This window comes from Triticum urartu, chromosome 5A, assembly GCF_056163025.1.
Source record: "Triticum urartu cultivar PI428250 chromosome 5A, HENAU_Tu73, whole genome shotgun sequence".
NCBI lineage: Eukaryota > Viridiplantae > Streptophyta > Magnoliopsida > Poales > Poaceae > Triticum > Triticum urartu.
Genome location: NC_141877.1, coordinates 297,654,775 through 297,726,863, shown reverse-complemented (window position 1 = coordinate 297,726,863; position 72,089 = coordinate 297,654,775). Strand labels below are relative to the sequence as shown.

The 72,089-nt window shown below is 47.5% G+C and overlaps 1 long non-coding RNA gene and 1 pseudogene across 2 annotated transcripts; both read left to right on the top strand.

The window, feature by feature from the left end:
- Nucleotides 1-24,549: 24,549 nt before the first annotated feature.
- LOC125555940 (uncharacterized) lies at nucleotides 24,550-36,829 on the top strand (annotated as a pseudogene). Its single transcript, XR_015604547.1, has 7 exons — nucleotides 24,550-26,605; nucleotides 26,708-26,815; nucleotides 26,916-27,006; nucleotides 27,451-27,569; nucleotides 28,665-28,711; nucleotides 34,691-34,931; nucleotides 35,440-36,829. The product of XR_015604547.1 is annotated as an uncharacterized LOC125555940 (transcript).
- Nucleotides 36,830-36,835: 6 nt separating this feature from the next.
- Nucleotides 36,836-38,327, top strand: LOC147971118 (uncharacterized). The gene is made up of 2 exons (XR_015604548.1): nucleotides 36,836-36,947; nucleotides 38,047-38,327. It is a non-coding gene; the product is annotated as an uncharacterized LOC147971118 (long non-coding RNA).
- The last annotated feature ends 33,762 nt before the right edge of the window (nucleotides 38,328-72,089 follow it).

Here is a 72,089-nt window from a genome sequence, read left to right as displayed (position 1 = left end):
ACTATGTGTCTTTCCCAGATGATCAGTAGTGGTGCCCAGTTGGGGCGATCGGGGACTTTGTCGCATTTGGGGGTTGATCTATATTTTGGTTCCGTAGTCGGACCCTGAGTGTATTGGATGATTGTAATGACTTATTTATGTATTTGTGTGACGTGGCGAGTGTAAGCCAACTATGTACATTTCCCCTTTATTTATTTACATGGGTTGTTGTGAAGATTACCTCACTTGCGACATTGCTTTCAATGCGGTTATGCCTCTAAGTCATGCTTCGACACGTAGGAGATATAGCCACATCGAGGGCGTTACAAGTTGGTAATCAGAGCCTTCCCTGACCTTAGGAGCCCCCTGCTTGATCGAATCGTTGGCGTTGTTGAGTCTAGAAAAATGTTTTGAGTCATTTAGGATTATATATATCAGAGAGTAGGAATTCTTTTTACTCCTCAGTCCCTTCATCGCTCTGGTGAGGCATCCTGACGTAGAGTTTTGACTCTTCTCTTCTCAAATTTCACTAAAAAAAATTAGGATCACGCGGGTATCTTCGAATCCTTCTGATGGTTTTGTGACGAGAACATTGTTCTTGGTGCCTCCTGACATTTAGGGGTTGTGGCAGTGTCCCGGGGAGTTGAGCTCCGAGGTGTTGTCGTCACAATTTTATCGTTGAGATTCTGGAATACCTGAGTTTCACCGACATCGAAAATCTTTTTTATGCAGTTGTTGGTGAGATAACCTCGACGCCACCCAGTATTGGGGTGGGAGTTCAGGAGTATTGCCATAACTCGTATAACGGATGCTTTTCGAAGGTTGAGGTAAATGATTTCCGAAGGTTTCTTGGTTATGTGTTGAAGGATGGATACAGCTGGATGTAGGATTTGCTAGCTTTGGGTGAGATATTATGCTTCCCCTGTATCCCCAACACCTGATTACATAACCGGAAAGGTTCGGGAGTTTCATAGGTGGGAATTCTTGTAGCTCTAGCTTTTCTTCCTCAGATATTTGGTTTGTGATTGGGTAATCCTTACAAAGTATTTGCTCTCGTCCATACCTTGTTCTTTTATTCTTCTTCCTATATCTAAGTGGCATCTCAATTTATGGAATGTGACCATTTCAATTGGAATGCATTCGTTCATTTTGTTCGGATGTGAAGACTTTATGTTGCAAATTTCAATCCGTTTGATTCAGCTTCAATATTTGTCTGTCAAGATGCTAACGGATGTCACCCTCTTCAGGATGGCTCCTGCTAAGGGTCAGAATCAGGATCCGCCACCACCACCTCCACCTCCGGAGGCATGGCAAGCTATGATGGCCTCTACCAATGCAAACACGCAGCTGATCATGCAAATTCTGCAAGAACGCAACCAAGGCCATGGCAACAATCAGAATCAGTTTGCTACACTCAACCAGTTCCTTGCTAACCAGCCAAAGACCTTCAGCAACTGTGTTGAGGCAACAGACGCTGATGATTGGCTCGTGGATATCTGCAAGCATTTCGAGTGCAGCAACGTCAGGCCTGAGGACTTTGTCAAGTTTGCCTCCTTCCAACTCAAAGACCAAGCTGTAGAATGGTTTCAGCAATACAAAGATTCCAGAGGAGGCTGTGTGATTACCTGGGATGAATTCCGTCAAGACTTCAAAGCTCACCACATTCCTCAGAGTGTTGTTAAGAGCAAGCGTGAGGAATTCCGCAACTTGAAGCAAGGCAGCCTGTCTATTTACCAGTACAACATCATGTTTCAGAAGCTCGCCTGTTTCGCTAAGCAAGACGTCCCTAATGAGAAGAGCATGATATACCAGTTCAGAGGTGGTCTCAGAGAAGATCTTCAACTAGCTCTCGTCCTCTTTGAGCCCAAGAAGTACGATGAGTTTTACAACATGGCACTGAAACAAGAGGCTGCTCAACTGAAGTGTGATGCTTCCAACAAGCAAGTCAGAGATGTGACTTCTTATTCCTCAACTCAAGTGGCTTCTAAACAACAAAAGTATTGGCTTCCTCCTCCTCCGTTTCGTCAGCCTTATCAGCAGAAGAGCAAGAGTGGTAGTGGATCTTCCCACCCACCCAACCCAGGCTTTCAGAACAAGACTTCGTCTCAACCTCCAAGATCAAGTGCTCCGTATCACCGTCCGCTTTCACAGGTCACGTGCAACAAGTGCCAACAGAAGGGTCACTGTCGGTGTCAAAACCGACGAATCTCGGGTAGGGGGTCCCGAACTGTGCGTCAAGGCCGGATGGTAACAGGAGACAAGGGACACGATGTTTTTACCCAGGTCCGGGCCCTCTCGATGGAGGTAATACCCTACTCCTGCTTGATTAATATTGATGATATGGGTAGTACAAGAGTAGATCTACCATGAGATCAAGGAGGCTAAACCCTAGAAGCTAGCCTACGGTATGATTGTTGTATATGGAGTTGATGTCCTACGGACTACAACCCTCCGGTTTATATAGACACCGGATAGGGTTAGGGTTACACAGAGTCAGTTACAATGGTAGGAGATCTTGAATATCCGCATCGCCAAGCTTGCCTTCCACGCCAAGGAAAGTCCCATCCGGACACGGGACGAAGTCTTCAATCTTGTATCTTCATAGTCCTGGAGTCCAGCTGAAGGTATAGTCCGGCTACCCGAACACCCCCTAATACAGGACTCCCTCAGTAGCCCCTGAACCAGGCTTCAATGACGACGAGTCCGGCGCGCAAATTGTCTTCGGCATTGCAAGGCGGGTTCCTCCTCCAAGTCCTTCATAGAAGATTGTAAACACCAAGAGTAGTGTCCGGCTCTGCAAAATAAGTTTCCACATATTGCCATAGAGAGAATAATATTAACACAAATCAAATCTGCCGACGTATTCTGCAGTGCGTGATCACACTATGGCCAAGTCGTTTACTCGAATCATTTTCACTTTTCCACCTCAGCACGTTTGCGAGGCGGTTTCCTTGGCACGTCTTGTCAAAGCAGAGATCGTGTACCCCTTTTACGGGATTCTCATCAATACGGGCATGGGTAACCCAACCGCGCCATTTATCATGGCGCTTGGGAGGCAAGCGAGTTTTACTAGGCTGGTGGGGACGCACAACCGCATCCGCCCATATAAGGGGATAAGGATCCACCTTTTTACCTACGCCTTCTTCCTCCTTTGCCTATCCATCTCCTGCGCACTCGAGCTCCAGCGCCCAAGCCCACACTTCCCACCTCAACCTTCTCCAGCAATGTCCGGAGCGGGAGGCAAGTGGATGGTCTCCTCCACCACGGAGGGCCAAGTCAAGAAGCTAAGGAAGGCCGGATACCTGTCTAAGGACATCGCGCACAGGCTTCCCGAAAAGGGGCAGCTTCTCCCCACCCCAAGGCCCCATGAGAGGGTAGTATTTCTTCCCCACTTCCTCCGCGGACTAGGTTTTCCACTCCACCCATTTGTCCGGGGGCTCATGTTCTACTACGGCCTAGATTTCCACGATCTGGCCCCGAACTTCATCCTCAACATCTCGGCGTTTATCGTCGTGTGCGAGGCTTTCCTCCGCGGCCGCCCTCATTTCAGCCTCTGGCTCAATACCTTCAACGTCAAGCCCAAGGTGGTGCACGGCAGCCAGGCGGAGTGCGGAGGCGCCATGGCGGGCAAGATGGCCAACATCCTATGGTTCGAGGGCTCTTTTGTGGAGACCCTAAAGGGGTGGCAATCCAGGTGGTTTTACATCACCGAGCCACGCGATCCGAAATGGATCGCAGCCCCCGAGTTCCGATCCGGACCCCCCACGCGGCTTATGTCCTGGAAAGAGACGGGCCTGTCGTGGGGTGACGAAAAAGAGGTGACCGGATTGCAAACATGCATCCAGTCCCTGGTGAACAAGCCAATCCGGCTTGTTAATGTAATCCAGGTTATGCTCGTCTGCCGGATCCTCCCGTGTCAACAACGGGATTTTAATCTGTGGGAGCTCGACCCGGCGCAGCACCAAACCCTTAGCAGGCTCTTCGACACGACATACGAAGATGCCTGGAAGGTGCTATTCAAGGGCGCCGAGGCTCCTGCATCCGCTTCCGAGGACCGCGGATACAGCTCGCAGCGTTACGCTAGCGAGGTAAGCTATCTTCACCTTTTACAGGATGTTAAGCTTTTTTTATAGTTTGACTCTATGCGGGATCTAAACTCCCTTACCTTTGACAGGCTTGGCGGGCGATATCTGGACCGATTAACTGTCCGACTCCGCTGCCCGAAGACCCAGCCCCAGCTCTACTAGTGAAGCTGCTGGCTCCGGCGCCTTATGTGGTGCCGGAGAAGAAGGCCAAGAAGAAGAAGACCACGGGGACTCGAAAGAGTGCCCGTAACGTGGTGGTGTCGGACTCGTCATCCGACGAGTCCGAGACACCCTCTTCCCGTGAAAATGAGGAGGAGGAAGAAGAAAACTCTCCTCCCCCCCCCCAACGGAGGGAGGAGAGAAGAGGAAGGCCGCCCCAACGGGGGAGGCCGAGGGGTCTAGGAAAAGGAAGACCCCTCCGCCGGACTACTCCCCCGACGCCGAAGAGGGCGAAGAGGAGTGGCCAAATAGGGCCAAGCGTCCGGCGAAATCGTAAGTTCGGATATCAGAGTAACTCATGATGTTCCTTTGTTGCACAGCTTTCCCTAATGTCGAACGTAATTATGCAGCCCGCCCCGGGCCGAATTCAACGAATCGTCGGGCGGCTCCCTGGACTCATCGGACGTGAACTCAGTTCCGCCCGCAGTCTCCCCCCGCACTGCAGACGACGCCGAAGTGGCGTCGCGACAAGCTCCGGGGCAGGAGGAGGTGGTCCCGGAGGAGCCGCAAGGCAACCTCCCGGACTCCAGGAGTGAAGGGGATAAGGCCCCCCAGGGCTCCAAGTCCGGCTTTGTGCCGGACACCGCGCCGGAAATCTTCCACAGTTCCGGACCACGGTAGGCGAACTCCTTCCAAGAGGAGCAAGCCTTCTGAGCCGGTGGCCTCCGTCCAACCGGAGGTGCCGGACAATCTGCTGGAGGTGCTTGACGGCGCCTCCATCAACGAGGGGCACCGTACTATTATGAGTACGGTGATCCAGAAGGTTCGGTCCGCCAAGAGAAGACTGACTGAAGCTTGCGCTAGCCTTCTAACAGGCTTCGAGGTAAGTAAAAATATGTAAAAATATTACCGCATAGACAGTAGCCCCTAATGCTCTGTTTGGCGTTCGGAAAGAAAAGCCGAATAGAGGATCTATTAAATATCGCAGGAGTCTAACAAAAAAGAGTCAATATGCGTATGCAGGCTTCGCTGCTATCCACCGCCGCACTGACTGCGGAGGTGGGTGTCCTGAAGCAGGACCTCGAGCGGACCGAGCAAGAGCTCGGCCTTGCCAAGCGGCGGCTCGAGGAGAAAGACGGTAAGAAATACCTTACAGAAAAAGTGCCTATAAAAAGGCGTGATTGCAAAAAAATAACAGGATTGTACTGCTTATTGTAGGGGCCACGACTGAGGTGGCGACCCTTAAGTAGGCGCTGTCTGAGGCCGAAAAGAAAACGGCCGCGGAGCGCACCGAGCGAGACAGACTTGGGGCTCAGGTCGGCGAGGTGCAGCAAGAGCTTCAGGCTCTCATGAAAAAGCATGAGAGTTTGGAGCTTGAGTCAAAGGCGCAAGCATCCGAGCTCGCGACGGCCCTTGAGACTGCCAAGTCTACCAAGGCCGAAGCCCAAAAGGCCCTCCAAGAGTTGGAGGAGATGAGGAAGATAGCAGCGGGTAAGGCATTCTTTATGCAAAGCAGAAATATAAAAGTAAACTACTTGTTACTTACCCGAATCCGGAGTTCTCCAGGGGCATTCGCAGATCTTCCCCGCAGCGTATCTGACGCCGCCGCATTCTACCGAGCTGAAGAGGGCAGCTCGACGGAGAAGGTGTTCTGGTCTCAGTATTCTGAGGCCGGACACCCTGTGCCCTTGAGCGACCAGCTAAAACAGCTGGTCGAGCTCCACAAGGCGGCCGAACAGGCCATGAAGGGCTTCATAGTTCGGCTGTGGCCCGGAGAGGTCCTGCCTGGGAGCTATTTCGGGCTAGTGCGGCGGCTGGTGGAGGCCTGTCCGAGGCTCGAGGTCATCAAGCGCTCCGTCTGCATCGAAGGTGCCCGTCGGGCCCTTGCCCGTGCAAAGGTGCACTAGGGTAAGCTGGACGGTGAGAAGCTTGTGAAAGACGGGCCGCCGCCGGGGAAGGAGCATCGCAAGCCCGAGAACTACTACAAGGATGTTCTTGCAGGTGCCCGCCTTGTGGCGGATGAATGTACCAAGGATGTGATTTTTGAATGATCTCGCTCGTGTTTATCCTGTGCGCTGAAAACTTGTTCATATGCGCTAAGCAATGCTTATTGAATTTAAAATATTACTTTCTGTGCGGCCGTTTATCAAAAAATTGAGAGATGGCCAGTCGTCGGCTTCTGCCCCCATGCCACTAGTGCTGGGGTGTTTGGGATAAACCTGAGCGCTCTTTTTCCCATAGTTGGGTCCTTCGAGGGAGGCGCTCAGCACAACGGACCAGGCAATCGGACTATAATGCTTGAACACTCTCACTTAGCCATAGAACTCTATAATTTTAAATTTCGGCGAAGCCCCTAGTTCGGAAGACCGAGTTCGGGGCGCTATCCACGCCTTGGCCGGACAAAGCCAGCTCCTCGCTCGAAGTGGCATAAGTCTTTAGGGACTCGAAAAACCTCTCGAATAGCGACCGGTCTCTCGCCTCATCATGACAGTCAGTTTTAGCTTTCTCCACTGAGGTGCTTAACCCAGCTCAACCGGGGCACAATCGCAGTGGTTCTCCTAGTGCTACCTTACCCGATATAGCGGAACGTAAGGCACCAAAACATAGGAGCCGGGCAAACCCAACTATTGACCCAAATCATGATTCGGAGCCGATGCATATAGTGCTATAAGTTCGGGGTGCCACACTTGTGAAAGTGTACGGACTTCTCACACCATAATGAGGGGTACCGAAACCCCTGGCGTGTTTGCCGTACCATGGTGTACGGGTGTCATAATGTCATTTAATAAACATATATGTGAAAAGAGGATAATGCAAAAAATAGACGAAAAGCTATGCATTGTTTATAGAGAGGCTATTTATCAAAGCCGAACAATATAAATAGTGCGATAAGCAAAAAGATATTGGACTATTAACATGTCCTGACCGGGGGCAGGCCGCGGAATTGTATTCAAAACAGGTATACTGCTCGTAACAGAGACCACCTGGGAGTTCCATAATGCGGCATGGCTTGTCTGCCTCCCTAGATCTTGCATCGTTTGTGCGGCAGTCGAATTGCCGAACAGGTCGTCCGAAGTATGGAGTCCTGAAAGTAAGAAAAAATTAAAAAAAGAATTCGGCAGCCCCTAGTACGTTTTAAGCCGTATTTTGGGCGTGCCGTTATTGTGCCCCTTCCCATGTGCCCATGGTATTTAGGGCGTAGTTATGTACGCGAGGCACTGGTCTCGCTATGTCGCGAGAGCTGGGGTTGGGGCCGCATTGCTACGCTTGCTCAGAGCGTGCCAGGAGGTCCTGCTGTGGGTTACTCCGGGCGCGCTTGGCAGTGTCTGGCTTTTTAACGGTCGGACTGGAGAATTGCCTGAGAAGGCTACTTTGTACTTCCGCTGCGAGAGCCGCCGTGTGCTCCTCCGTACGGAGGGAGCGTTCGGTGTTTCCGTTGACTGTGATTACTCCTCGAGGGCCTGGCATCTTGAGCTTGAGATATGCGTAGTGCGGCACCGCATTGAACTTTGCGAATGCGGTTCGTCCGAGCAGGGCGTGATAGCCACTGCGAAACGGGACTATATCGAAGGTTAACTCTTCGCTTCGGAAATTGTCCGGGGATCCGAAGACCACGTCAAGTGTTACTGAGCCTGTACAGTTGGCTTCTACACCTGGTATAACGCCTTTAAAGGTCGTTTTGTGGGCTTAATCCTTGAGGGATCTATGCCCATTTTCCGCACTGTATCCTGGTAAAGCAGGTTCAGGCTACTGCCGCCGTCCATGAGGACTCTTGTGAGATGAAATCTGTCGATAATTGGGTCGAGAACCAATGCGGCGAAGCCGCCGTGACGGATGCTAGTGGGATGGTCCCTTCGATCGAAAGTGATCGGGCAAGAGGACCATGGGTTGAACTTTGGGGCGACTGGCTCCATCGCGTATACGTCCCGTAGCACACGCTTCCGCTCCCTCTTGGGAATGTGGGTTGCGTATATCATGTTCACCGTCCGCACTTGTGGGGCAAAGCCCTTCTGTCCATTGTTGTTCGGCGGCCTGGGCTCCTCCTCGTCGTCGCTGTGCAGCCCCTTGTCTTTGTTTTCGGCTCTTAACTTGCTTGCCTGCTTGAACACCCAACAATCCCTGTTAGTGTGATTGGCTGGCCTTTCGGGGGTGCCATGTATCTGGCACAAGCGGTCGAGTATTCGGTCCAAACTGGACGGGCCCTGAGTATTCTTTTTGAATGGCTTTTTCCGCTGACCGGATTTATAGCCTTTGAATCCGGCATTGACTGCCGTGTCTTCATTGTTGTCGCTGGTAACGCGGCGTTTTTGCTTATTCCGACGTGTCATGCCACTTTTGTCCTTGGTATCCGAATTACCAGGGTTCTTTGATAAGTTGTTACTGCGAGCTAGCCAGCTGTCTTCTCCCACGCAAAAGCGGGTCATGAGTGTCGTGAGGGCTGCCATAGATTTCGGATTTTCCTGTCCAGGTGCCAGGCAAGCCACTCGTCGCGGATGTTATGCTTGAAGGCTGCTAGGGCCTCTGCGTCCGGACAGTCGACTATCTGGTTTTTCTTTGTTAGGAACCATGTCCAGAATTGCCTGGCCGATTCCTCTGGCTGCTGAATTATGTGGCTTAAGTCGTCGGCATCCGGTGGTCGCACGTAAGTGCCCTGGAAGTTGTCGAGGAATGCGGCTTCCAAGTCCTCCCAAGAACCGATTGAGTCTGCTGGCAAGCTGTTAAGCCAATGCCGGGCCGGTCCTTTAAGTTTGAGCGGGAGGTATTTGATGGCGTGTAGATCATCGCCGCGTGCCATGTGGATGTGAAGGAGATAATCCTCAATCCATACCGCCGGATCTGTTGTGCCATCGTATGATTCGATGTTTACGGGTTTGAAACCCTCTGGGATTTTATGATCCATTACTTCATCCATGAAGCATAGCGGGTGTGCGGCGCCTCTGTACTGGGCTATATCACGACGCAGCTCGGAAGAGCTATGTCTGTTGTGTTTGGCCCGGCCGGATTTGTTGTATCCGGAGTGAAGATCATCGTCACGTGCCGTAGGGCGCCTGCACGATCTGTAGATCGATCTTGTTTGTCTTGCCTTATCCTCCAGTACGTCTCGCAGGTCTGGCGCATTTTCCCGTGCCTTAGAGCGGCGTCGGGGCATGGCTTGGGTGGAGGGCCGAGAGGCCTCTCTGTCGCGGCCGCGAGGTGGCCGGTCTACCATGTCGTGCGCTAGTGATGTAGGTGCTTCTCATCCTCGCTGACCGTAATCCGGCCAGGGCTCTCCTGATAAAGAGAGAGACTTGAGAGAATTCAGGATGTCGCTAAAAGGCGAGTGCTGAAAGATGTCCGCGGCGGTGAACTCCATTATCGGCGCCCAATCGGATTCGATTGGCAGGGGAGCGGGGGGTTCGGAGTCCGGGGAGGAGTCCGGATCCTTGGAGTCACGGGTCATGCAGAGTGCGGGGCTGGCGTTCGGCTCGATCGCCTTTGAGATCGCAGCCCCCGAGGTGACGTCCAACCGCTCATCCTCGATTGGCGCAATAGGCACCGAGTTAGGGGTCGGAACCGGTGTGTGTGCGGCCTCCAGGACACTGTCCGGAGGCAGAGCTAGATCATGCCCCTCGAGATAGTGCGGCGCGCTTGGCCGTGGCTCGAACCCGTCGAAGATCAAGTCTCCGCGGATGTCAGCCGTGTAGTTTAAGCTTCCAAACCTGACTTGATGGCCAGGGGCGTAGCTTTCGATCTGCTCTAGGTGGCCAAGCAAATTGGCCCGCAGTGCGAAGCCGCCGAAGACGAAGATCTGTCCGGGAAGAAAAGTCTCACCCTGGACCTCATCGTTGTTGATGATCAAGGGAGCCATCGGGCCTAAAGGCGACGACACAGAGGAACTCTCAATGAAAGCACCAATGTCGGTGTCAAAACCGGCGGATCTCGGGTAGGGGGTCCCGAACTGTGCGTCAAGGCCGGATGGTAACAGGAGACAAGGGACACGATGTTTTTACCCAGGTTCGGGCTCTCTCGATGGAGGTAATACCCTACTCCTGCTTGATTAATATTGATGATATGGGTAGTACAAGAGTAGATCTACCATGAGATCAAGGAGGCTAAACCCTAGAAGCTAGCCTATGGTATGATTGTTGTATATGGAGTTGATGTCCTACGGACTACAACCCTCCGGTTTATATAGACACCGGATAGGGTTAGGGTTACACAGAGTCGGTTACAATGGTAGGAGATCTTGAATATCCGCATCGCCAAGCTTGCCTTCCACGCCAAGGAAAGTCCCATCCGGACACGGGACGAAGTCTTCAATCTTGTATCTTCATAGTCCTGGAGTCCGGCTGAAGGTATAGTCCGGCTACCCGAACACCCCCTAATCTAGGACTCCCTCAGTCACTATGCCAACAAATGCTTCAACCAGAGGCATCTTCCTCCTCCTCCTGTGAGATCTGCCAGTACCGCAGTGGTTAAGCATAACCCCAATCACGCCAAGGTCAACTTGCTGAATGCAGCTCAGGCAGAGGACTCATCAGATGTCATCATGGGTAACTTTCCTGTTAATGATGTTCCTGCAAAAGTCCTTTTTGATACTGGTGCATCACATTGTTTCATGTCAAGATCATTTGTTTCCAAGCATGACTTCGTTTCACAAATGTTGGGTAAACCTATGGGAGTGGTTTCTCCGGCTAAGTCTATGAGGGCTACCTCGATGGTCCCGGATGTTTCTATCATGATGGGTGACTTCAAGTTTCTGGCTTCCCCAATGGTCCTTGGTAACTCAGATATTGATCTTATTCTCGGAATGGACTGGCTTTCTAAGCACAAGGCTCAGCTTGATTGTGCTGCCAGGCAGATTCAATTGACTCATTTGTCTGAGGATGTAATTGTCTTTGCCGCTAATGACGATACCATTCGGCTATTTTCTCTCAATGAGAAGGGTGAATTGTATGCCATCTCTCAGATTCCAGTCATTTGCGAATATCAAGACGTCTTTCCAGAAGAGCTTCCAGGAATGCCTCCGCACCGGCAAGTTGAATTTGTCATCGAACTTGAGCCTGGCACGGAACCTGTTTGCAAACATCCTTACAAGCTTGGACCTGAAGAGTTGAAAGAGCTGAAGAAGCAACTCGATAAACAAGAGCGTTTGGGTCTCATCCGACCTAGTTCTTCTCCGTGGGGTTGTGGAGTTCTTTTTGTGAAGAAGAAGGATGGAACGGACCATCTTTGTGTCGACTACCGTCCATTGAACCAGAAGACCATAAAGAACAAGTACCCACTTCCCAACATCAATGAGCTTTTCGAACAACTCAAAGGTGCTAAAGTTTTCTCCAAGCTTGATCTCCGTATGGGCTATCATCAGATTCGCATTCGGGAAGAAGATATCCCCAAGACAGCATTCAGAACAAGCTATGGTTCATATGAATACACTGTCATGTCTTTCGGCCTCGTCAATGCTCCTCCAACATTCTCTCGCATGATGAACTTCATCTTCAACCCCTACACAAATGAGTTCGTCTTGGTCTACCTCGATCACATTTTGGTCTTTTCTAAGAACAAGGAAGATCATGACAAGCACTTGCGTTTGGTGCTGGATAAGCTCAGAGAACATCAGTTCTATGCCAAGTTTTCGAAGTGCGAGTTTTGGCTCGATGAGGTTCTCTATCTTGGGCATATCATTTCTGCCAAGGGCATAGCAGTGAATCCTGAGAAGGTGTCTGCAATTGTGAATTGGGAATCACCTCAGAATGTGAAGCAACTCCGCAGCTTCCTTGGGCTTGCAAGCTATTGCAGAACGTTCGTTGAGAACTTTTCACAGATCGCGAAGCCTCTTTCCAACCTCTTGCAGAAGCATGTGAAGTACGTCTGGTCTCCTGATTGTGACATCGCTTTCAACACCCTGAAAGAGAAGTTAGTCACTGCTCCAGTTCTGACTCCTCCTGATGAATCCAAACCATTCGAGGTCTTCTGTGATGCTTCCCTTCAAGGTCTTGGCGCAGTGTTGATGCAAGAGAAGAAAGTTGTGGCTTATACCTCTCGCCAGTTGAAGCCCAACGAAAAGAACTACCCCACTCATGACCTCGAGTTGGCGGCAGTTGTGCATGCTCTTTTAACTTGGAGACATCTCTTATTGGGAAGAAAAGTGGACATCTTCACTGACCACAAGAGTCTCAAGTACATCTTCACTCATCCTAATCTCAACCTCAGGCAGACTCGTTGGGTCAAAATGATTCCAGAGTATAATCCGAGTATCGAATATACTCCAGGCAAGGCCAATGTAATTGCTGACGCATTGAGCAGGAAGGCTTACTGCAACAGTCTGATTCTCAAGCCTTACCAACCCGAGCTTTGTGCACCTTTCCGCAAACTTAATCTGCAAGTTGTTCCTCAAGGTTTCCTCGCCAACCTCCAAGTCTCTCCTACTTTGGAAGATCAGATTCGCGAGACTCAACTTCTTGATGCTATGGTGAAGAAGGTGAAGATTGGGATTGCCAAGAGTCAACCCAAGTACAAGTGCTATCGTCTTGATGACAAGGATACTCTATTCTTCGAGGATCGCATTGTTGTGCCTAAAGGTGACCTTCGCAAAGTCATTATGAACGAGGCTCACAATTCACTCCTCTCTATCCACCCTGGAAGTACAAAGATGTACCATGACCTCAAGCAGTCGTATTGGTGGACTCAAATGAAGCATGAGATTGCTCAGTTCATGAACGAATGTGATTTCTGCAAAAGAGTGAAAGCAGAACACCAACGACCAGCTGGTCTCCTCCAACCTCTTGTCATTCCAGAATGGAAGTTTGACCATATTGAGATGGACTTCATGACTGGGTTTCCAAAGTCCAAGCGTGGCAATGATGCTATCTTTGTTGTCATCGACAAACTCACTAAAGTGGCTCATTTCCTTCCTATCAAAGAATCCATCACAGCAGCTCAATTGGCAGAGCTATATACCTCTTGGATTGTCTCTCTGCACGGCATTATGTAGTTGATATCGTCAGATCATGGCAGCATCTTCACCTCCAAGTTTTGGGATTCTTTTCAGAAGGCCATGGGCACCAACATTCACTTCAACACAGCTTTTCATCCTCAAACTAGTGGCCAAGTCGAGCGAGTAAATCAAATTCTTGAAGATATGCTCAAGGCTTGCATCATCTCTTTCGGTATGAAGTGGGAAGATTGTCTTCCATATGCCGAGTTCTCCTACAACAACAGCTTTCAAGTGAGTTCGGGCAAGGCCCCATTCGAAATTCTCTATGGTAGGAAGTGTCGTACCCCTCTTAACTGGTCAGAGACTGGTGAACGTCAACTTCTTGGTAATGACTTGATCACAGAGGCAGAAGATATGTGCAAAGTCATTCACGAGAATCTCAAAGCCGCGCAATCACGCCAGAAGAGTTACTATGATAGTAAGCATCGTGACTTGGCTTTCGAGATCGGAGACCATGTCTACCTCCGTGTCTCTCCAATGAAAGGTACTCATCACTTCGGTATCAAAGGGAAGCTTGCCCCTAGATACGTGGGTCCTTTCAAGATCGTCAGCAAGAGAGGCGATCTCGCCTATCAACTTGAGCTTCCATCCAACTTTGCAAACGTGCACGACGTGTTTCACGTGTCTCAACTCCGCAAGTGCTTCAAGACTCCTGACCGCACCGTCAACTTCGAAGACATTGATCTCCAAGAAGACTTGTCTTATCATGAGCACCCCGTTGCTATCCTTGAAGAAACTGAGCGCAAGACTCGCAATAAGTCTATCAAATTCCTCAAAGTCAAGTGGTCACATCATTCCGACCGTGAAGCCACCTGGGAATGCGAGGATCACCTTCGTTCTGAGTACCCGGAGTTTTTCCAGTCCTAGATCTCGGGATGAGATCCTTTCGTAGTGGTGGAGTGTTGTAACACCCCGGATGTAATTTACCTTATTTGTACTCCAACTCTTGCCATTTCCGGCACTAAGTTATTTTATTTCATCGTTGTCGGGTTTTTGCCTTCGTGTGTTTTTTCTTTGTCTTGCATCTCATATCATGTCATCATGTGCATTGCATTTGCATACGTGTTCGTCTCATGCATCCGAGCATTTTCCCTGTTGTCCGTTTTGCATTCCGGCGCTCCTATCTCCTCCGATGGTCCTTTCTACCTCTTTTCATGTGTGGGTGTTAAACGTTTTCGTATTGGACCGAGACTTGTCATGCGGCCTTGGTTTACTACCGGTAGACCGCCTGTCAAGTTTCGTGTCATTTGGACTTCGTTTGATACTCCAACGGTTAACCGAGGGACCGAAAAGGCATCGCGTGTGTTGCAGTCCAACACCCTTCCAAATTGGCCCAAAACCCACCTAAACCTCTTCTATCATCTAGAGCGTTCAATCACGATCCCGTGGCCGCAAACCGCAGCTCATTTGGAGCTCCCTAGCTCCCTCTATCTCTATAAATAGGCCCCTCGTTTTCCTTTTCGGGTCTTTTTCCCCGAAACCCTAGTCTCCTTCCTCTCCAGCCGCCAGACATGTCCGAAGTCTAGCCGGACGCGTCCGTGCACCGCCCCGGACCAATCAGGCGCTGACACGTCAGCCGCCCGGCGCCCCACATCGCCGCAATCCACGCCGGCCCTTGAGGCCCGCCGTGGGCCCTCCTCGGCCCATCCGTCGCGCCGCCCCTTCTCCTCCCCGAGCCCGCGAGCCACCAGCCACCTCGACGCCGGCGCCCGCCGCTCCGCCACCGCCTCGACCCGGTCCGGCCGCCCTGCGCCGCATTGACCTCGCCGTCGTCCTCCTCCGCAGGCGCCGCGCCGCCCGGCCCCCGCAGCGCCAGATCCGGCCCCCTCTCCTTCCTCCTCCTCAGAACGACAAGTCCGGCGACTCTCCGGCGAACTTCAAACTCCGTGCCTGCTACAGTGCTCGAGATCCAGATCCAGATCCATTTTTCCTCGGTTGACTTTTTCCTCCCATAACCCTAGATTTTTTGCAATCTTTGACATGTCATAACTCTACATTCGTAGCTACGATTCGTGCGTGTAGCATATCAAAATGTTCGTCTCGACGAGTACATCATTTCATCTCATTGCATCATTTTCATTTGAGCTCATCTTGATGCCCGAAATGCTATTGGAAGAGGACTATGTGATGAATATGTCAGATCTGTTTCAGCAAATGGCCTTTTGTCATTTTTGCCATGATTATTGTGTGCATGCTATGATCCTGAGCTCTACATGTGTTTTGTTAAATGACATGCCATATTTACAGGGGTGTATGCCATGTATTTTTTGTGATATTTTTGGTGACTAGCACAAGCATGCAAAGTAGCTTACTCAATGATGCTGATTTCAGAGACTTAGAATTTCACTAAGTCCTTGTCCTGTTTTTGTTTTTATGCCATATGTTCATGTTGTTTCCTAGTGATCCGTGCCTCTTTTGAGGATGATAAGTAAGGATGTTTTGTTAATATTGTGGTGCTCTATCCATCCATGTCTTTGTTCGCATTTATGGAGCACCCTAGCTGGAGTCAATCGAGATCTACTTTTGCTATAAAATGTTCCTGGCAGATTGTTAACATGTTTAGCGATTTTGCCGAGGTTGTTGCTATTGATCCGTGCATGCTATGTTATTGTTCTTGCCATGTCTAGCTCCTATGCCATGTCTTCTTGATGTATGTATTCTTAGTTTGTCATGCAATGCCTCTTAGTGAGTGCATCGAGCTCGTAAACATGCCTACTTGTTAATCTGTTTTGCATGCTCCAGTTTTTCACTAAGTCTGAATCTGTTTATGTTTTTGCTATGTTCACATGCTTGCAATTGTATCCTCTGATCCCTTTTGGCTCATGGTCACTAAGGGACTTTTGTTATATGCTTTGAGTAGCTTCATGACATGCCTTGATTTGCCATGATATGTTCCTGTAGCATGTAGTTATCATGCTCTAAAGTTGGCTTCCTGATGATAAATTCCTGATATGTTGTTACTTTCACTAAGTCTGAAACCAGTAATCTTTTGCTCTTTTTCCATGCTTGTTTGAACCTGTTAATGAGTGAATTAGCCGTAGCTCAGCGTTCATCTTTTGTCAAGCATCATGAGTGGATCCCCGCCATGTATTGTGTTGCTATGTTTGAGTGCTGCAGCATATTTAACATGATGCATTTAGTTGGTCACTTGCTGATTATCGCAGACCGGTGCCATATTTGTTTTGCTTGCCATTTCCAAACCATGCATCCAATTTTGGTGATCTTTATATCGATTTCAACCGAAATCAACTCACCTTTCCAATGGCACTCTTGGATTTCCAAGTTGAGGCCAGGTTCATCCATTCCTTTCCAAATCATGCATATGCATTACATACCACATCCGGCATATCATACCATATTCGCATCATGTTGCTTGAGCATTGCACGTGGTTGATTGTGTTCCTTTTGCTTGTTGTTTTTGTTTGGGTAGAGCTGGGAGACGAGTACGTGAACGAGGAGCCCGTTGAGTACGCTTTCGAGGATCAAGGCAACTCTGAGAACTTTGCAAGCAAGATGACCATACCCTCAAAATCACTTCTATCTTTGCTTGCTAGATGCTCGCTCTTTTGCTATCTCTATGCTATGATACCTACCACTTACTTATGATGCCTCCCATATTGTCATGTCAAACCTCTAACCCACCATGTCCTAGCAAACCGTTGTTTGGCTATGTTACCACTTTGCTCAGCCCCTCTTATAGCGTTGCTAGTTGCAGGTGAAGATTGGAGATCGTTCCTTGTTAGAACTTGTTTATTGTTGGGATATCACAATATTATCTTGTTTATCTTAATGCACCTATATACTTGGTAAAGGGTGGAAGGCTCGGCCTTATGCCTAGTGTTTTGTTCCACTCTTGCCGCCCTAGTTTTCGTCATATCGGTGTTATGTTCCCGGATTTTGTGTTCCTTACGCGGTTGGGTTATAATGGGAACCCCTTGACAGTTCACCTTGAATAAAACTCCTCCAACATGGCCCAACATTGGTTTTAACATTCGCCACCTAGCCTTTTCTTTTCCCTTGGGTTTCCGGAGCCCAAGGGTCATCTTTATTAAACCCCCGGGCCAGTGCTCCTCTGAGTGTTGGTCCAACCCAGAGCACCGTGCAGGGCCGTCCCTTGGCAACTTGGGTTACGTTGGCTTCCGTACGCTTAGCTTATCCGGTGTGCCCTGAGAACGAGATATGTGCAGCTCCTATTGGGATTTGTCGGCACAGGGGTGGTCTTGCTGGACTTGTTTTACCATTGTCGAGGATGTCTTGTAACCTGGATGCCGAGTCTGATCGGATTGTCTTGGGAGAAGGAATATCCTTCGTTGACCGTGAGAGCTTGTGATGGGCTAAGTTGGGACTCCCCTGCAGGAATTTGAACTTTCGAAAGCCGTGCCCACGGTTATGGGCAGATGGGAATTTGTTAATGTCCGGTTGTAGATAACCTGAAACTTAACTTAATTAAAATGCATCAACCGCGTGTGTAACCGTGATGGTCTCTTCTCGGCGGAGTCTGGGAAGTGAACACGGTGTTGGAGTAATGCTTGACGTAGGTTGTTCTAGGATCATTTCTTGATCATAGTTGTTCGACTGTGCTTTTGCCTTCTCTTCTCGCTCTCTTTTGCATATGTTAGCCACCATATATGCTAGTCGCTTGCTGCAGCTCCACATCATACCTTTGCCTTACCCATAAGCTTAAATAGTCTTGATCGCGAGGGTGTGAGATTGCTGAGTCCCCGTGACTCACAGATTTCCTTCCAAACCAGATGCAGGGACCGATGATACCGCTCCAGGTGATGCGATTGAGCTCAAGTGGGAGTTCGATGCAGACTATCGTCGTTACTATGTGTCTTTCCCAGATGATCAGTAGTGGTGCCCAGTTGGGGCGATCGGGGACTTTGTCGCATTTGGGGGTTGATCTTTATTTTGGTTCCTAGTCGGACCCTAAGTGTATTGGATGATTGTAATGACTTATTTATGTATTTATGTGACATGGCGAGTGTAAGCCAACTATGTACATTTTCCCTTTATTTATTTACATGGGTTGTTGTGAAGATTACCTCACTTGTGACATTGCTTTCAATGCGGTTATGCCTCTAAGTCGTGCTTCGACACGTAGCAGATATAGCCGCATCGAGGGCGTTACATGATGGTGGGAGCGGAACGTCGGCAGGGCTTCGCCAAGCACTACGCGGAACGTGGAGGACGAGTAACGGGAGGGAGACGGGGAATGTGTGGAAGGGTGTGGCTGCCCTCCTGTGCCTCCACCTTATATAGGGTGAGGGGGAGGGGGCGGCGACCCTAGCCCGTCCGCCAAGGGAGGGGGTGGCTTGCCCACCAAGTCAGGTGGGGCACCTCCCACCCCTAGGGCTTGCCCCCCTTGGCGCATGGGCCTGGTGGGGGCTAGTGTGCCTGGCCCATACGGGCCAAGGCACCCCCTATAGCCTATGTGCCCCTCGGGGCAGGTGGACCCCCAAAACCCTTCAGTGCCTAAGGTACACTATCGGCATGCCCCCAAACTATTCCGATGCTCAAAATATAACTCCACATATATGGATCTTTACCTCTGGACCATTGACGATCTCCTCATGATGTCCCAGATCCCATCTGGGACTCCAAACAACCTTCGGACTTCACCATACTAATATCGCAATACTACCCTAGCGCTACCGAACGTTAAGTGTGTGACCCTACGGGTCCGGGAACATGAAGACATGATCAAGACTCCTCTTTGATCAATAATCAATAGCTGGACCTGAATGCACATATTGATTCTCACATATTCGATGAAGATCTTTATCGATTGAACCACGATGTCGAGGATTCAGTTAATCCCATATATAATTCCCTTTGTCCGGCGATATGTTGCTTGCCCGAGATTCGATCGGCGGTACCTCCATACCTAGTTTAGTATAGTTACCGTCAAGTCTCTTTACTCGTTCCATAATACAAGATCCCCGTGACTAAACTTATTAGTGACATGAAGCTTCTTGTGATGTTGTATTACCATGAGGGCCCAAAGATATCTCTTTGTCACACGGAGCGACAAATCTCAGTCTTGATCTATGCAACCCAACAAACACTTTCCCAAATACCTGTAGAGCACCTTTATGATCACTCAGTTACGAAGTGACGTTTGATAACCCTCAAAGCATTCTCGGCATTCTGGAGTAGTATGATCTTGTGGTCTAAGGAACAGACACTCAACATGATGAAAGTTGTAGCAAATAAGCTAAGTGATACGGTCAGATGCTAAGCTTACAGTTGGGTCTGTCCATCATATAATTCTCCTAATGATGTGATCCCGTTAGCAAATGACAACTCATGTCTATGGTTAGCAAATTTTAAACATATTTGATCAACGAACTAGTTTAGTAGAGGCCCACTAGGGACGCGGTGTTGTCTATGCATCCACACATGTATTTAGATTTTTGGTCAGTACAATTCTAGCATGGATAATAAACATTTAGCATGAACGGGAAATATGATGATAACATATTTATTATTGCCTCCAAGGCAGTCTCTCACTTGCAATAGAGTCAATAATCTAGTTTACATAGTTAGGAATCTAACACCCACGGAGTTCTGGTGTTGATCATGTTTTGCCCGTGGAAGAGGTTTAGTCAACGAGTCTGCCACATTAAGATTGGTATGTACTTTGCAAAGTTCTATGTCTCCATCCTTAATGTAATTATGAATGGAGTTGAAGTGACGTTTGATGTGCTTTGTCTTCTTGTGAAACCTTGGCTTCTTGGCAATGGCAATGGTGCCAATGTTGTCACAATAGAGAGTCATATGATCCGATGCACTAGGTACCACTCCTAGATTGGACATGAACTCCTTCATCTAAATTCCTTCATCTAGACTCCTTCCTCCGTTGCTTTTGAAGCAACTATATATTCCTCTTCACATGTTGATCCCGTTACGACGCTCTATTTGGACATCTCCAAATGACTGCTCCAACATTCAGAATAAATACGTGACAGGTTTGAGACTTTGAGTCATTCGAATCGGTGTCGGAGCTTGCATCGTTGTAACCCTTTACTGCGAGCTCTTCGTCACCTCCATAAACAAGAAACATTTCCTTAGTCCTCTTTATGTACTTAAGAATATTTTTGACTGATGTTCGGTGATCTACTCCAGGATCACTCTGGTACCTACGTGCAGACTTACGGTAAGGCACACATCAGGTCTGGTAACAGCATGTCATACATTATAAAGCCTAAGGCTGAGGCATAGGGAACGCCATCAACCTGAACGTGTGCGGAATGCGGAGGTGCTGTACATTCGATGCTTGATCGGAATGCTTCCGCTTAGTGATCTATAAGGGTATGTAGATGTTCTCCCCCTCTCGTAGCTATGCATCTCAATGGATAGTGCGTAGAAAGTTTTTGTTTTCCATGCAATGTTTTCCATCAATAACAACAATTAAAACATATTCCTAGGCATGCTATAGACATGGGGAAACTAAAATTTATGCCACTTTGCATGATTTACACTACAACGGACATTCACATATGCACTTGTTCCGAATAAACTTATCACAAATCAAATCCTACTTGATGGAAAGTAATAATCTTCAACCCCTACACACGATAATACTTCACAATAACTAGTATAGACGTGTATCATACTTCTATGAAATGCACGAAATTATCAACAAGATATCATAGAAACATATATATTAATATCTATTGTTTTAATTAACAAGAATGACTAAGAAGATCTATACGAAAAATCGATTGGCCGAACAAGTAATTTAACCCCACGACGGAGTTTCTACAGCCATAAAGAACATTTCATATGTTGAAAGCAACATCTTAATGGACAGAAAATAGAGAGGCAAATCGATGCCATCGGACGGCCGCTGATTTTGGATGCACATAAACAACTAGAGAAATAGGCCGAACTATGATGTCGGTTGAACACGGTTGTGTGCATGCGCTAAAGGATCCGAGGGCGCGGAATTGATGCGATAAACTTGACGAACAGTGTGGACGAACATGTAAAATTGTTCGCGTGTGGTTGACGGAACAATTTACTGCTTCTCTGAATGGATTCACGGCATGGAAGAGAACCTTTGGGTTCCAATGGAGATGGCCTGCTTCATCGGAATCGGGCAAGGGCATGAAGCAGCAACACTTTGGAGAGAGTTCATTGGAAAACAAGGAAGGAAGAAGGCATGAGGAATGACATAGGAGATCGAGAGGAACCTCTATGTACTCACGGATTTGGAAAAGGTGGAGAGTTAAGAGAATTAGAGGAGGGGCTGTTTCTCTCATGTAGGTCTTTTTGTTTATGTTTGTGAGAACGCGCTCGCTCCTTGATACTAGGCCAAGTCTACTTATCTTCTGATTTGGAAACAGTCCAGAATTATGGGAATTAAGGAGGGGCAAATTCATGCATGTAAGTAGTGTTTCATTCATGTCATGTACATGTGCCTGTAGGTTTTCTTTTGTGGAAACATACAGACGAAGGAGAATCAGAAGAAGCGCTCATTTGCTTGAGAGAGATGGCCAGTTCGGTCAAGCCCAAATGGGAAGAGAGAAAAAAAGATGGGCTTGGCCCACTCGGACGGAGAAAAAGAGAAAGATAGACGTTGGGCCAATGGAGTTTGACCCTGAGATTGAGAGGAAGACAAAAAAAATGATTTTCTTTTGAGGAACATCTAGAGAAGAAAAATAAGCTTGAACAATCAAACGAATTTCAGAAACCCAAAAAAAATTTAAGATGCATATTATAATATGCTGAAGATGAAAAAATAAAGCTCGACTAAAAGAAAAGAAGTAAACTCAAAAATTTAGGTTCGCATTAGTTCAAATCAAGTCCTCAAATTATAAAAGTCCAATTTAAACTTTGTTAACAAATAAAACAAACGAAATTTTCTCGCCCTGATTTTGAGAAACTTTTTCTTAAACATTCCAAGAACCGGATCTTACAATGGCAGCTACGTCTCTGGATGCGGCATCGTGTTGAATGACAAACTGCGTCTGGACAGCTAGATCCAGAGGGTAATTTGTGTGTCAGCTTTGGAGATGCCCTAAGCCTCTCTCCTTGCTCTCTCCTTCCTCGTGTCGTCTGAAGATTTGTCCCCATTCAATTGGCGTCGTCTACGGCAAGGACGTGACAATACCGCACAGATCGATTAACAAACAATACTATTGATGAGGACTTACTACAAGATATTTTTTACGCTATAGATGTTGACATGATTCTTCGGATACCCCTTAGTGAGCATATGGACGAAGACTTTGTGACATGGCACTACACAAAATCTTACACCTTCTCAGTTAAGTTAGCATATTATGTTGAATGGGATTATTCTCACCGGCATAGACTTACCCGTACTAATGGCGAAGATACATCATCGCGGAATCCAGTTTGGAAATTCTTTGTAAGTTGCGGGTGCCTAGTGAAGTGATTTTTTTTTTGCATGGAAGGCTCTCCAAGTGATAGTACAGGGATTATCAGTGCTTACTAACAAGCACATCCCTACTTCTCCACAATGCCCAATATGTTCAATGGACCCAGAGGACATTCTACGTACACTTGATGTTTACTTGTGCACGAGCGAAGCAAGTCTCGACTGTTGTGGGTCTTCTAGAAGTTATTGCAGAAGCATAACATATAGACAAATCTAGCTCCGTTGTGATAGAAGAGCTGCTACGTCGGACTAGTAACAAATCACCAATTCTTGGTCATGTTGGTCTTAAGTAGCTGATCGTAGTTGGGGCATGATACGTATGGTGGTAGTGGCAGAAGTGTGTTAAGGGGGAATCTGTAGCCCCGCCACCTCGCACATCTTTTGTGATTGAAGCTCTAGCAAGCAATTTTGGAGCACACATTCAAGGACCAAACAAGAAATAATCACTTGGATAAAACCACCAAAGGATGTATACAAGGTGAATGTAGATGTTGCTCGTAAGAATGATGGCGGAGGAGGTGCAAGAGTGGTTATTCAAAATGATAAGGGTGAGGCCGTAGCTGGTGCATGTTAACCTCTTCACCACCTGTTAGATGTAGCAACACCATAAACTAAAGCACTACAACATGCCGTAAACCTCATTGAAGACTTGGAGTGTACCCCGGTCATTGTAGAGTTAGATTCCTTATAACTTGTTCAAGCTTTCAATGACACAATCCAGGTTTGGCTATACTTGTAGATTGTTTTCAACTATCATAGGATTGATGATATTTCATTGCAACACTGCAACCGGGAAGCAAATTATGTGGCACAACTTGGCTAGGCATGCTCGTATTTCAAACTATGTTGTCTCATGGGATGATACCCTACAATAGTTTTATTGTTTCTGATGTAATAAACGATGTATCTTTGATAAAAAAGTGCATCATGAAGACTTTCTCTAAAAAACCAAGTAGTACTATCTCGCTAGGGAACAAAAGCAAACAACCCAAATCCTGATGAGTTTGAACTTTGAACTCGGTCGAAAACATGCCACTGTACCGTTTTCCTTCTTTTTGTTGTTGTTGAGAAATCGCTACCAATTTCCAAATTACGTCACAAGGGGCAAGGGGCGGGATGTTGAGACCCATGGCTAAATCGAACCTGACGAGGTCAGAGACTAAGCCTGATGGCTGATGCGTGACACATTTTCCTGGAATGGTCGAGTGCTCTAACAAACTGTTGGACTTGCGTAAGTTAAAAAAACTGTTGGACTTGCGTATAGGGCAAGCTGACTCCCCCCTCCCTCCCCCAGCATTCTTCGTGGTTTGGTCTTCCAAGGCTTGATGAGTTTGAACTTTGAACTCGGTCGAAAACATGCCACTGTACCGTTTTCCTTCTTTTTGTTGTTGTTGAGAAATTGCTACCAATTTCCAAATCATGTCACAAAGGGAAAGGGGCAGGATGTTGAGATCCATGGCTAAATCCAACCTGACGAGGTCAGAGACTAAGCCTGATGGCTGATGCGTGACACATTTTCCTGGAATGACCGAATGCTTTTTTTTGAACATCAGTACAGACACAAGCGTTCATATACACACGCATACACTCACCCCAATGAACGCATACACGTACATCTTACCCGTATGAGCACCTCTGAAAGACTGAGCCGGCATATCATCTTATTTGCGAAGTCACCGTAGGCGCCTTGTCGTCGACGGGAACGTCTTCTCCCACTGAATGCGCATCGCTAAAAATTCTGAAATAAATCCAAAAATAAATGCGAACACCAGGATTTGAACTCTGATGGAATGGTCGAGTGTTGTAACAAACTGTTGGACTTGCGTAAGTTAAAAAAAATAGTGTTGGACTTGCGTATAGGGCAAGCTGACTGCCCGCCCCCCGCATTCTTCGTGGTTTGGTCTTCCAAGGCCAGCACCCTCTCCACCCTCTTTCTCCCCAGGCTGAATATAAGGGCATGTACAATGGTTGATAAGATAGTCTTATCTTAAGTTTTGCATGTAAATTAGAGATGACAAGAAAACATGTCTACAATGGGTCATCTCTTAGCCTTATCTTCAATAATTAGTTGTTCCTAAAAATATGGTGAGACAAATTATGCTAAGAGATCATCTCTTGTCTTCTCTTAAATAAGATAAGACAAGCCTTCTCTTATGATTTCTCTCTTCTCCACCTAATCATTTATCCTACGTGCACTTTTAAGATAGAACCATTTTACATTCCCTAAGTAGCTCCTCCTCATCCTCCCCTTTCACGCCTCACCGACTCAAAACCACCACCTCGTCGATCCCACATTCCCCCTTCCCTCCCGTTTCCGCCCGCAACTCGCCCTCCCCCAACGCTCAAACGTAGGTCTCAAGCCCTCTGCCACGCTCCCGCTCTGCGCCCCTCCCGCATTCCTCGCCGGCGGCGATTCGGCCAGTGGGGGCGGGACTTCTTCGAGCGCCTGCTGATGGCTAACGGCGAGGCCGCGTCCATCCGTACCCAGGCACGGGAGGTTCTAAACCTCCACTCCGACGGCCAGCACGAGCATGCGCTGGCCCGCGCCATGGCGCTCGGCGCCGCGCACCCGAGCTCCGCGCTCGCCCTCAACCTCGTCGGCTTCCTCCACCGCCACGCCACCCTCGTGGCGCGGAACGACAGGGGCGCCCCCGGCGGCGGCGGCGGCGACGACGACGACGACGTGTCCGCGCTGGAGGAGTACCACCGCCACGCGGCCCTCGACGCCTTCTCCGCCGCTGCGCGGCTCGCGCCCGACTGCATCATCACCAATGTTGGCCACGCCGAGGCGCTCGCTGACTGCCGTCGCTACGAGGACGCCCAGAAGGAGTTTCTCCGCATGCTCAAGACGATCGAGAAAAACGACCAAGCCGACCGGCGCTGTACAACGTGGTGTACGACATGAGCGGGGTCTCAAGCAGGAAGGGGAGAAGGCGCGACGCCGTGAAGAGCGCCAGCCTCGCCATGAAGCGCTTCGCGGAAAGAATCAACCAAAGGATTCTGCCATTGGAAGCCGCCAAGTTGCTGGAGGCCAGCAATCTCGGCGGGCCCGCCGCCGGTGAAGCGCGAGACCGTGCAAAGCTTCTCGCCGAGACCTACCCCTACTCGCCGCGCGCCCAGCTACTCCGCGCGTACATCGAGTTGGCACCAGTCCGTGCCCTCGATCCGGCAATGGACAAGAAGCAGCTTCTGCGGCGCGCACTCACCATCGTGTCTCAAGCGGCAGAAAACTTCGACCGCTCGCTCATGGTTGCCTTGTTCCACGCCAAGCTCTTGTTCCTCCTGGATGACTTTGATGCTGCGGAGGAAGAGTGCCGCCGGGCACTTCGCATCGAGACGCCGAATGACCCCAATTGGGATGGTATACCTCCCATGGCTGCTCTTGGGGCAGATTCTGATGCCAGAGTATCTTATGTCAAGAAGCAGCTCCGTGTCTTGCTCAAGCAGATCATAGTTGTGGCTGCACTATACTGGTCCTCTATGAAGAATGCATTGCAGGGCCAGCACGTCGTATCTGTGACGGTTGACACGCTGCATGCGCACTATGATGGAATCGACAAGTCGGCAGCAAAGACCATATCTGATGCAAGGCGGTTTCTCAAGAATCAAGAGTCATGGAGTTTCCGGATTTGCCTCAATTCCCGTTGCCATGGCAAGAAGTTTCTGAACACCAGTTCGCTCTGGCAACACATGTGCAGCAAGCACCGAGATGAGCTCTGGGGGAATCTGCAGTCAGTTATAGATCCAGAATATTGTGAAAATGCATCACAGGGTGATCACTTGGTAGATGATATAACGTTCAGCCACCAGCCTGACACCTTCCTTTTACCAAGGGTGCATAATATGTTTGAATCCTTGCTGCTTTCACCATCTGTTGGAATACAGGCAGAGCCCTTCGCTGAAATGCGACAAAGGAAATGCAGAGAAGGATCTGAGATCCTTGAGATCATCAGGGAGAAGCTGATGATGTTGCCTCAAGATACACTTAGCACTGAGGTCTATCACTTCTACATATGGCATTAGCATTCTTCCTTAGTTCACTGTTCTGCTGGTATTGATGTTTATCAGACTAATGATTGGCTTGCTTGTTCATTGCAGTTTCAGGAGCGCTGTTCTGGAATAGAGGAATTGTGGCTTAAGTTTCTCGAAGTTACTGTTGTGGACTATCGTGAAATCATTCTTCCCCTTGCGAGATCATACCAATGGGTCTGTTTAACATCTGCAGTGATTAGTTCTTAGAGTTATATATGCTCATTTCTTCGCTCAACTGCTCAAATCGTGTGCTAACTGATAACCACCTTTGCAGATAGAATTGAAGAAACAGATTCCTTTTTATCTAAATCATCCTGGTAGTAGGCGTATCGGATTTGCTGATGCCAACATTGATATTATATGCGGTAAAATTCCTGCTGCCCAATGAATTCGTGTTAACTCATGTCACATTGACTTTTCCAGGAGCTCCTATTCTTCTGCTGTCATAGCAAATAATTAAGTTATGTCTCAACGATCTAAACCTGGCACTGCCCTAGACTGCTTGTTTTATGCCTCCTTGATTAAGAGGAATTTCTAAGTAGTTTTATGCCTCCTTGATTCAGAGGTTTTTTACGGAGTAATATTCTATTAGAGCTTATCTGGTATGTAGGATTTGCATCCTTGGAATTAGGATGTCCTCTTTTCCTATAGGCCACTTTGCACTCAATTCCAAAGGAAAATTTCCATTCAGTCTAACCTCTTGGAAAATACTTGTTTGAACTAAAAAATATGTTATTGCATGCTCTCAGTTTTACAATTATAAAATATGCTCTGTTATGTCACTAATACTTCTTATAATTTCATAACAGGAACTTCTGGCCAATCTGTCAAGGAAATGGCAAGCACCTCCAGTTCTCAGCAAAGTCTTAATGTTTGCAACAAGAGCAATGCTGATAAAGAATTGTCTATCTTGAGTGCAATCATAGGGGTAAGAGACACTTGCATCTGTTCATGTGGTCTTTCAACAACTTGCCTATTATTTCCTATGTATGTGTTCAGTCATTGTGCAATCTGAACAACCAGCCTATAATTTCCCGAAAATGCTAGACCTACGAAGGGGCTACCAAGAGCTTCATGACTTTCCACCCCTAACCAATAAATCTCACTTCCCTGATTTATCAAAAGATACCACTTAATCCATTACATAGGTCACGAAAGATCTCTTATGTAGGTGTAGCATTACTCATAATTTCCTATGCATGTGTGCAATCTGAGGCATTTCGGAGATAAATTTCTGTGAAATCTTGCATGGATCCTTTTTGTTGAAAATCACTGCATTGCTAAGCAATTTTACGAAATCTTCTTTTTGGAGAAAACAACCACCACTTAACCGATGTTGTACTGACTTACATGTAGACTCTTCTGTGCGGAGTTGTAGATTGCAGCACTGTTTGAAAATGTTACACCTTAATCACCATTGCATATATTTGCAAGACAGTTTCAAAAAAATTAATTAATGGTTAGATTACACCGTGAAAGCAGAGTCTATAATTCAGTTCGGTGCTGATGCTACCTTCGGTTTATTTTATTTGCATGTGTTCATTTCTTTGTGGTTATTTCACTGATAGAGGGTTTAAACTATGATACATCATATCTGAGTTGGCCGTAGATATTTGCAAGTTTTCATAAGGTCCTATCTGTCGCATATGTTTTCCTATCTACTTCACTGATATCAAGATAGTTAGAAGACCCAACAGTAAAATTTCAGCAAGAATCAATATCTTGTGTGATCCATTTGCTAAGATTCTTTAAATTCCATCGATTGATTGAACGTTGAAGAAGTATCATAAGTAGGTAACTTGGTTGAACTCTATAACGTCTGCTGCTCCCACATGTATACTGCACTATTTTCTTCATATCTAATAGGAATGGCCTTTTCAAGTCACATGGACGATCCAGAACATTACTGTAACCTATTATATGCACACTTTCCCCCTCTTATCTTTCTCTATGTTTACTAGAGCCACTCTCCTGCTGCTTTGAGTGTAACTAAAGGCCTATTGTACTTTTTTCTTTTTTGCAGCCTTCATCCTCAGATGACAGAGCTGCTGGTGAAAAAAGTGAAGATAGGTAAAAATATACAATCCTAAGATTATTATCTGGAAGGTTTACTCTTTGAATATACTATAAATGCGGAACTGCTCATCCTTTGACTGGAAATGTGATTTCTTGTGTTAAACTCCTATTTGAGTAAACATGAAATCTTTCACCCAGCTATTGGTAGGACTAGGGTTCCTACCAGGCCTCCGGCGCAGATTGTATGGGCAAGGAGGAGGGGGATGAGGGCTTGAGAGGGCGCGCCGGCGGACAGGCGCCGTTGCGGCTAGGGTTTAGAGGCGGCGGCGGCTAGGGTTCCGTCTCCTCAGGGAGCCGGGCAACAGAAGATGATAATATCTTTATTGCTTGGTTTCAACCGTGTCTTACAACTAGTATTTATAACTTTAGCCTAAGATAACTTGCCTAAAATAACTTGCCTAAGATAACTTGTGGGCCAAGCCCCTAATACTAATGCCCGGTGGGCCTCTTCCTAGTATAGACCAAACCGGTCATAACATCTCTCCCCGCCTGCGCAAACAGCTCGTCCTCGAGCTGAAAGTCTGGATAGTGTTGGCGAAAATCCTCACGCTGCTCCCAAGTAGCCTCCTCCTCCGGAAGGCCCGCCCATTGAATGAGGACGAACCAGACGCCACGACGGAGCTGTGCCTGCAACACCTTTGCCGGCTCTGGAAGAATGCGACCATCGGCGGTTGGCGGAAGCGCTAGAGGAGCCGCCGGTGGCTCGCCACGAAAAGGCTTGAGCAGCCCCATATGGAAGACGTCGTGGATGCGAGCGCGGGCTGGAAGCTGAAGACGATAGGCCACCTTCCCAATGCGCTCCAAGATAGGGAAGGGCCCGGCGTAGCGAGGCCCGAGCTTGCGCTTGGCGCGCGGGTCAAGCGACTGCGTAGAGCGGTGGAGAAGACGCAGCCACACCCAGTCACCCACTGCGAACTCCGCCTCGCGATGATGATTGTCGTAGTAATGCTTGGCCAGCTGCTAGGCCTGAAGGAGGCGCTGACGGACCTCAGCAAGCATCTCGTTGCGGGTGCGGATAAGGTCACCCACAACAGCTGTCCGAGCCGTCTCCGGGTCCACCGGTAGTATAGGCGGGGGTGGTCGACCATAGACCACCTCAAACGGCGTAGCGCGCAGGGCGGAGTGATAGGAGGTGTTGTAGCAGTACTCCGCCCAAGAAAGCCAGTCCACCCAAGCGCGAGGCCGATCACCTGTCACACAACGCAAATACATGGCAATGACCTTGTTAACCACCTCGGACTGACCGTCTGTCTGAGGATGGAACGCCGTACTCAGGCGGAGCTGGACACCCGCCATCCTGAAGAGGTCGCGCCAGACATGGCCCGTGAATACAGGGTCCCGATCACTGATGATCGAAGTAGGGAACCCGTGTAGACGGACAATGCCGTCGAAGAAGGCCCGGGCCACGGACGCCGCCGTGTACGGATGGCCGAGTGCGATGAAATGGGCGTACTTGGAGAAGCGGTCGACCACCGTGAGGATGACCGACTTGCCGCCCACCTTGGGAAGGCCCTCGATGAAGTCCATGGAGATATCCGCCCAGACCTGAGACGGCACCTCTAAGGGCTGAAGTAACCCAGCCGGCCGCAGGGTCTCCGTCTTGTTGCGTTGGCATGTCTGACAAGACCGAACCCAGTCACGGACCAGGGCGCGATCGCCAGGGATGTAGAAGTCGGCGCGAAGACGATGGAGGGTTTTCTGCACACCCTCATGACCGGCCGAGTGGGCGAGCTGTAACACCTGGTGACAGAGATCATCATGCGCCGGAACAAAGATCCGGCTCCCATGGAGAAGCAGTCCGTCAGAGAAGCGCCACGGCTCCTCCAGGTCGCCGGCCGTGAGCTGCTGCCGAAGAAGGACGGCGTCGTCGGCCGTCGCAGTTGCGCGGCGGATGTCGGCGAAGAGACTGAACATCGGCCCGGAGCGGATGCACAGGACCGCCCCGGCGGACTTGTCGACGGAGGGAGCGATGTCAGAGTCGCGACGGGACGGCGCGTCGGCCACGGTGTTAAGGCGGCCCGGCCGATACTCGACGGAGAAGTCGAAGCCGAAGAGCTTGCTGATCCACTGGTACTGTGGCACGGTCGACAGCCGTTGGTCCAGCAAGAACTTTAGGCTGTAGTGGTCCGTGCGAATGTGGAAGGACCGTCCCCACAAGTACGGCCGCCAATGACGAACGGCCTGCACAAGGCCAATGAGCTCCCGCTCGTATGCTGTCAGCTTGAGATGGCGAGGAGCGAAAGGCCGGCTGAAGAAGGCGAGGGGTCCATCGCCCTGATGAAGCACGGCGCCGAAACCAGCGCCCGAGGCGTCACAGTCCACCACGAACAGGCGGTCGAAGTCGGGCATCTGAAGGACGGGGCCCGTCGTGAGGGCCCCCTTGAGGGCCTCGAACGCCGTCGTCGCCTCGTCGTCCCAAGCGAAAGCGTTGCGGCGAAGCAACAGCGTGAGGGGCGTTGCGATGAGCCCGAACTCCCGGATAAATTTCCGGTAGTAGCCGGCGAGGCCGAGGAACCCGCGGAGAGCCCGCGGCGAGCGAGGTGTCGGCCATGCGGAGACGGCCGCCACCTTGTCGGTGTCCATAGCCACCCCGTCGGCAGAGATGACATGGCCGAGGTAGGCGACGGTAGGTGTCCCGAACGAGCACTTCGAGCGCTTAAGGTGGAGGTGGTGCGCCCGAAGCTCGTTGAAGACGATGGCGACGTGCTGGAGGTGCTCGGCCCAGGTGGCGCTGTAGATAAGAATGTCATCAAAGAAAACAAGCACAAACCGTCGTAAGTAGGGCCGGAGGACGTCGTTCATCAGGGCCTGGAAAGTCACTGGGGCGTTGGCGAGGCCGAAGGGCATCACCAAGAACTCGAAGTGGCCATGGTGGGTGTGAAACGCCGTCTTGCGATATCGTCGGGATGCATACGCACCTGATGATAGCCCGACCGGAGATCGAGCTTGGTGAAGAAGCGCGCCCCATGAAGCTCATCCAAGAGCTCATCGACCACCGGTATAGGGAACTTGTCCTTGAGCGTGAGCGCGTTCAGGGCGCGGTAGTCAATGCAGAAACGCCAAGTGCCGTCCGACTTGCGGACGAGCAGCACCGGGGCGGTGAAGGGTGATGTGGAGATCCGGATGATGCCCGCGGCGAGCATCAGGGCACACTGGCGCTCCAACTCATCCTTCTGCAGCTGAGGGTAGCGGTAGGGCCGAACCGCCACGTGAGGGGTACCCGGCATGAGGTGAATATGATGGTCGTACACCCGGGCGGGCGGAAGACCCCGTGGCTCGTCGAAGAGGTCGCTGTGCTGCTGCAGAAGGGAATCCAGCAGGGGTTGCTCAGCCTCCGAGGACGCGGCGACCAGCTGGAGATGTGGCACGGTCGGCGCGGCGCCCCCAATGCCGTCCCACCGGATGCGGCGGCCCAGCCGCCAGAACGTCATTGTGAGCGCGTCGAAGTCCCATAGGATGGGACCGAGGGTCCGTAGAAAATCCACCCCGAGGATGAAGTCGAAGCAGCCAGGTCGATCCCTGCGCAGGTAATGGAGAAGTGTTCGCCACCAATGGAGATGGGAACGTCACGGGCGAGCCCATGACACCGGAGGCGATCGCCGTTCGCCACCGTGATCCGCAGGCGCTCCCCGCCCGTCGTCGGAAGGGCTAGCCGACGCATGGTCGCCTCGGGCAAGAAGTTATGGGTGGAGCCAGTATCCAGCAGTGCCACCAGCCGCTCGCCATGGATCGTCACCGGCAGCAGCATGGTCCGCTCGCCACGGATGCCGGCGAGGGCGTGGAGGGAGACGACGCACGCCGTCGCCGTGGGATCCGCGGGCGTGTCCGCGGCCGCCTCGGGTGGTGGTGTCGCATTGGTCGAGTCGTCCGCCTCGGTGTAGTCGACCGTCTCCAAGTAAAAGAGGCGGGGGCAGACATGGGTCGGCGTGTAGGGCTCATCGCAGTTGAAGTAGAGTCCCTGACGGCGACGCTCCTGCTGCTCGGCCGGTGACAACCGGCGGAAAGTCCGCGTGGTGGCCGGGGGCGTGGTCATCGCGGCTGGAGGAGGCCGGCCCGGTGCTGGGGAAGTCGGCGCTGGTCGACTGGGCTGGCGGCCGCCCCGTTCGGGCTGTTGCTGCAGTGCCTGGGCCCACTGCTCGAAAGCTCGGGCGTAGTACATGGCCGTTTGGAGGTCAGGGGGATCCCGGAGCTCGACGTCCACGCGAATATGGTCCGGCAGACTGCCCACAAATAACTCGGTGCGTTGAATCCCGGAGACGCTCGGCGCGTGGCACGCCAGGGCCTGGAAGCGGTCGGCGTAGTCCTGAACCGTGGAGGTGAACTGTAAACGGCCGAGGGCCGCCAAGCGACTCCCGCGGATAGGAGGCCCGAACCGGAGAAGACAGAGCTCCCGGAAGCGCTCCCATGGTGGCATGCCGCCCTCGTCCTGCTCGAGGGCGTAGTACCAGGTCTGCGCTGCGCCGCGGAGATGATAGGACGCGAGCCAGGTACGATCCGAAGCGAGCGTCCGCTGCCCGCGAAAGAACTGCTCGCACTGGTTGAGCCAGTTGAGCGGGTCCTCCGTGCCCTCGTAGGTGGCGAAGTCCAGTTTGGCGAAGCGAGGGGGTGTCGGACCGCCGTGCCCGGGGGTTGCTGCAGTCGGCGGCAGCGAGTGTGCTGGGTCGGGGATCTCCGGGGTGTAGGTCGCCGAGCCGGAGGGTCAAACCAGAGGGAGTGCGTCGGGTGCTCCGGCGCCGTGGTATACACTGGGCCCGAAGACGAGCCGGCCGCCCACGCCGGAATTGGCGACGGTGATGGCGGAAACTGCACCTGGTGCAGGGGCCAACCCGTGGGCCTGGGCACGGGTGGTGATGTAGTCGACGGTGGCGGCGCCTGGAGGAGCTGCGGCCCTGCAGCCAGCGTCGAAGTAGCCGGCGGAGGCGCCTGGAGAAGCTGCTGGGAGGGGTCCCCCAGCGGTGCGGTGGCAGCCGGCCACGCGGCCCAAGGGTGCCCCGCGGTCGGGTAATGCTGCAGCAGCAGCGGCGGCGGGGGCGGCCCTCCGTAGGGCGACTGGAAGGTCGGGGCGGCCCACGGAAGAGGCGGCGGCCCATAGGCGGTGGTGGCGGCGCTCGGCGGCGGGTCTGGTTCCCGGCGAGGTAGAGGCTGATGCCCTTGACCGCCTGGACGAGCTCCCGAAGGGTGCCCAAGACCTCCTCGGGCGAGAGGATGGGGGGCGGCTCTACCGCGGTGGCGGTCGGCGCTGTCGGGGTGGCCGTCCCGGATGTGAGCGCCGGCATGGACGCGGACGGGGCTGGCGGCAGCGTGGGCGAGGCGGTGGTGTTTGGCAGCGGCGGCGGTGATGGAGGAAGCGACATGATCGAGCTGGTGTCTCTGGATACCAAATTGGTAGGACTAGGGTTCCTACCAGGCCTCCGGCGCAGATTGTATGGGCAAGGAGGAGGGGGGCGAGGGCTTGAGCGGGCGCGCCGGCGGACAGGCGCCGTCGCGGCTAGGGTTTAGAGGCGGCGGCTAGGGTTCCGGCTCCTCAGGGAGCCGGGCAACAGAAGATGATAATATCTTTATTGCTTGGTTTCAACCGTGTCTTACAACTAGTATCTATAACTTTAGCCTAAGATAACTTGCCTAAAATAACTTGCCTAAAATAACTTGCCTAAGATAACTTGTGGGCCAAGCCCCTAATACTAATGCCCGGTGGGCCTCTTCCTAGTATAGACCAAACCGGTCATAACAGCTATTATATTCTTGGATATGTACAGATTTATTTGACTTCAATGTTGACTGATAGTAGACGGTAACAATCCTAGTGGATTCAAACTTATTACTTTTTGAGTTGTATGGTCACATACATAGATAATAAACTCTAATATCTTTTGTGATCAGTTCTCCTTCATGTGGTACTTAATTTATCATCTATCTTTCTGCATCATTTTTAGAATAGCAAAGCTAATAGATATCTGTATCTGACATGGACAGATCTCATGAATGTGGAAGTGGAAGTTCTGACATGGACAGATCTCATGAATGTGGAAGTGGAAGTTCTGAATCTGGTGGTGTTTCTATGATTAATAAAATCCACACTCATCTGAATGATAAATCTAAGTGCAAAAATCCTGCAAAAATGAAGATGAACACATCTGGTGAGAGGAAAATTCATAATATGGCTAGTCCACAGCAGTACAAGCAAATCCTGCCCGGCTTCCCTCCCAACCCAAAGGTAATTCTGCAACTACCCTTGGATTGGACCTGCTAACTCATGGGTACTTGTTGTGGTTGTGGTTACTGAATGTGAGCTACCAATAGTTATAAGTCCGTCCCCAGGCACCTTGGGCAAGTAATTTCAAAAACACTTAGGCAGCATGGGCTAGCTAAATACAATTTATTCGACATGAAAAGTTATGAATTACAAATATAGGAAAACATTGGAATGCATTTCTTCAATTTACTCCTTTGCTCTGATCTTGTTGGGCAAAGGGGAATTAAATTCTTCATTTAGTGCCTATATGAGTTAGATATAGAACTGTATGCCTCTTGAGATGATTTGCCACTAATATTTCCATTTCCCTGGTGTTCATTGTTGGCACATGATAATGCAATATAATTTGCCAATAATATTTCCGTTCCCTTGGTGTTCTTCACTATTGGCACATGATAATGCAACGTATTTAGATTGTTTTACAACTGCTGCTAATTTGCTTTTCTAATATTCTTATTTCATATCACAGTACACTGCCAAGATCTCTTTTGATGGAACCGATGAAGATGGACACGAAAGTTACGCAGAATATTTACAGTTATTTCGGAACATATGTTACAACCATGGAATTAAAATTGATACATCAATCTCCGGAACCAAGGAAAAGGTTTGCACAACTTTGGAGAAAGGAACCTTTCATGTGCTTGTGCAGTTAGGGGAAGCTTGTGTTACCTTTATAATCGATCTCAGGCATGGCTGGCTAAGGGGGTATTGCATAGGGGACCAAGTATATGAACTAAAACCTGATAAAGATGAGCAAATCTATATGCCACATGCAAACAGAAAAGAACTTCCTTTTGAAGGAAATCACCGTAAAATTAGTGGAGGCGCTCCGGGCAAAATCAGAATTGGGGCAAATGTGCTCAGAAAGAAACTTAAAGAACTGGTGAGCAGCAATGGCAGAATAGATCCAGAAATAATTGGACTCTTTACTCTGTACTTGTGTGAAGGTCCGAAAGTACAAACAGCTGGTGATGCACTATTGAAGTCACTGATAGATCCGGGTATGAGCAGGTTAGAAATAGCTCTGCCGTCAATTTGTCAACTGTTGACCAATTGGAGCGGTCTAAGCGGAGTAGCTATGAATTATATGCAAGAAGTAAGCCAAGGGAAGGTACCTTCAGAATTGGAAGAAAAGAAACGGATCCCTGGTGTTATCGATTCAGTTCAAGATATTCTGAAAATCATGAAGATTCTTCATATTGACGGTATTAACGAAGGCATATTCAGTCACAGAAACGTTGAAGATCCAAATAATTGGTTAACCTCAGATGATATCTCGAAGCCTACACCTCAGAAGAGAAGTTGGAAGGGAAAAGCAACTTCACCTGAAAAAAAGGCAATAACTTCCAATTACAGACCCCGAAGAAAAATCCATTCAGGATATAAGTTTGAATCATTTCCAATGAATGGCAGAGTTGCTCAGCTGAATGAAGGTCTGCATAGATCAGCCATTCGGAGCCAACAGTTGTATTTTGGAATCCCTCGAAGTATTACCTTGATTGAAAAGGTTGTATTGACTTCTAGAAGATTGCCTATGGTTTCAAACCAGCAAATTGTCCAACGAAATATTATCTGGGAAGCTATGCGTGCATTTTCTGGAAGAAAGCGATCTATAGATGACAGCCTGGAGTTGCTAAACAGAGATTTGTGGAAGCGAAAAGCAGAAGTTCAATTTTCTCGAGAACCACTCGTGACTTCCAAAGGACACATTGCTGGGTGGTTCTCAAAAAACATACAGCGACCAGGACCAAGAAAAACTTTGTGCGTTCAAAACCATCAAAGTGCTAACTCGACAGCCTCATTCATGAGAAAAATACTGATGGTATTAAGGCGCTGAAGAGGGGGGGGGGGGGGGGGGGGGACTTGAAGCAAGGATTCCAGCGCTGATGGTTCTCAAAATACTGATGATTTCAAGGAGATCGTTAAGTTTCTTGTTCTCGCTTCCGTTTCAGAGCAATTGGTCCAGGTATACAGGTAGAGATCCCTCCAGTTTACTTAATGGCCTATATGCTTTTGATTTTCCACACAATATTATTCGTCGATGATGGAAGTACATAGTCACAGTTTACTTAGTGGTCTGCATCAAGTTAAGCTAAACATGGTCAGATTAAACATACCAATGTAGGTTGCTAGCTGTATGCTGCTGTTCTTCCACGCCATCCCGCTGGCTGCCTCCATCTATCTTCATGTTTAAACATAGCCTAAAAAGTGCTAGAAATATTAAGTCAATTCTTTGTGTATTTGAGTATCTCTCTGGGCTGAAAGTTAATTTTCATACAAGTCAGGTGTACTGTTTTAGTAAAGCTAAGGATGATCAGGAGAATTGTGCTTCTATTTTTAGTTGTGCAGTAGGAACTCTTGCTTCAAGCATTTAGGAATTCCAGTTAACTCGGTTAGGTTGTGAAATAGAGATTGGAGCACATCTGAGGAAAAAATGGAAAATAAATTATATACTTGAAAGGGCAGGGGGGGCATTCCTATTGTGGTCGGTTGATTCTACTTAGAGCTAGTCTTAGTAATGATGTACTCCCTTCGTCCCATAATATAATAATGTTTTTGACACTAGTGTAGTGGAAAAAACGCTCTTATATTATGGGACGGAGGGAGTACCTCTCTATAGGATTGCTATATTTGAGCTTCCTAAAGGCTCTAGCAAAAAAATGGATTTATTTGGAAACGACATTTTTGGTAAAAGGAGGAAGGAATAAAGAAATAACATCTAGTTGGGAGGTCTGGGTGTAGTTGATTTGAATATTACAAATATATTTTGTTATGTAAATGTATTTGTGGAAACTTGAGAATGAACAGGGGATTTGGCAGACTTTGATTACAAATAAATATATTGCTAATTCCACTTTAAGCTTGTGTAAGAAAAACCTGGGTAGTCCCACTTCTGGCAGGGGCTCAAGTCAAGCCAGTTTTATTTCCAGTACTGTAGGAAAATGGTATGAAATGGAATGAGTACAAGATTAAAAGAGGATCTGTGGCTAGGCAGCCAACCTGTATCTGTTCAGTTCCCTAGCCTGAACATGTTAACCTTGTTGATCTTGTTGTAACTCTCGTGAACTCGCAGATTAGTGTGAATCTTCGAAGGGGCAGACGGCTTGTCCAAACCATCTGCGAGGAAGCTCGCAACTGGGCCAAGGCTGGAGCTCCCCCCGCCCCTCTTCTGCTCACTCCTCAAATGCGCCAGCTTGTGTACATAGTTTGAGGAAGGATATGTACTTTCTACCACTCTGTCAATGGAAAGATATCGCAAACTGTGTATTCGGAAAACAATTACCGTGTGAATCTTGTATTCTGCATACTACCTGTTTATTTGCCTGAGACCCTGAGATCTGTGTTTGCTGCTCTTCTTGTCTGTCCTTGTACTTACTGTTGCTGCGTCAGCAGGTCTACCAAGTCTTGTCTTCTTGATACTTGTAGACCTGTTTGTGTGGACAAACCTATTAATCTAATCATCTTCTTGTTAGTTGTTTCCTTTCTTTAACCTGCTGTTATTGTTCTCTAGAGCTTTAGAAAAATACCAAAAAAATATCTAGTGGTAGTCGTTTTCAATTCCAAACCACCGTTTTGTTAGATTCAGCTGTGGAACAATTCCAGAGCACTGTTAGTCTAACTAGTAAAATGGTCTGCGCACATGCACCGACAACATCTTAATGTCTGTTTTTCCTTTCGAAATTATTTATGTTGTAAATACATATTTTAGAATTCATACGACATGATTACAGGAAATATCTAGCACGGACATTCGCGTGTATGCACGGTCCAATCACATTATAATGCATCAGCTGCAGATCGCGATGAGATCATGACGAGATTTATGGTGACGTAACCCATGATTACGGTCATCGTACGATAACGGTCGCGCGCTAGTTAGGCCCATATGATTATTATTACTTCCAATAGTTTTTACTTTCAACATAAATAAACCATTATCAAAGAACCTAATAAATTTTAGCATGCCAGCCAGGCCAAAATGAATTACTGAATTTTTATTAGAGTTGCATTAACCATATTATATCCTTTGACTAAAAAAGTTGAAATTAAGCTTTAAAGCTTTAGTTATGGTAAATAGTTAGCTTTTTTCTAAGAATGTATGTGTCAAATAGATACCTTAATTTACTTCACTTCAGCCTATGGATTGGCCTACTCTATTTTACTGGATAATCATAGAGCCTATATAATTATTTTTGCGGGGAATAATAAATCCAATATGTAAACAGTGCCAATACAAAACAGTGTAAACCAATTAGCTGAACATGGGTCATTAGTATTAATTCAGTATAGTATGCCTGAGTTTCTTCTCACTTTCATATGCAGGACACAGGAGTACATGTTGTATTGTTACTACGTTTGCCAAAACAAAAGCATGTGAAACCTAGCAGAGCAACGTACCAGCCAAAAAGGAAATCCTTCTAATAATACTTAGGACCAAAATAAACAGAAAAATACGCACAGGGTTATCATGCCCAATTAATCTGCATCTTTTCAAATCCTTCACCTACTTTGCCCCAAGGACATCCGGAATCCATGGAATCAAGTATTCGAATTGATCTCAGGTTGTTGTTGATTGACATAAAAGGGGAACTCATTTTCCCACTCTGGTGCTTTGATCGAGGGCACACAAAACCAATGATTGGTTTTGGTCCCTGGCCCATCAGCCCCTCATACATAAGGAAGAAGTCACGTACCTCTCGATCTAAGGAAAACGCATGGGTAAAACCCCTTAAGGCTAACAACTGATCCTAAAAAGAGGGTGGAAGGCCGTCTAGCACCGCCGGCCACCAGAAGGTCAGTGCCGGCGGCATCCTGCACATCTACCAGGTCTGCCACCCTGCTGCTGCTTCTTCCCCGGCAAACTCCACATTCCTGGAGGCTCACGGCAGCAGATTCAGGGGCTATCCCATACTGGTCATATTTGATGTACGTTGTCTAAGTAGTGGGCCTAATGCTTTTCAGTGATGTTAATCACCCATGTTTAATATTAATGGCTTTCGATAGATGATGTGGTGATCATGCTAAGTCCTCGTTAATCAAGTTCATGTTTTAATTACGTATATGTGGTTTGATTAACTAGCACCCCCCCCCCTCCCCTGTCCGGCAATCCGGCCCTCCTCCACCCTCCCCTCTCCCTCGCTGCCGAGAGCCACTGCCGAACAAAGCCCAGGCAGTGCCGGTGGTGGGCGGGCCTCTCCCTGGCGCGGCCCTCTCTCTCCTCTAGCGGCGGCGTGAGGCCTCCCAGCGGTGTGGTGCGGCAAAGCTCCGGCGTCAGCTTGGTTCTGTTGCGGGGGTGAAGGCCAGGACTTCGTCTGGTGGTGCTGCCTCTGCGGCGGCTGCGGCATGGGGCTCTTGACCCCCGATCTCGATCTGCATCTGGGTGGTGCTCGAGCATGTGCCATAGCGGCATGACATGCGTGGTGTTCATCGGGTCTCAGCGGCCTCTGGGCACCGTGGCGGTGCTGGCGGCGGTGTATACTCAGCGTGGTGGTGCTGACGGAGGCGGTGTGCACTCAGAGTGGTGGTTCGGGCTGCTATGGCGTCGCTTGGTGGTGCTACCTCGGCGGCGGCAACTGTCTGGAGCTTTGGTTCTGCCTGCGCTGATGATGGTGGAGCGTGACGATGCGGCTCAACGACGAGGTGTTGTGGCCGCGGCGGAGTGTACCAATTTGGGCGGTGTTCGCCCATGCCATGCCGGTGGGCAGGGATGTAGGTGTGTGACAAGACAGATGAAAGTCCTGCATGGCTTCAGCCGATGCCAGTGGTGACAGCGCCCATGGATGCCATTCACCTCCTTGGAGGCACCGTTGTGGTGTGTCGGCACCTCCCTCTCTCTCACTTGATGTGGTTGTCCTCCAGACGAAAGCTTAGATTCGAATCCGGATCGACAATGTCGGCGTCCTTGGCATCATTGCTCTGTTGGTTGCATCGTTTTGGAGACATGGCTTGGAGGTCCTTTTGAGTTCCTTTGGTGCTCGCCGCAGTTTTGGCTTGGTCTTCTGGGGCGCTATGCACACCGTCGAGAATGATTCCAAGATGACGACTTTCTCGGGGCTATCCGAGTCGCCCCACCCACCTGCCGACTCGTTTAGGCGATCAAGGGTGGTTGGTGCGTAGGCAGATGGTTTCTTTTGGAGTTGTTGCTCTTTGGAGGTGAACAGCGTTGGTTGAGACGCGGCTTGGTTTGGCACTTTGGTCAAGTTAGGAACAGCCTCTCTTGCGTTGTGGTTGTATTGTGTGCGTTTGTGGCGGAGTTCATCTTGCTTCTCACCGGGATGTGGTGAGAGCTCTTTCTTGTGTTCAACCCTCCGCCTTCTACGTGTAAAGCTAAGGCACACAATTTGCGGGCTCTTGATTTTTTTTAACTAGCACCATTAATCCAATATTAAGTTTTGATATTGTTTCACTAAGCATGTTTACGTTATTGACATTCTGTAAGTTCTAATGATTCATGTTTAGTTTTTCTTTGCCGTCAATGGTGTTAGGTGATTATCCCGTTTATTTGCCCCAAATAAGGTGATGATCCCGTTTATTCCGTAAATGCCACGGCTGGTGCTAATTAATAATCATTTTTTAGTCAATTTCTGTTAATAAGATAACGTTAATGATTCGAACATTAGCACGCCATTGGCCCGAAAAGAATTTAGAAGAGGGAAACTGCATGTTGGCGAACCCTAGACAAAATTCCCCGATTTCAAGAACAATAACACTAGCAAAATCCCCAAATTCCCAAACCACTAATGAAATCAACCAAACGTCGGCTCAGGATAGTCACCTAATGATGCCGGGTCGTTCACTTCCTCCGGGATCCCGCACGGCCACCGCCGTGCGAGGGCACCGACTCCGCGACGCCGTGGTCTCTCTGGACGACGGGCGGAATGTTGGCGCCGCCGTGTCGCATAAATGGACGAGGACGCTCCTCGTCACCAAAACGACGCCCGGCACCGGCGCCCCCATCTCTCCACCGCGCCACCGCAACCGTCATCGCGCCGACGCAGGAAGCCACGTTCGACGGAGCAGCGCGCGGGATCTCTTCTCTGCACGCTGCTCCGGCGAACGGAGCCGCCGCGCCACCTTTGGCCGGGTTGCCGTGCACCTCCTGGACCGGCGGTCGCTGCGCCGCCGCTCGCCGGTTTTGCCTCGTTCGTGGCCCGTAGCAACCGTCCGATCAGCAGCGAGGAACGCGAGTGGGCCTTCAGTCGAAAGTCCTATTCCGCTCCCGAGCTCAAACGCTCGTTATGAACAGTAAAATTGTTTCTTAAAAATGAACAGTAAAAGCGAAAAAACTGTAAATATTTTAAAAAATCATGAATTATTTTTGTGATAAACTTTGACGACTGTTTTGTATGCTTGCAAAATTTCAGTACAAAATGACATTCGTGAAGGCGTGGCAAAAAAATAACACATTAAAAACTGCTAAAAAATTAAATAATACATTTTTTATTAAATTTCAGAAATATTACGCCATAATTATATTTTTCAAAAATAATACCTACTCGGCCTACTGCTGGCCGATTGGATCCAGTCGGCCTACTGCTGGTCGATTGGACCCTAGTCGGCCCGCCGTAGGCCGATTGGATCCTGTCGGCCCACTGCTGGCCGATTGGCCCCAGTCGACCCACTGCTGGCCGATTGGCGCCCGGTTTGCTTCCACTAGGCCGACAGATGCATGCACTCATTTATCTTTTGAATGAGTATTTGAAAAATGTTGAAGAAGTATTTTAAAAAAATTTGATCATGCATATAAAAATGTTAATCAAGAATGTTGAACAAGTATTTGAAAAATATTGAAAAAAATATTTGAAAACTGTTGAATAGGTATTTGAAAAATGTTAAAGAAGTATTTTAAAAAATGTTGATCATGTATATAAAAATGTTGAACAAGTATTTTAGAAAATGTTAAACAAGTATTTAAAAATAATTGAGAAAATATTTAACATGTGTATAATATACATGATCAATATTTTTATATACATGATCAACATTTTTATAAATAGTTGTTCAACATTTTTATATACATGATCAATATTTTTTCAAATACTTGTTTAGCATTTTTTCAGATAATTATTTAAAAAATTTGCAAATGCTAGATTAACAATTTTTTTATACATGATCAACATTTTTTAAAATACTTCTTCAACATTTTTCAAATACCTATTCAACAGTTTCAAATATTTTTTCAACATTTTTCAAATACTTGCTCAATATTGTTTTTTCAAATGCTTGATTAACATTTTTATATGCATTATCAACATTTTTAAAATATTTATTCAACATTCTTCAAATATTCATTCCAATGATAAGTGGGTGCATGCACCTGTCGGCCTAGAGGAAGCAGACTGGGCGCCAATCCGCCAGCAGTGGGCCGACTTGGGCCAATGGGCCAGCAGTGGGCCGACTGGATCCAATCGACCTACAGTGGGCCGACTGGGGTCCAATCGGCCAGCAGTAGGCCGACTGAGTATTTACGTCGATGCGTGTGAGTACAGATAATGTGATAAAAAAGAAATATGACTGTGGAACCTGCTGAGACCAGAGGGAAGAAGCTGTGTGCGGATCCGGAGTATAGTCAGATGGTCATCGCGGGGAATATCTAAGGATTCCCTTGCGCGTTCGAGCTGCTTCCATATCGCCAGTCCTGGTCTGCGCAAAGTTGAACCTGCAAACAAAATGTATGAAATGCTTATGTGCCGCCGAGCGGTTGAGCCGCGGTATGTGGCCCGTCCTGGCTTTCGCCGGAGTGTTTAATTGAGCTCTGGACGAGCCGGGCTATCTTGCCGCGAAGTAATTCGAAGTTCTTCGGCGGTGTCCGGGAATCAGGTCGTCGAGTCGAGGTTCGGTTGGAAGGTGCCACTTGTAGCTTCTGTTGTTAAAGCAGCGGTATACTCCTTGGTGCCGAGGGGAAGTTTGGCCTTGCCATTAACCGTGATGACGCCATGCGGACCGGGCATCTTGAGCTTACGGTAGGCATAATGTGGTACCGCGTTGAATCGAGCGAACGCGGTTCGTCCGAGCAGTGCCTGATAATCACTGCGAAAGGGGACGATGTCGAAGATTAACTCTTCGACATGGTAATTGTCTGGTGATCCGAAGACCACTTCAAGGGCGATGGGGCCTGTACAGCTGGCTTCCATGCCTGGTATAATACCTGTGAAGGTGGTTTTAGTGGGCTTGATCACCGAATGATCGATGCCCATCTTGCGCACTGTGTCCTGGTAAAGCAGGTTTAGACTGCTCCCTCCGTCCATAAGGACTCGCGTGAGGTGGAACCCGTCAATTATTGGGTCGAGGACTAGTGTGATTGGATTGCCCTGATTGGTGTTAACCGGACGATCCGTGCGGTTGAAGGTGATCGGCCCTAGTTTGTATTGTGGGACGACTGGTTCCGTTAAGTCGACATCCCTAAGGGTGTGCGTCTGGTCCGGGTTGGGAGTGTAGGTGCCGTTTACCACATTCACCGTTTGGATTCGCGGGGGAAATTTCTTTTGCCCTCCTGTACTCGGTGATCTGGGCTCCTCATCGTCATCGTCGCTTTCAGACCCCTTATCTTTGTTTTTGGCACCTGACCTGCCGGCTTGTTTGAAGACCCAGCATTCTCTGTTGGTATGATTGGCTGGTGTTCCTGGGGTGCCATGAATTTGGCATGGGCAGTCGAGTATGCGGTCCGGACTGGACGGACCCGAATTATCATTTTTGAGTGGCCCATTCCGCTGACTGGACTTAGAGCCCCTAAATCCGGCATTGACTGTCGTATCTTCGGCGTTTCCACCATTTTTGCGGCGCTTGTGTTTGTTGCGTCGGGGTTTGCCGTTGCTATCTCTGGCTTCTGATGTGCCAGGGTTGCTTGTTGTGTTGTTGCTACGGGCCAACCGGCTATTTTCTCCCGCGCAAAAGAGGGTCATGAGTGTCGTGAGGGCTGCCATGGATTTTGGCTTCTCTTGGCCGAGATGTCGGGTAAGCCACTCGTCACGGATGTTATGTTTAAAGGCCGCCAGGGCTTCGGCATTCGGACAGTCGACAATTTGGTTCTTTTTAATTAGGAACCGAGTTCAGAATTTCCTGGCTGACTCTCCGGGCTGTTGTGTTATGTGACTTAAATCATCAGCATCTGGTGGCCGCACATAAGTGCCCTAGAAGTTGTCCAGAAATGCGTCTGCCAGGTTCTCCTAGCTTCCGATGGAGTTTGCTGGCAAGCTATTCAGCCAATGCCGAGCCGGCCCCTTGAGTTTTAGCGAAAGATACTTGATGGCGTGTAGATCATCCCCGCGGGCCATGTGAATGTGGAGGAAGAAATCCTCTATCCATACCGCGGGGTCTGTAGTGTCGTCATATGATTCAATGTTCACGGGTTTAAACCCTTCTGGGAATTCATGATCCATTACTTCATCAGTGAAGCATAGGGGGTGTGCGGCGCCTCTGTGCCGGGCTATATCACGACGCAGTTCATATGAGTATTGTCTGCTGTGTTCAGCCCGGCCGGATTTGCTCTTAGTATATCTGGCGTGACGGTTGCCGTCACGCGTTGGGGCGCGCCCCCGTGATCCGTAGACCGACCTTTTATGTCCTGATTTGTTTTCCAATACTTCTCGCAGGTCCTACGTGTTACCCCGGGCCTTGGTATTTTTGTTTGACTGGCGACGGGGTGCGGGCTGGACTTCGGGCTGATATGCCGCTTTGTCTCGGCCACGAGGTGGCCGGTCAGCCGCATCATACGCTGGTAGTGTAGGCTTTAATGCTTCCTCCCCGAGTTGGGGTAGCAACCTGCGCTTTGGGTAACTTTTGGTTGGGCGCTCGAGTTCGTATTCCTCGGCTGCCAGTACCTTGGTCCATCTATCCGCTAGCAGATCTTGATCAGCTTGAAGCTGTTGTTGCTTTTTCTTCAGGCTTTTTGCTGTGGCTATAAGCCGGCGCTTGAAGCGCTCCTGCTCGACAGGATCCTCAGGTGCGATAAATTCTTCGTCGCCGAGGCTCACCTCATCATCGGAGAGGGGCATGTAATTGTCATCCTCTGATTCTCCGTCTGCCGCCTGTTCCTTAGGGCTAGCTTGCCCATCCTCCTGCTCGAAGCCTGGCTGGAGGGGATTGTCTTCGTCTTCGGCACTATCCGCAGCGTTATTGTTTCTTATGCCGGTATCGCTGCTTTTGCTATGGCGGGGCTTAGAGCGGCGCCGATGACGCCAGTGCTTAGATTGCTTCTCGAGGGGATTATCCTTCGTTGCCTTATTGCCATCGATTTCTTTGTGGGTGTCCACCATGTATATATATCATATGATGAGGTGGCTGTATGTCTTCGGAGTCGAAATCAAGCATGTCGGTTAAGTCGTCGACAGTGGCTATTAAGTGGGTGGTGGGTGGGGAATGAATTTCTTCGTCGTCCGCTTCCCACTCAAGCTGAACATAGTTCGGCCAAGGGTCTCCTGACAAGGAGAGAGACCTCAATGAATTTAGCACGTCGCCCAAGGGCGAGTGCTTAAAGATATCCCGGAGATAAACTCCATGATGGATGCCCAATCATATTCGATAGGCACGGACGCAGGCGGTTCGGAGCCTGTGGCCGGGGACGAATCCAAGGGTCCGGCAACACAGGTCTCATAGGGGGTGAAGTCAGTATTTGGCTCTATCGCCGCTGGGTGTGCAGCCTCCGTGGCGGGGTCCATCCACCCATCCTCGGACGGCACGATCTGCTCCGGATTGAGGGCTGGAGTAGCCACAGGTGTGATCTCCCTAACACTGTCTGGCGGCAGAGCTAAGTCATGCTCGTCGTGACTGTGTGGCGCACCTGACACGGGCTCGAATCCGTCGAAGACCAAGTCTCCGCGGATATCGGTAGTATAGTTCAAGCTTCCAAATCTGACCTGATGGCCAGGGGCGTAGCTCTCGATCTGCTCCAGATGGCCAAGCGAGTTGGCCCACGGTACGAAGCCGCCAAATACGAATATCTGTCCGGGGAGAAAAACCTCACCCTGGATCGCATCGTTGCCGATGATCGAAGGAGCCATCAAGCCTTATGGTGATGACACAGTGGGACTCTCAATGAAAGCACCAATGTCGGTGTCAAAACCGGCGGATCTCGGGTAGGGGGTCCCGAACTGTGCGTCTAAGGTGGATGGTAACAGGAGGCAGGGGACACAATGTTTACCCAGGTTCGGGCACTCTCGATGGAGGTAATACCCTACTTCCTGCTTGATTGATCATGATGATATGAGTATTACAAGAGTTGATCTACCACGAGATCGTAGAGGCTAAACCCTAGAAGCTAGCCTATGATTATGATTGTTGTTGTCCTACGGACTAAACCCTCTGGTTTATATAGACACCGGAGGGGGCTAGGGTTACACAGAGTCAGTTACAAGGGAGGAGATCTACATATCCGAATTGCCAAGCTTGCCTTCCACGCAAAGGAGAGTTCCACCCGGACACGGGACGAAGTCTTCAATCTTGTATCTTCATAGTCCAACAGTCCGGCCAAAGTATATAGTCCGGCTATCCGAGGACCCCCTAATCCAGGACTCCCTCAACGGGTAACAAGTAATTAAAGTAAATAAGGTGCAGCAAGATGGCTCAATCCTTTTTGTAGCAAAGGACAAGCCTGGACAAACTCTTATATAAAGGAAAGTGCTCCCGAGGACACATGGGAATTATCATCAAGCTAGTTTTCATCACGTTCATATGATTCGCGTTCGGTACTTTGATAATTTGATATGTGGGTGGACCGGTGCTTGGGTACTGCCCTTCCTTGGACAAGAATCCCACTTATGATTAACCCCTCTTGCAAGCATCCGCAACTACAAAAGAAGTATTAAGGTAAACCTAACCATAGCATGAAACATATGGATCCAAATCAGCCCCTTACGAAGCAACACATAAACTAGGGTTTAAGCTTCTGTCACTCTAGCAACCCATCATCTACTTATTACTTCTCAATGCCTTCCTCTAGGCTCAAACAATGGTGAAGTGCCATGTAGTCGACGTTCACATGACACCACTAGAGGAGAGACAACATACATCTCATCAAAATATCGAACGAATACCAAATTCACATGACTACTTATAGAAAGACTTCTCCCATGTCCCCAGGAACAAACGTAAATACTCACAAATCATATTCATGTTCATAATCAGAGGGGTATTAATATGCATAAAGGATCTGAACATATGATCTTCCACCGAATAAATCAACTAACATCAACTACAAGGAGTAATCAACACTACTAGTAACCCACACGTACCAATCTGAGGTTTTGAGACAAAGATTGGATACAAGAGATGAACTAGGGTTTGATATGAGATGGTGCTGGTGAAGATGTTGATGGAGATTGACCCCCTCCTGATGAGAGGATCGATGGTGATGATTTCCCCCTCCCGGATGGATGTTTCCCTGGCAAAACAGCTCCGCCGGAGCCCTAGATTGGTTCCGCCTCGTGGCGGCGGAGTTTCGTCCCGTGAGCTTGCTTATGATTTTTTCTCGGACGAAGGACTCCATATAGCAGAAGATGGGCACCGGAGGCCTGCCAGGGGGCCCACAAGATAGGGGGCACGCCCAGGGGGTAGGGTGCGCCCCCATCCTCGTGGCCAGGGTGTGGGCCCCCTCTGGTTAATTCTTTCACCAGTTTTTTATATATAATCCAAAATGTGCTCCCGTGAAGTTTCAGGACTTTTGGAGTTGTGCAGAATAGGTCTCTAATATTTGCTCCTTTTCCAGCCCAGAATTCCAGCTGCCGACATTCTCCCTCTTCATGTAAACCTTGTAAAATAAGAGAGAATAGGCATAAGTATTATGACATAATGTGTAATAACAGCTCATAATGCAATAAATATTGATATAAAAGCATGATGCAAAATGGACGTATCACTTCCTACTCTGAGTCATCTGGTCAAATTGCTTCGTCCGTCTTCTGGAGGCACCGATAGCTAGGAGCCGGCCATGACCAGGCTGGCCGCCTGGTGAATTCGAAACATCATGGTGGGGGGGGGGGGGCGAGTGGCACGCCTAGCGGGTGGTAGGCCATCCGCCCGGTTCTTGCCCGCCACATGGCACCAACAGGCCAAGCTGGCCTGCCAGCCCACGCGCATGACGAGACGTCGCTGTAGGCTGGGACCTGCCACTACAGGGCCTCGGCACGCACATGGATCCGCTGCGGTCGAGGCGGGTGGTTGCACTTCCGCACATAGTCAATGTGCGCATTTATCATGCGGTAAACGCGGGGTCGTGGGGGGAGTGGGCGCAGTTAATCCCACGACCCCCACATCGTGCCCCCTCGGCTCCGCCGCCAGGGGGCTATAAGTAGGGGGAAGAGGATGCGGCAGAACGCACGCGCGCCCTCCTCTCCCATTGCTTCCTTTCTTCTTCTTCTTCTTCTTCTTCTTCTTCTTCTCTTTGCTGCCATCGCATCCCTTCCTCCTACCGAGGCACAACAGCAGACCACCGTCGCCAGGCCCCCTCGCTCCGCATCTTCCTTGCTCCGCTCACCGCCGCGGCGCGCCTCCGTCCCGTATCCATGCTCATGGCGCGCGAACGGGCCGGCGACTGGGACGGCTCCAACATTCACGAAGATCACCTCACTTTCCTCCACCAGACGTGCCGGCTGCCTCGTGAGGCACGCGTGAAGGCGCATGTTCCTCCAGAGGCAGAGATCTCGCCGGCACCGGAGGACAGCGAACGCGTCGTCTTCCGGTCACACTTTCTCCGCGGCTTCGGTCTGCCGACAAGCAACTTCTTCCGTTCTTTTCTTTCCTTCTACAAAGTCCAGCCGCACCACCTCACGCCGAACACGGTGGTGCTGCTGGCCGCCTTCGTCACCCTTTGTGAAGGCTACCTCGGCATACTCCCCACCCTTGAGCTCTGGGGGGAGTTATTCTACCTCAAGCTGGGTACCGCCGCCAAGAACGAGGCGGCCCAGTGCGGGGCATACGTCGTAGTGCGGCGCTCGAGAACCGAGGTCTACTTCCCGGCCCTTTCGTTGTTGCAGTCTGCCAAGCTGTGGCAACGACCCTACTTCTATGTCAAGAACGTCCACCCGGCGGAGGACTACATCAACCTACCGGCTGAGCCTCGCACCAATTGGCAGTTTCGACTGAAGACCCTGTCGGCCGCCTCCTCCACCGCTCTTTCCTGGCTTCAGGTGATGACGGAGTCAGAGGGCCTCAAGGCCTCGGATCTGCTGACCGCCTTCATGGTGCGCCGAGTGCTTCCCCTTCAGTACCGGCCCCACATCATTTGCCGTATGAGCGGACACCGGGACCCATGCCGGATGAGCACCAAGGAGATGCCGGACGTGGAGATCGTCTGGCTAGTAAACTACTTCTCCAACTGCAAGCTCTCGGAGAAGGAGTGGCGATTCGGCAAGCCGCCGTATAGTCGAGCACACCCTCCGCCTACAGTAAGTCTTTTAATTCTTTTTTCCTTCATTTGTCTGTGTTTGTCTTTTGCGGATCCTCTCGACCCAGTCGGCTTCTGACGCCCTAGAGCCAGGCTATCAACAGTAGCCGGACTGTGCGGCGAGCGACATGGACGAGCCCGACTTGGGGGCGGCCGCCATGGAAGATGATGACGCCACAGGCGATGGTGGAGCAGGCGGCTCCTCAGCAGGCGGCCTTGAGGATTGGCCAGATGATGACGAGGAGGACAACGAACCACGTTGTTCTCACAACGCTGACAAGGTGGGCCTGAGCTCTTCGGCCGCGCCGAAGCATTGAGCTGACGCCGGGTTATACGGCAGTCGGCCCAAGAGGCAGGAGGGCGCCGTGAAGGCGCCCCAATTCCAAAAGGCCCCGAAGCAACGCCTGGTGGTGTTTGCATGAGTATTTTGGCCCTTCCGTTGTTGCTTTGTATTTGCTTTTCTTCTTCTCTCGCAAACTTTTCCTCAATTCTTCTTGTTTGGCACGAACAAGGCCCCTCTCTCTCTTGAGCGGGCCCTATCCGCCTCGGTGATTGGGGCGGCAGGCGGCTCTGCAGAACCCCGCCGCATGGACCCGCTTGCCGACTTCTAGGAGGCAATGGAGAGGAACGCGCGAGAGGCACGTGAGGAGCGGGAGCGGGCGGAGGAGGTGTAGAATCGAAAGTATGTCTAGAGGGGGGGGGGTGATTAGACTACTTGACCAAATAAAAATCTAGCCTTTTCCCAAGTTTAAGTCTTGGCAGATTTTAGCAACTTAGCACTAGTCAAGTAAACAACCTACACATGCAAGTCTAAGAGTATAGCAGCGGAATGTAAAGCATTGCACATGAAGGTAAAGGGAGGAGTTTGGAGGGAGAAAACGCAATGTAGACACGGAGATTTTTGGCATGGTTCCGATAGGTGGTGCTATCGTACATCCACGTTGATGGAGACTTCAACCCACGATGGGTAACGGTTGCGCGAGTCCACAGAGGGCTCCACCCACAAAGGGTCCACGAAGAAGCAACCTTGTCTATCCCATCATGGCCATCACCCACGAAGGACTTGCCTCACTAGGGTAGATCTTCACGAAGTAGGCGATCTCCTTGTCCGTACAAACTCCTTGGTTCAACTCCACAATCTTAACGGAGGCTCCCAAGTGACACCTAACCAATCTAGGAGACACCACTCACCAAAAGGTAATAGATGGTGTGTTGATGATGAACTCCTTGCTCTTGTGCTTCAAATGATAGTCTCCCCAACACTCAACTCTCTCTCATAGGATTGGATTTGGTGGAAAGATGATTTGAGTGGAAAGCAACTTGGGGAAGGTGATACGTCTCCAATGTATCTACTTTTCCAAACACTTTTGCCCTTGGTTTGGACTCTAACTTGCATGATTTGAATGGAACTAACCGGGACTGACATTGTTTTCAGCAAAATTGCCATGGTTTTATTTTTGTGCAGAAATAAAAGTTCTCGGAATGACCTGAAAATCAATGGAGATTATTTTTGGAATATATAAAAGATATTGGCGAAAGATTCCACGTCAGGGGGCCCACACCCTGTCCATGAGGGTGGGGGCGCGCCCCTGCCTCTTGGGCCCCCTGACGCTCCACCGACCTCAACTCCAACTCCATATATTCACGTTCAGGGAGAAAAAATAGCAGAGAAGGATTCATCTATTTTACGATACGGAGCCGCCGCCAAGCCCTAATCTCTCTCGGGAGGGCTGATATGGAGTCCGTTCGGGGCTCCGTAGAGGGGATCCGTCGCCATTGTCATCATCAACCTTCCTCCATCACCAATTTCATGATGCTCACCGTCGTGCGTGAGTAATTCCATCATAGGCTTGCTGGACGGTGATGGGTTGGATGAGATTTATCATGTAATCGAGTTAGTTTTGTTAGTGTTTGATCCCTAGTATCCATTATGTTCTGAGATTGATATTGCTATGACTTTGCTATGCTTAATGCTTGTCACTAGGGCCCGAGTGCCATGATTTCAGATTTGAACCTATTATGTTTTCATGAATATATATGAGTTCTTGATCCTATCTTGCAAGTCTATAGTCACATATTATGTGTTATGATCCGTTAACCCCGAAGTGACAATAATCGGGATACTTACCGGTGATGACCGTAGTTTGAGGAGTTCATGTATTCACTATGTGTTAATGCTTTGGTCCGGTACTCTACTAAAAGGAGGCCTTAATATCCCTTAGTTTCCAATAGGACCCCGCTGCCACGGGAGGGTAGGACAAAATATGTCATGCAAGTTCTTTTCCATAAGCACGTATGATTATATTCGGAATACATGCCTACATTACATTGATGAACTAGAGCTAGTTCTGTGTCACCCTATGTTATAACTATTGCAAGAGGAATCGCATCCGACATAATCATCCATCACTGATCCATTGCCTACGAACTTTTCATATATTGTTCTTCGCTCATTTAGTTTTCCGTTGCTACTGTTACAATCACTATAAAACCAAAACTGCTACCGTTACTTTTGCCACTGTTACCACTACTATCATATTACTTTGCTACTAATTACTTTGTTGTAGATATTAAGTTCCCAGGTGTGGTTGAATTGACAAGTCAGCTGCTAATACTTGAGAATATTCTTTGGTTCCACTTGTGTCGAATCAATAAATTTGGGTTGAATACTCTACCCTCGAAAACTGTTGCGATCCCCTGTACTTGTGGGTTATCAAGACTATTTTCTGGCACCGTTGCCAGGGAGCATAGCTCTATTCTTTGAGTCACTTGGGATTTATATCTGCTGATCACTATGAAGAACTTGAAAGATAAAAGAACCAAGATTTTTCCCTCAACTATGAGGGGAGGTAAGGAACTGCCATCTAGCTCGGCACTTGATTCACCTTCTGTTTTGAGTAAACTTGCGAAACCTACACCTGCTATTCATTCTAATATGTCGCATGTTATTGATGATGCCACTTCTGCTTTCCATGATACTTATGATGGAACTACTTCTATGCTTGATAATATTGTGCCAATGGTGAATTTCTTGATGAACAACTTGCTAGGGTTAGCGAGAATGAAATTATTGAAACTGATAATATTGATGAAAGTGATGATGAAGATTCTCCCCCTAGATATGAATTGCCTGTTGTGCATGAGGGTTATGTTATGGATGAAGAAACTTCTAGAGACTTCTTAGCTTGCAATGATAGATCCGATCTTAAGAAATTATTAGCTAAGCTTAAAGAAAAGTCTTTGAATGCTAGAATGAAACATGACCCTGCTTTTGCTACTTCACCTATCTTTATTATGGATAAGGATTATGGTTTCTCTGTCGATCCTGATTTAATTACTTTGGTTGAATATGATCCTTTTTATGGCTATGAATCTGAAAGTGTTGTGGCACATCTTACTAAATTAAATGATATAGCCACCCTGTTTACTCATGATGAGAAAACTCGCTATTACTTTATCCTTAAGTTGTTTCCGTTCTCATCAAAGGGTGATGCTAAAATATGGTTTAATTCTCTTGATCCTGGTTGTGTGCGTAGTCCCCAGGATCTGATTTATTACTTCTCTGCTAAATATTTCCCCTCTCATAAGAAACAAGCTGCCTTAAGGGAAATATATAATTTTGTGCAAATTGAAGAAGAAAGTCTCCCACAAGCTTGGGGGAGGCTTCTCCAATTACTTAATGCTTTGCCTGATCACCCCCTCAAGAAAAATGAAATACTTGATATCTTTTATAATGGACTAACCGATCCTTCCAGAGACTACCTGGATAGTTGTGATGGTTGTGTTTTCAGGGAAAGAACTGTTGATCAAGCTGAATTGCTATTTAATAATATGTTGAGTAATGAAAATGATTGGACACTTCCTGAACCAACTCCTAAGCCAACTCCGAAGAAAAGGGGTATTCTATTTCTCAGTCCTGAAGATATGCAAGAGGCAAAAAAATCTATGAAAGAAAAAGGTATTAAAGCTGAAGAGTTTAAGAATTTACCACCTATTGAAGAAATACATGGTCTTGATAACCCGACATAGGTAGTAAAGGTAAATTCTCTCTATAGATTTGATGAAGGTGATATTACTCATTATAAGTCTGCTAGCCAATGCTTAGATGAGTTTGATAATTTTATTGTTAAACAAGAAAACTTCAATGCTTATGTTGGTAGACAATTGAAATGCAATGCTGATATGCTTGAACACTTGAGTGATTATATGTCTAGAGTTAAAGGTGAACTTAAACTTAAAGTAGAACAAGTACTTAAGGCTCAGAATGATTTGCTCAATGAATTAAATAATAAGAAATATGATAATGTTGTCAGAGTTATGACTAGAGGGGGTAAAATGACTCGGGAACATTTGTATCCTGAGGGCCATCCTAAGAGAATTGAGCAAGATTCTCAGAGAACTAATGTTGATGCACCTAGTTCTTCAAAGAAGAAGGAAAAGAAAAATGATATGACTTTGCATGCTTCTAGTGAACCTGTTGTTGACACACCTGAGAATCCCAATGATATTTCTATTTCTGATGCTGAAACACAATCTGGTAATGAACATGAACCTAGTGATAATGTTAATGATGATGTTCATGTTGATGCTCAACCTAGCAATGATAATGATGTAGAGATTGAACCCGTTGTTGATCTTGATAACCCACAATCAAAGAATCAACGTTATGATAAGAGAGACTTTGTTGCTAGGAAGCACGGTAAGGAAAGAGAACCATGGGTTCAGAAACCCATGCCTTTTCCTCCTAAACCATCCAAGAAAAAGGATGATGAGGATTTTGAGCGCTTTGCTAAAATGATTAGACCTATCTTTTTGCGTATGCGTTTGACTGATATGCTTAAAATGAATCCTTATGCTAAGTACATGAAGGATATTGTTACTAATAAAAGAAAGATACTGGAAGCTGAAATTTCCACCATGCTTGCTAATTACACTTTTAAGGGTGGAATACCAAAGAAACTTGGAGATCGAGGAGTACCAACTATACCATGCTCCATTAAAAGAAACTATGTTAAAACTTCTTTATGTGATCTTGGAGCCGATATTAGTGTTATGCCTCTCTCTTTATATCGTAGACTTAATTTGAATAAGTTGACACCTACTGAAATATCTTTGCAAATGGCTAATATATCAACTGCTATGCCTGTCGGTATTTGTGAGGATGTGCCTGTCGTAGTTGCAAACGTTACTATTTTAACAGACTTTGTTATTCTTGATATTCCCGAGGACGATAGTATGTCGATTATCCTTGGTAGACCATTTTTGAATACCGCAAGGGCTGTTATTGATTGCAACAAAGGCAATGTCACTTTTCATGTTAATGGTAATGAGCATATGGTACACTTTCCGAGGAAATAACCTCAAGTCCACAGTATCAATTCTATTGGAAAATTTTCAACAATTACTATTGGACGTTTTGAATTTCCTCTTCCTACTGTCAAGAAGAAATATGATATTCTTATTGCTGGGGACGTGCATATCCCCATTGAGGTAACCTAGTGTTGTTCGAAATTTCTCAGGTTTCATGCGATTCAGAATGAGTTTGTTAACAAGACTTGATCAACCTTGTTAGTGGATTCCTTTTGATGAGCATGAGATGGATGAAGTTAGAAAGCACAACCTTCTGTACCCTCCTTTACTTTATGTTATTTAATTTAAATAAAGTAAAAATAGTATTTTCTGTCTGTTTTCTGAATTATCCTTGCAATAAAAATGCCCCGAAAATAAAAGTTCTCCAAATGCCCTGAAAATGAAATATGATTTTTTCTAGAATATTTAAGAATTTTTGGCACTAAGAACACATCAGGTGGACCCACCATGTGCCCACGAGGGTGGAGGGCGCGCCCACCCCCTGGGCACGCCCCCTGCTTCGTGGACCCCATGTGGGTCCCCTCCACTTATTCTTGCACCCACACACTTCATCTTCCTCCATAAAAAATCATCCACCAGCTCAAACCCGTGTTCTAGCTCATCTTGCTGCCATTTTCGATCTCCTTGCTCAAAGCTCCATTCACAAAACTGCTTTGGGGGATTGTTCTTCGGTATGTGACTCCTCCAATGGTCCAATTAGTTTTTGTTCTAGTGCTTTATTTATTGCAAATTTTTGCTGCTTAGGTGACCCTATTCTTGAGCTTGCATGTCAATTTTATGTGGTCAAAAGTAGTTTTAATGCATGATATAGCCTCTAGACACTTGTAGGAGTAGTTGCTATTAATTTTGTTGAGTTTGGTTCACTTTTATTTTGAGTCACTAAAAATTTCAGAAATTTTTCAGAGGAATAAATATGTTTAGGAAAATGTACCAAGGTGGTTCCTCAAGGAAGCAAGGTCCAAGGCCCGCAAGACGCGAGCCGGACAATGAACTACCAAGGGAGGCTCAAGTGCGGCCTTGTGAATGGCCGTCAGAGGATTTCATGGTCCAGGCAGGCATCAAGGAAGAATTTGACGCATATGTGCGTAACGCTGATCTTGAGAGCTTTGAGTCAGATAAGTGCTGGAAATACCTCTATTTAACTGATTCATTTGTGAGAAGGTTTAAATTTACATCGTCGCGCAACTCTCATAATGTCCTATTTGATCTTTATGATAAATCTTATACCATGGACTTAGAAGATTTTAATACTGCTTGTAAACTCCCGCAGTGGGGTAGTGCTAGTGAACCTCGCAAATCTGAATTTAAAGAATTTCTTGCTAGTATCACTGTGGGGGAATCTAGACAAATAACACAAGCTACCATAGTGAGCATTCATTTTCCTGCCATACATTATTTTGCTTTCTTTGTGGGTAGATGCATTAACGGTAAAGATGAGGCTTGCCATATGTGTGTTCCAGATCTTAGTGTTCTCAAGAGTGCTGTATTAGGAGATAGACAATATAACTTGGGGGCTATTGTTGCATGTAGGTTGCATCTTAATGGTTTAACTGGAGATTTGTTTGGTGGAATTTATGCAACTCGTGTAGCTAACTTTCTTGGTATACCCATATGTGGGGATGATATTGAGTTGCCTCCTGCTTATCTAGATTATAATGCTATAGTTCGTCACCAGTTTGTTGAGAGGAACGATCAGTTCCTCCAGTACCGACTAATCTTTGACAGACGGCGCACCATCCACATTGCTCTCCCTGCTCCTGCTTCCTTTGATTTTCAGACAAAAGGGAGATATGTTATAACCAGGGAGGAGGTGAACGAGTACGAGAGGAGGACGGAGGCAGCTCGCCTCCAAGCTGCAGCTCATGAGGCAATTGCCGCTGCATCTCAGTACGACCCCAGCTACAACTTTGATCAATGGGCATAGACCAACTTAGGCCAAAAGCCTAAGCTTGGGGGAGTACGTATTTCTCACCGACATTACATTCATGTTCAAACACTCATGCCAGTTGTCGGTGTCCATACTTTTTCATTGTATCATCCATGCTAGTTTATTTTATTTTTGAGCTTTTCTTCTTGTGTGTTTGAAAAACCTTAAGAAAAACAAAAAAATAGTTGTAGCTTTTAGCTAGTTTACTTTCCATGCCTGTAGTAGTAGTAATTAAAAAGAAAACCCAAAAAGATTTCTCGCTCTTCTTTTGCTTGTTGGGAGCTTTCCCGTGTAAATAGTTTTGTTTCTTTTCTTTTCTTTGGGGGTCGAGAGGAGAAGACCATGATGAAAATGTTGAGTGGCTCTCATACGCATTATTGTTGATCTAACAAAGAGCCCATATTACCTTGTCTTCTCCCATGTATTGAATGCTTGCAGATTCCAGCTTAGTTGAATGCACGTGCACTATTATTATTATCCACACTATTCGGTTGTGCAAGTGAAAGGCAATAATGACGATATATGATGAACTGATTGAGATGAGAAAAGCTGGTATGAACTCGACCTCTCTTGTTTTTGTAAATATGATTAGTTCATCGTTCTTGATTCAGCCTGTTATGAAAGAAACATGTTTGCAATGATAATTAGAGATTATAGTTGCTCATGCCATGCTTAATTTGCTAGGAGTTTATAATGGTTTACCTTGCGTGCCAACATGCTATTAAAATGGTTGTGATGTGGTATGATAGGGTGCTATCCTCCTTTGAACGATTCGAGTGGCTTGACTTGGCACATGTTCACACATGTAATTGAAACAAAATCAACATAGCCTCCACGATATTTAAGTTCATGGTGAATTATATCCTACTCATCACTACAAACAAATACACTTTCGCGATGACACGTGTTTGTCACAGTAGGTCACGTTTTTTTGTCATGCATGTACATCCATGACGATTTTATGATAGAATCAAGATAGTCATACCTGTGATGTCGTAGAAGTGTTTGAAAGTGCAACTATCCCTGGGTGGTTTTGGTAATTCCTAACAACATATAGCTCATTGAGCTAACATTATTCCAAGATTAATATTTTAGGAAAATCTCAATGAATGGCATGGCATGGATGAGGAAAGTGGATCCCTCAAAATTCTAAGGACAAAAAGTTTGGCTCAAGCTTGAAGCTCAAGACTCTACATTTTATATTTTAGTGATCCAAGATCACATTGAGTCTATAGGAAAAGCCAATACTATCAAGGAGGGATGAGGTGTTGCTTAATGGCTTGCTTGCTCAAAGTGCTTAGTGATATGCTCCAAAATCCTCAACTACCTTCCCACATCCACATATGACCTAAACCAAAAGTCAAACTCGGCACCACCGATTCTTTCTATCCGGCGCCACCAAGTTTCAAATGTCATAGCCACTGCCACAAACCCTAGGCAAATCGGTCTCACCGATAGGGATCTCGGTCTCACCGAGATGGGATTGTAATCTCTCTGTTTCCCTTCGTAATGTTTCGGTCTTACCGAGATGAGCGATCGGTCCCACCGAGATTGCAATGTAAACTCTCTGTTTCCCTTTTGTAACATTTCGGTCCCACCGAGATGAGCGAATCGGTCCCACCGAGTTTACCTGACCAACTCTCTGGTTAGCTTATTACCAAAATCGGTCCCACCGAGTTTGTGTAATCGGTCACACCGAGATTATGTTATGCCCTAACCCTAACCATATCGGTCCTACCGAGTTGCATCTCAGTCCCACCGAAAATCCTAACGGTCACTAGGTTTGCTGAATCGGTCCGACCGAGTTTAACCATTCGGTCCCACCGAGTTTGGCAAATTGTGTGTAACGGTTAGATTTTGTGTGGAGGCTATATATACCCCTCCACCCACTCTTCATTCGTGGAGAAAGCCATCAGAACATACCTACACTTCCAATACACATTTTCTGAGAGAGAACCACCTACACTTGTGTTGAGGTCAAGATATTCCATTCCAACCATATGAATCTTGATCTCTAGCCTTCCCCAAGTTGCTTTCCACTCAAATCTTCTTTCCACCAAATCCAAATCCTGAGAGAGAGAGAGAGTTGAGTGTTGGGGAGACTATCATTTGAAGCACAAGAGCAAGAAGTTCATCATCAACACACCATTTGTTACTTCTTGGAGAGCGGTGTCTCGTAGATTGGCTAGGTGTCACTTGGGAGCCTCCGACAAGATTGTGGAGTTGAACCAAGGAGTTTGTAAGGGCAAGGAGATCGCCTACTTCGTGAAGATCTACCGCTAGTGAGGCAAGTCCTTCGTGGGCGACGGCCGTGATGGAATAGACAAGGTTGCTTCTTCGTGGACCCTTCGTGGGTGGAGCCCTCCGTGGACTCGCGTAACTGTTACCCTCCATGGGTTGAAGTCTCCATCAACGTGGATGTACGATAGCACCACCTATCGGAACCACGACAAAAACATCTGTGTCTCCAATTGCGTTTGAATCCTCCAAACCCTTCCCTTTACATTCTTGCAAGTTGCATGCTTTACTTTCCGCTGCTCATATACTCTTTTGCATGCTTGCTTGAATTGTGTGGAGATTGCTTGACTTGTGCTAAGATAGCTAAAATCTGCCAAGAACTAAGATTGGGAAAAGGCTAGATTTTTATTTGGTAAAGTAGTCTAATCACCCCCCCTCTAGACATACTTTCGATCCTACAAGTGGCATCAGAGCTTTGGTCTCCATTTGCTTTGATTTCCATAGCTTTTGGTGATCATAGCCTTGGTTTCACAACCTAGGAGAGTATGGCGTCTAGCGAGGGAAATTATCACCGTAGAGGTCCTTACTTTGATGGCACTAATTTTGCTAGTTGGAAGCATAAGATGAAAATGCATATTCTTGGACATAACCCCGCCGTTTGGGCTATTGTGTGTATTGGCTTGCAAGGTGAATTCTTTGATGGGAAAGAACCGAACCGTGAAGCTGCCGTGGAAGAGTTGAAGATGCTGCAATACAACGCTCAAGCTTGTGATATCCTCTTCAATGGATTGTGCCCCGAAGAATTCAACAAAATCAGCCGTCTTGAGAATGCAAAGGAAATTTGGGATACTTTGATTGATATGCACGAAGGTACCGACTCCGTCAAGGAATCCAAATTGGATGTGCTTCAGAGTCAACTTGACAAGTTCAAAATGAAGGATGGTGAAGGTGTCGCTGAAATGTACTCTAGGCTTGCTCTTATCACAAATGAGATTGCCGGCTTAGGGAGTGAAGAGACGACTGATAGATTCATCATCAAGAAGATCCTAAGAGCCTTGGATGGAAAATATGATACCGTGTGCACATTGATCCAAATGATGCCCAATTACAAAGATCTCAAGCCAACGGAAGTCATCGGAAGAATTGTTGCTCATGAGATGTCACTCAAGGATAAAGAGGAACTTCACAACAAATCAAGTGGTGCTTACAAAGCCTCATGTGAAGCCCCCACATCATCGAGTGAGAAACAAACCTTCAATGAAGAATTGAGCTTAATGGTGAAGAACTTCAACGAGTTCTACAAGAGTAGAAGCAAAGAGAGAAGCTCCAAGTCAAGGTCCTACAATGACAAAAGATCTTCTAGTCGAGAGCAAAACTGCTACAATTGTGGAAAGCCCGGACACTATTCCAATGAGTGTACAGCCCCCTAAAAGAGAAGAGAAGATTCTCCCAAGAGAAGAAGTAGAAGAGAAGAATCACCATCTAGAGAAAGAAGGAGTAGAGATGATCGTTATGAACGAAGACCCTCACGGAGAAGCAAGGATTCGGAAAGAAAGGACAAGTCATCAAGGAGCTACACAAAACGAAGACATCAAGCTCATGTTGGTGAATGGGTATCCAGCTCCGACTCCGACAACCACTCCGAGAGAAGCTATCACTCCGACTCCGAATATACTCAAGATGAAGGTGTTGCCGGTCTAGAACTTGTGACAACCAACTCCTACGACATATTTGACTCACCAAATGAAGGAGTTGGAAAATGCTTCATGGCTAAAGGCCCAAAGGTATCACACCCCGAGTATGTTGATTTCAATAGTGATGAAGATGACTTGTTAGGTGATGATGATTTACTTGTTGACAACTCTAGTGATGAATACTATGATGAAACGTCAATTAATCATGCTAATCAAGATAAAACGAATGACAATGATAAGGAGAAGATTGAATCTCTAACTAAAGAACTAAACACTCTTAAGTTAGCTCATAAAACTATCTTAGCAGATCATCGAGAGCTTTTAAGGACTCATGAGAAATTACGCTTTGAAAAGCTCAACCTTGAGCAAGAGCATGAGTTCTTAAAAGCAATCAATGATGATCTTCGCAAGAAAAGTTCTTCTTACATTACCAAGCGTTTACTCTTATCCACTTACATGCCTCAAGTCAAGTCTAGTAACAAGAACAAGAAAGATTCTTCCTCTAGTAGTAACAATAATCATGCTAAATCCAATATTGTTGCTTCTAGTAGTTCTCTTGATTCCACTAATGATTCTCTTAGCCAAGTTACACTTGAGCAAGAAAATAGCTTATTGAAGGGAATTATAGAGAAAGGTGTTTACAAGAGCCTTGCCGGAAGTAAGCAATTCGAGGAAATTGTATGCAAGCAAGGAAGGCACCGGAAGAATCAAGGTGTTGGTTTTGAACGAAAGTTCAATGCCAATGGAGTTGAGTGGGAAGACGATCAATACCCCAAGACGAAGTTTGTTCCTCAACAAGAGAATTATGATCCTACTTATTTCAAAGAGACACAAGCTCAAGATGATCTTCCACCACAAGACCACAAGCAAAAAGGCAAGGACAAGCTTCAAGAGGAAATTGATGCATTTGAAGAAGATCCTAAGGCCTTGGTCAAGTGGGTTCCCAAGACTACTTCAAGTTCCACTTCATCAAGTACAACTACAACACCGAGGATTCCCATCAAGATGGTGTGGATCCTGAAGAAGAACTAGAGAGTTCTTGAGGGTGACTCCGCCAACATACTTCACTCTTATCATCTTGGCAAGAACAAGTGCAATCAACTTCCACATCTTGCACTAGTTCAAGGAGTCACAAACCCTCTTGTTGGTAAGACAAGGGACAAGGTAACCTAAAAGCTTTCATAGACATCATCTTGTGTGTGCATCACTTTATGTCTATGGATATCCTTGTTTGTTCCTTGTGGGACTAACCCGTGTAGGTATTGAAAGTGAAACTCACTCCAATGGATAGCTCCAAATGATCTACATCAACATTGAGCATCCACATCTTCAACATCTACATGAAGTCGTCATCGACAAAACCCAAGGTTAGTTCATCCCTCTTAGGGGGGATCTCACATCTAGGGGGAGCTTTACTCTAAGAATTGAGCTAAAGCAACTCTAATGGTGTGAACACAACAATGCTTTATGTAAAATTGGTAACCCCACTTGTGCTTAAACGATGAGTATGACCTATGATCAAATGTTCTCATTTGACTCCTAAGTCAATATACTCATATATAGATGACCTAGTCATCGCCAATTGTTTGATAGATGCTAGAATTGGTTGTGCATGCTTTGCCACATATTTCAATTGCCATTTTATTGTGTGAGCATGTTGATTGCATATTTCACTCATTCGAGGACATCCACTTGTTGTTTTGATTGATTGATTGTTTTTCTTTTCTTTTGCCAAGTGGATGGACAAGAATGCCTAAGAACCCTCTCTAGCTATCTATGCTTTTCTCGTCTCAAACTCTATTCATGCTACATCACAAAATTTGATCAAGTCAGATTCGAACCACTCTGTGTGAGGAGCACTCGGAGTCCCCGATTCATCATAGACTTAAACTTCAAAAACTTCTTTGTGCGTTTCGGTCTGACCGATTCATCCATTTCGGTCATACCGAGATCACTAAGTCGATCTAGGTTTTCAATCTCGGTGCAACCGATTTGAACCTTTCGGTCACACCGAGTTTCAGTAACTGCTTGCGGTTATGAATCTCGGTGCCACCGAGTTGTTCCACTCGGTCACACCGACAGGGTCGGGCTATATATACTCACGGGCAAAATTTTGGAAATTTCTCCAAAATCCCTTTGCCCGCGCATAGCTCGCTCTGCCTCCTGGGTCTCCGGATCGTCCTCCTCGTTGCCAGTTGCCTCCCGCCGCTGGTCTCTGCCGCCGTCAACGAAATTCTTCCCCGCCGTTGCCGCCGTAGCGAGTTCATCGCCGGGCTAGGGTATGGACTCGATCACAGTGCTATCCCCGTCCGATTCCTAGCACATTGTGTTCATTATGATTCTTACCACGATTGAAACACTTCTATCCAGTCAAAACACTCCGTATATTAGAGTTGAATTGAAAATTTAGGGTTAGGTTTCCGCCAAAACCATCTCGGACCATCCGAGTTGTGGAACTCGGTACCACCAATTCGGCTCAGGCCATTGCACATGTAATTTTCGGTCTGACCGAGAATTGCAAATCGGTGTGACCGAGTTCAGGACTTTGTGAAACCCTAGCAGTCTCGGTGCCACCGAACTGTGACTCGGTCTGACCGAGTTCACTAGTTTAGGTTCCAACAGTTGCTTCGGTATCACCGAGTTTACAAATCGGTTGATCCGAAATTCTTTCTGTGGAAAACTAGAACGAAGTTTTTGACTCATTCTTTTGCAAAAACCTCTGCATTTTGTGATGCTCATCCACTCTATCTCATCTATATCTATTCACAGGGTCTGCTGTCAGTGTTTGCAATATGTCTGATCAGAGTGACAGCCAGAACAGGTCTGAGGAGCAGGTTCACCTGAGTGAGGGCACTAGTCCAAAGCAGGTTCAGATGATGGTAGCAGGAGCACTCCCAGCAACTTGCCCAAAGCTGCCACTAGAACAAGGAAGAAGAAAACTTCAGAGTCTGAGGATGAAGACTATGTGGCAGTTGAGGATGAGGCCACTTCCAAGAAGAAAGTGGTTAAGAAGGAATATAGCATTGCTGCTGCCACCAAGCCAGGCATGAAGCAACAGGTCCCTGCAAAGAGAATTCCAATGTCTAAGGCCAGAGCATCTACTCAAGTCCCTTTGGGATCTGAACCCAAAGAGGCTGCTGCAGAAGGGAAGAAGAGGAAGGAGAGGATCAAAAAGACCACTGCTAGAGTGCTTGGGAGATCCTCAATCATGAGAGATTCTGAAGAGGAAGAGGAAGAAGAGGTTGCTGCACCAGCACCTAAGGTCCAGAAGCTTATGGGTGATGCTATAAAGTCAGGGGCTGCAACATCAAAGCCCAAAGAAGCACCCAAAGCAGCCTCCAAGCCCAAGAGTGCACCTAAGAGGAATACCAGGAGTATACCAGCTGCTGAGAAGAACAAGGCCCCAGTTCCTGAAGTTGCTGCTGATGAAGATGATGAAGGACAAGTCCTGAGAAAGCTCAAACCCAAGATTCCAGACCACAATGATGCTCATCCCGTGGCTGAGAACATGAAGATCAGGAGAGACTCAGGGTTGAGGAAATGGAGAGAGATAGACCCATATGCTACAAGAAGAAGAACTGTTGTTGATTACAGGTTCCACACAAAGGAACAACAAGATTTCTATGAGACAGTGCTGCTGGACAAGAAGCCTATAGTGTGTGAAATGAGGTTGGTCGATTGGAAGTATATCAAGGAAAATGAGGAACACTATCCCGGTGTGTTTGACAGCTTCAGTGCTTGTGGAGTTGCAGACTTTGTTGGGCAGAAGCTCACAAAGTGGAATGAGGAGCACATAATGTAATTCTACTCCACAGCACACTTCTATCCAGATGGCAGGATACTATGGATGTCTGAAGGTACAAGGTACCACTCAACTATTGAGGAATGGGCAAATCTGATCAATGCTCCTAAGGAAGAAGAAGATGACTTGGATGTCTATGCCAAGAAGAAGATGGATCACAACTCTATGGCAAACATGTACAAGGAGATTCCTGAAGATGATCTTGAGACTCACCAGTTTGGGTCAGTAAAACACTTGCTGTCAAGGCTGCCTACAATCAATTGGATCCTTAGGCACACTCTCTTGCCCAAGTCTGGTGATCACAGAATGATCAGAGGCCATGCAATTAACTTGCTACATATATTTGATGTGCCATAGAAGTTCAAGGTCATGAGCCTTATAGTTGAGACTATCAAGAGGACTGCAGCTAACCCGAAAAGAAGTTGTGGATATGCCCCACAGATCCAGGATTCGATAAACTCAAAGATGGGCACAGGCACATACTTGTTGGATAAGGAACACTTGCCTATCTATCCTGACTTTGAGGACAATCAAGTTGTGATGAATGAGAATGAACCATCATCAGTACAAGCTCAAGAGAAGAAGGAGAAAGCAAAGAAAGAGAAGGCTGCCAAGATGCCAACTCAAGAGGAGGCATCTGAGTACTTTTTGAAAAGCAAGCAAGATCAGCTTGGCTACCTGATTGCATCCACTCTGAGGATTGAGAAGGGACTGGCCACCCTGACTCAAAACCAGGAGAGCTTGGAAAGAATCGTGGAGCAAAAATTCTATGACTTGGATGTGAAGGTAACTGAGATTCAGTCTGTTGTGGAGCAACTTCAAGATGATATGCAGGAGAGGAAGGGCAAGACAACCACTGATGCATTTGCCAGAGTGCCTAGAGCTCAGAGGTCTGCTGTAGTGCCTGTTCCAGACACTAGAGCCACTTCATCTGCACGAGCTACATCTTCAGCGCAACCAGCTCTAGCACCAACTCCATCAGCTCCATCCACATCAACTGAAGCCTTCGTCCTTGGCGTTCTCCGGACACCACCACCTGAAGACCAAGCCTGAGAGACGTTCTAGTGCTATGCATTTTCTATGAACTTTTTGCTAACTTGTTGCCAAAGGGGGAGAAAAATGTATAGATCATAGGCTTCGAGAGAGAGAGCGTTGCTTTTTATTCTCTCTTTCTTTGGTGGTTGAACTTTGTTTGTCTTTTGATTGCTTGAGATACTATGCTATTATCTGTGAGACATCGATGATCATGTGGTTGATCATAAGCTACACTTATGCTTGTTAGATGATATTATCTTACTTATCCTTATATGATCATTCACTTTGCTTGGTGATGAGTGCATGTATTTAATTCTTATCATTTTGAGCGCTCCACCAAGATGTATGTGACATGGAAGAGTAACCCATGATCCTAACTCATTGTGCATTTGCAGTCCAAAGCAAATCTTAAGATATGCACAAATTTAGGGGGAGCTCTTGCTTTTCACATACTTCTCAAAGCGACAATATCTTTCACTCTTATTATCATTTGTTGAAGCTTTGATCTATATGTTGTCATCAATTACCAAAAAGGGGGAGATTGAAAGTGCAACTATCCCTGGGTGGTTTTGGTAATTCCTAACAACATATAGCTCATTGAGCTAACATTATTCCAAGATTAATATTTCAGGAAAAGCTCAATGAATGGCATGGCATGGATGAGGAAAGTGGATCCCTCAAAATTCTAAGGACAAAAAGTTTGGCTCAAGCTTGAAGCTCAAGACTCTACATTTTATATTTTAGTGATCCAAGATCACATTGAGTCTATAGGAAAAGCCAATACTATCAAGGAGGGATGAGGTGTTGCTTAATGGCTTGCTTGCTCAAAGTGCTTAGTGATATGCTCCAAAATCCTCAACTACCTTCCCACATCCACATATGACCTAAACCAAAAGTCAAACTCGGCACCACCGATTCTTTCTATCCGGCGCCACCAAGTTTCAAATGTCATAGCCACTGCCACAAACCCTAGGCAAATCGGTCTCACCGATAGGGATCTCGGTCTCACCGAGATGGGATTGTAATCTCTCTGTTTCCCTTCGTAATGTTTCGGTCTTACCGAGATGAGCGATCGGTCCCACCGAGATTGCAATGTAAACTCTCTGTTTCCCTTTTGTAACATTTCGGTCCCACCGAGATGAGCGAATCGGTCCCACCGAGTTTACCTGACCAACTCTCTGGTTAGCTTATTACCAAAATCGGTCCCACCGAGTTTGTGTAATCGGTCACACCGAGATTACGTTATGCCCTAACCCTAACCATATCGGTCCTACCGAGTTGCATCTCAGTCCCACCGAAAATCCTAACGGTCACTAGGTTTGCTGAATCGGTCCGACCGAGTTTAACCATTCGGTCCCACCGAGTTTGGCAAATTGTGTGTAACGGTTAGATTTTGTGTGGAGGCTATATATACCCCTCCACCCACTCTTCATTCGTGGAGAAAGCCATTAGAACATACCTACACTTCCAATACACATTTTCTGAGAGAGAAGCACCTACACTTGTGTTGAGGTCAAGATATTCCATTCCAACCATATGAATCTTGATCTCTAGCCTTCCCCAAGTTGCTTTCCACTCAAATCTTCTTTCCACCAAATCCAAATCCTGAGAGAGAGAGAGAGTTGAGTGTTGGGGAGACTATCATTTGAAGCATAAGAGCAAGAAGTTCATCATCAACACACCATTTGTTACTTCTTGGAGAGCGGTGTCTCGTAGATTGGCTAGGTGTCACTTGGGAGCCTCCGACAAGATTGTGGAGTTGAACCAAGGAGTTTGTAAGGGCAAGGAGATCGCCTACTTCGTGAAGATCTACCACTAGTGAGGCAAGTCCTTCGTGGGCGACGGCCGTGATGGAATAGACAAGGTTGCTTCTTCGTGGACCCTTCGTGGGTGGAGCCCTCCGTGGACTCGCGTAACTGTTACCCTCCATGGGTTGAAGTCTCCATCAACGTGGATGTACGATAGCACCACCTATCGGAACCACGACAAAAACATCTGTGTCTCCAATTGCGTTTGAATCCTCCAAACCCTTCCCTTTACATTCTTGCAAGTTGCATGCTTTACTTTCCGCTGCTCATATACCCTTTTGCATGCTTGCTTGAATTGTGTGGAGATTGCTTGACTTGTGCTAAGATAGCTAAAATCTGCCAAGAACTAAGATTGGGAAAAGGCTAGATTTTTATTTGGTAAAGTAGTCTAATCACCCCCCTCTAGACATACTTTCGATCCTACAGTGTTCCATGACATTACCAAAATTATCATCACGGAAGTGTCCACTTCCATGACGATAAATCGCGCGTCACAGAAGTGCTTTCGTCAAGGGTAACCAACACATGTCATCCACCATAACGGAACATCGTTAAGCTATCGGGTCCGGTTTTGGATCCGATAACCCGTTAATAGTCCCGACCAATGGGGATTTTCCACGTGTAAAATCATCATTGGCTGGAGGAAACACGTGTCGGCTCACCGTTGGGACAGATGTCATCCACTCATTGGACCAAGGTGCCTATGATACGTGGACACATGGCAAGGCCCAACAGAGGCCCATTCCTGTGAAAAGGTCGGCCCGTTTGACTTGGTCAAAAGGTGGCGGGCCGGCCCACGGAAAGCCTATTAACGGTCTGTTCGCATATAGCCCATTCACAACCCGCTAACCCAGGGCCCGTTACGACCTCTCTGAATTAGGCCCAGTACCGTCATCTGGGCCGTCCAATATGATTCAAGCCCATTTTAACTTCCGGCCCATGTATGGCCTATCATGGGTTTGTCACGGCAGATGTCCTCATGAAAGGACTTAGTCGTGGAGCCATCGCAAAGGGTTAGCTTAAAGGGGTTAAACCGGACAAGGGTACACGGGAGTTTATACTAGTTCGGCCCCTTCGATGAAGGTAAAAGCCTACGTCTAGTTGTGATTGGTATTGCTAGGGTTTCGAAGGCCAGGGAGCGAATCCGCTTTGTCTGGCTCTCGAGTTGTTGTTGTCTGTCCCTAAACCGCGGCCGGGTCGTCCCTTTATATACATAGGTTGACGCCCGCCGGGCTACAGAGTCCCGAAGCCGGTTTATAAACGTATCCGGTTCGGCCTCTCTCTTTCTATCTTACTATACAAGTTACATGACTAGGCCGGTTTACATTTATAGACCGTAACCCGCCTTTGGACCCTCCGTAAAGCGCCATCATCTTTACATCTTCATGGGCTTCTAATCTTCAAAGAGTCAACCCGGCTACATAAGTCCGGTTTACCTCCAGTAGTAATATCCCTAACATTAGGCCCCAGATTGGTTTGAACTTGTTCATGTCAATCTTCCACACTTTAGAAAAAATCTTCTCTCTTATCTTCATTTTTGATCTTGTAAACCGCCGTGACGTCATACTTCAAAATTACGATAACCGTCCTGACGTCATCCATCCGTTGATGTCGGAGATTTCCTTCATTTAATATATATCCAGTCATCGAGGCGACACCTTTATTAGCTTATCCATTTTTTGGGCTCCTCGATTCCCGTACTTGCCATTTTTTCACTTCGCCTTATAAATAGGACCGAGGGGTCATTTTCACCGTTTCCCCCGTGCCTCTTCGCGCCGTCTTCCTCGCGCCGCTCAGCCTCTGGAACTCTGCCGCCACCGTCGACCGTCGTCTCTGCTCCGACCTTGGCCGCTGCATCGCCCTGAACGCACCAGAAAACTGCGGCGCCCTTTCGCTTCCTCACCAGCTCCGGGAAGTTCTCTGCTTTTTTCACCATAGATCTGTTCTAGGGTTTCGACATTCTTCGTAGTTCTTCTGAAGTTCATCAGTGCTATTCTTCCCTGTTCTTCCTTTAATAGATGGACACTTCATGCTTGATGCATCCCTTGCCGTAGCTTACCTACCATGGTCATCACAAATCCTTATGCGCAAAGAACTGATCTAGTCTGTCAAAAATTGCTTCAGTTCTCCATCCCTTCAAGATCCAATTATTTTTGCTTTTCTGTCTTATCTTTAGATCCGGAAGTTTTTATACATCACTGTGAGATCTGTTTCTATGTTCCTGTGAGATCCGTTTCTCCTCGCACCAATATAGGCGGTTTAACATTGTATAAATAGTATATGCCATTAGCCCTCTGATAAACCGGAAGAGCATGTTACCTTCATAATTATGCTCCGGTTTAACAATGTCTGATCAACCCTGTGCTAGCATTACTTTTCTCTCTCATTATACTAGTCTCCGGGTTGTACCATTTATCATATCAGCATCTTTATTACTCCCTTGTCTCTTGTGTATAATCATGCGTAATTTATAAACCGGCCTTTCATTTTCAGTTTGTTTGCTTTGCAATGGCCAAAAAATTAACTGCCTGCAACTGGGCTCGTTCCCGGGTTACTGAAGCTCAATTGAATGAGATGGTTAGCATCGGCTCTCTGCCTAAGAAAACTGAGATCAAATGGCGAGTTCCAGGAACTGAGAATCCTCCAACCCCAAGACAAGGCGAAGTGGTAATCTTTGTTGACCATATAGGCCGTGGTTTCAAACCGCCAGGGTCAAAATTTTATCGAGATGTGCTTGCCAGCTTCCAACTGCATCCACAAGATATTGGTCCCAACTCAGTCTCCAACTTATGCAATTTGCAAGTCTTCTGTGAAGTCTATTTACAAAAAGAACCAACTGCAGAATTGTTCCGGGATTTCTTTCACTTAAACCGGCGCACAGAGTTTGTGAATGGCCCGAACACAAAGCTTGGTGGTGTCTCGATTCAAAAGCGGAAAGAAGTGGAATTTCCTCATGCCAAACACCATAGCCACCCAAAGGAATGGAACCAAACATGGTTCTATTGCAAAGACACTTCGCCTGAGGATGAAAATCCCCTCCGCGGCTCCCGTGATCATAGATTATCCAATACTCACCCAATGCCACAACGCCTGAGCTCTTCAGAAAGGGCAAAATACTCTCCTTAAATCGCCAAGCTCCAGGCCTTTATGGCAAACAGTTTAACAGGTGTGGATTTTGTGCGCTGTTGGATATCCTGGAGTATCTTGCCGCTAAGCCGGCGTCCCGGTTTAATGTGTGAATATACTAGTGAAGTTGATGATCCTCAACGCCACTACAACATCCAATTATCTAAGGAATAAGTTACTGAAGGTGTAGAGAAAATTCTGAATGAATCGGAACTGGTCTGTAGTCAAACCGGTCTGAATCCCTTCTACATCAAGAACAAACTACCTGCTGTAAGCTTTATACTTCCTCTTCATCTCTAATATCTTTGACTTATACAAGCTATAACCCTTCTTCTTTATATGTATAGGGTGATGACCCTTTCTGGAAACGGAAATCCATAGAGAAAGCGGCAAAGCCAACTGGAGATAAAGTGGTCAAACCAACCCGCCCGAAGACCAAAGCCGTAAAACAGACGTCAAAACGGAAAACGGCTGACCGGATTACTATGGAACTTGATGATGATACTGATGACCCAGAAGTTGAGGTAGAACTTGACTCACTTGGCTCTCTTTTTATGCATCTTGTTAACAATGATCTTCCTCAGGAGGAGACAGAAGCTAGTCAGGCTGAGGACGTAGAGGTAATTACCCTTTCCTTCGGTTTAGACTCTATGCCAACACAAAAAACTCGCCAAACAATCCGGAAAGTAAGCTTTTCTCATCCACTTGCTCACTTGGATCCAACATTTATTTTGAAG